The sequence below is a fragment of the Megascapheus bottae genome, chromosome X (genome assembly GCF_031878675.1).
Source record: "Megascapheus bottae isolate mThoBot1 chromosome X, mThoBot2.hap1, whole genome shotgun sequence".
NCBI lineage: Eukaryota > Metazoa > Chordata > Mammalia > Rodentia > Geomyidae > Megascapheus > Megascapheus bottae.
Window position 1 is genome coordinate 95,662,774 of NC_143547.1, and position 64,145 is coordinate 95,726,918.

The 64,145-nt window shown below is 37.5% G+C and overlaps 1 protein-coding gene across 1 annotated transcript; it reads left to right on the forward strand.

The window, feature by feature from the left end:
• The first annotated feature begins 24,254 nt into the window (after nucleotides 1-24,254).
• F9 (coagulation factor IX) lies at nucleotides 24,255-60,093 on the forward strand. The gene is made up of 8 exons (XM_090326187.1): nucleotides 24,255-24,344; nucleotides 30,429-30,592; nucleotides 31,107-31,131; nucleotides 37,719-37,832; nucleotides 46,571-46,699; nucleotides 50,121-50,326; nucleotides 58,886-59,000; nucleotides 59,294-60,093. The coding sequence occupies exons 1-8, from the start codon at nucleotides 24,257-24,259 to the stop codon at nucleotides 59,839-59,841; spliced, it is 1,389 nt and encodes a 462-aa protein (XP_090182313.1). The 5' UTR covers nucleotides 24,255-24,256; the 3' UTR covers nucleotides 59,842-60,093.
• Nucleotides 60,094-64,145: the final 4,052 nt, after the last annotated feature.

Sequence of the window (64,145 nt, forward strand, 5' to 3'; positions counted from 1 at the left end):
AACATTTGTCAAATTTACCATACAACATAGAGTTTCATTTGGTAGGGGTCAATTCCCAAACACAAATTGTATAATACTACATTGTCAGCCATGGCTAGGCTATCTGGACTAGGGAATTAGGATTACAACTGTTTCATAGCTTTAAGTGCATGCTCCCTGCCCAGTGAAGTATGTCAAGCCATGAAAGGAAGGCTGTCTTCAGGAAATGACTCGGAGCAGTGTTTCGACCACTTACAACTTGCTCTCCTCTTTGTTTATCTGATATCCATTGTCTTCCAGGGAGGTAAGCTGTTTGATCCATTTTCTAACTCATGAACCTTTTGTTTGCTGCCCAGCTATAAATTGTATTCTCCCTCCAGATATTTTCAGACTCAGTTCTTATTTGTTTCAAGTTGGACAATGTAGCTTGAAAATGCCTAGGTATATCACCCTTCATTAATTATTCCTGAAATATCAGGTGCAGTCATGGGGAAACATCCAAATTGAAGTTTTGATTTCATGTCTTAGCAAACTCTCTTCTTGCACCACCAGGTTTATTGTGTGTGTTGTTCTCCACACATATATAGCACCTTGGTGGAACATACATTGCACTTTGTTGGCACTAAAACCAAGCTAATATTATCTGTTTTCCCCTTATATCAACTGCTATATATCTGGATACACTTCCATGCTTCTGAGATGGGGCATAAGAAGGTCTCGCGTAAAGGATTCCAGGACACTAATCCAGGCCAATGGCAGACCTGGTACCAGAATGCTTGCTCTGCTTGGCTCTTCACATAGGCCCATAGAGAAAATATCTAGCAAGCACTGTTCTCTGTGCTTAGAGCAGAGAATCTACATCTTGTCTTCCTCAAGTAGCTATTCTCACTTTATAATAGGGAACAGTCACACAGATTATTTCCTTTTTATATTATGAGGATTCAAAACATATTCTTACATTTGAAAGGCCCCTATCCAACTTATTCTCATCAGCTTTTGTGCTTTTTTTGTCACTTAAAAGAGAAAATGACAGTTTTGCTTAGGAATTTCGCCTATGGACTCAGGGGGAAGAAACTATAAGATTTTTATGCAACAGACTTTTTTTATAGCCTTCTATTTGGAGAGGTTATGCAGCCATTGAACATATTCCATTCACAGTAGCGTTTGCTTCATTCGTCTTTTCTTGGAGGGAGCTTGCTTTAACTGAAACTTCATTGTGACTTAACATGAATTTGAAAATTTCCATCTTAAAAATAAAAGAAAATTTCCATCATACCAAAGACTGCTTGTACACATGGTGAATGGAAGAGAATATAACAGGCAGGACTAGAATCTTTCATAAGCTAGAAGTGAGAGTATCAAGAAGACTGCTTATAGGTAATTCTTAAGCTAATTATGAATAATGAAGTAGAAGGAAGGTGATTCATGATAAAAGAGCTTCAGGGAAGGAAAATCAGAGACTGGAAACAATGAGCTGAGGGTGAGTAAAAGCAATGACTATCACCAAGAGATCACAGAACCATCAAGAAGGTGTAACATGAGGCTGGCATGACAGTGTTGGGACCCAAAGAGTGTTGTCAAACAACAACAAAATACATGCAAATTCTGCCTCTGGTGTTTGGGAGAAAACTAAGGAAGGAGTTACATGTTCAACAAGAAATGGACTCAATACCTTACATGTAACTGTAACCCCTCTGTACATCATCTTGACAATAAAATTAAGTTTAAAAGAGAAGTGTATTTGGTGCCCGACTTATGAAATCCCTTTGTACAACAACTTAATAATAAAAATAAAATTAACATGTTAAAAAGTGAAAAAAAATAATTTCACCATAAAACTTGAAATGACAATGCTAGAAAAATCTTAGTATCATTTTTCCCTTTCTGTATCTACACTAAGCAATTTGAATCTAAGCTAGAATAAATAGATGGCAGGAGGTATGGCACGGGTAAACTGAGTACACAATGGAGTATTTTTAAGTCTACCATACATCTGAATAAATTTAGTCCTCAGATGATGGGAAAGAGAGCCTTGCATATGAAGTACAATAAACTCAGCACAGTAGAACACAAAAGCTTCCAGATTATTCATTAAAGAAAATTTGTTTGTCAAGGAAGCCATCTTGCTTTTTGAAATGATGAGAACTACGAAATTTTAATCTACTTACATTTGTGATTTTCATGATTCAACTGCCATGGGATTTTCCCCCATACAGTGAAGACACTTTCTCACTTGGCATTCTGTATTAATTAATGGCAATCTGAAAGTTATTTCTACACATGAGAAATATAAGTAATGTCATGGCCAAGTGGTTAAGGCGATGGACTAGAGAAATATAAACAGATTCAGATAACAAAATCACTAAAGCAACAAAAATATACAACACCAAAAAAACCCCAATATTCCTCCAATGATAGGTAGGTTGGTAACTTCAGAAGGAAAAAAACACATTTTTGGCCCAATGAGTTCATGAATAGCAGCTTCCATAATCTTACAGATGCATGTAGCTTTCTTCTTTCTATGGCTAGCATGCATACTTGGCATTCAGACTGGCTGTAAACACACCTCTTGGTTTGTCTCATTCAGTCACTCCTTCATTCATCAGAGGCTCACTAGCAATGGTCTTGAAGAAAATGAGACTACACAGACTGCTAACTACAATGAGAAAGGTAAGAAAAAGGAGAACAGACAAGTACCTACCTTCCATGAATCACCCCCACGTTAACCTTAAAGGGCCCTTCCATTTCATTTGGTATCTTAGTTGGCCACCTGATGTCTACGTTCTTCACAGATACATATTTATTTATTTATGTTATATGCATCATCTCATGTGCTCCTCACAATCACATTAGTATCTGTTTTGTTCCTTGTGTTTAGAAAAGATAAGTAAAATTGCTTAAGAACTTGAACCTAATTCCAGCTTGCCCAAACTTCAAAATTCTAGTTTATTCCACCTCACCATGTTTACTCACCAAATTTTAAAATAGAAGGTGCTGATTATGTTGAAAAGTATTTGATTAGAGTGAGTAAGAAGTCTTTGCAGTTGCTCATATGGAAAGTATACTGTGCCCACTGCACCAGTTAGCTAGGATGTCCATAACAAAGCAATACAACTGAGTTGGCCTAAACAACAGGAATACATGTCACAGTCTGAGACTATAAGTGAGTGATAGATAATTGGAAAGAAAAGTATTCTGATGCCAAGGAGAGAGGGTATGAATTGAAGGTAGAATGTCACTTCCTTGAAACAAGGCAGAGGCAAGATTTAACCTGATGCAATTTATGTGTAATACTTGAGAGCGCTTCCTCATTTAAGCCCAAATCTCATCCTAGATTCTCCAGAGGCCTAACTCCTATTTATTTAGCAAATCACAGCTAACCTGTGTAACTTCCTAGCAGTTTTAGTACATGGCTTTATTAGTAGCATTATAGTATTTAGGCATTGCTTACCAATTGACATAAAGTACCATGGGACATTTTCTTTTCTCGGTCATGGGGCTTGAACTCTGGGCCCAGGCATGTCCCTGAGCTCTTCAACTCAAGACTACCACCCTATCCCTTGAGCCACAGTGCCACTTCCTGTTTCGTAATGGTTAATTGGAGATGAGAGTCTCATGGACTTAATGTGCCCGGACTAGCTTTTAGCTGTGCTCCTCAGATCTCAGCCTCCTGAATAGCTAGGATTACAGGAGTGAGACACCACACCGGCTACCATGGGACATTTTATAAATATTTCTGGAAAGGTGTTTTGAGTGAGTAACTAATGAACTCACAATCATAAAGAAAAGACATTGTCAGCCAGGTGCGGTGGCTCACACTGTAATCCTAGCTATTCAGGAGGCTGAGATCTGAGGATCAAGGTTCAAAGCCAGCCCAGGCACAAAAGGACCTGAAACTCTTATCTCCAATTAACCTCTATGAAGCAGGAAGTGGGGCTTGGCTCAAGGATAGGGCGGTAGCCTTGAGCTGATATGCTCAGGGACAGCGCCCAGGCCGAGTTCAAGCCCTGTGTCCCACAAAAATAGTTGTATTTTTCCCACACACATATATCTGTACAAGGGACAGAGTATACTCAAAAGACACAAATGCCCAAATTATATCCTGTGAACCATAGTGCACTTAGCACAGAAGAGAAATGTGATAGTATTATCGATATTCCTCTCTTTATCACCATGTCTTTTGCACTTGAGGTTGTATATTTGTAGAAAGGTTATATGTAGCTTACCTTCCTAAAAGCATGATTGTTCCAGCTAAGATATGATCTTATAATTGACCACATATTCTACATAGCTTATTTGTTTTTACTAAAAACTGAAAAAGCACTCATTAACCAGAACCCTGGATATATCTCCACATGAGAATGTATAGATAATAGGCAAGAAACAGTGTGAAATGCAGTAAGGACCTAATTTGATAAGCCTACCCTCAAAGTAAATGATGGTTTCCAAAAAACCTGACACATTCAACCCTTAAATGCATTATTTATAGAAATAGCTTTGTGAAATTTTATATCACATTATGAAAACAATTATGTAATCTAACAGCTATATTACTTGTGGGTATCAATGTTCAAGAAATATTTTGTCTTCATAGCTGAGTTCATGTGAAGAAACAAATCTCAGAAACAATACTTGGATTAATTCAATGAGCCCATTTTTTACTTTCTTTTGCTATTTCCTGGCCTCGGGATCCATTTGGGATCCAGCAGGAAATTAGTGCTGTCTCTATGAACACTAGTTAACCACTGAAGAATTCAATTCACAAAGTCCAACGGTTGCTCACTCAAGCCAGTTAAATGACTCTCTGTTTAAATCTGCTCCAGGCCATCTTTTAGAGATGAGGCTTTGTGATCAAAATTCTAAGAGGGGGGAAAAGATGATGAAAATTAATTAGTACTATTTCTACTTACCAGCAAGGAAGCTGCGTGCCACTGTGCTTTAAGAAAGCTTACCTGGGACTCAAAAGCTATGCTCAAAAATTGTACTGTCTCTACTATTTTCTAAGTTGCTTCTTATAAATGACAGACACTGGCAGGTCAGTTCAGGCAGGCAATGTAAAATTCAGTCAAAACCAAACGTTAGATAAAACCTTCCATTCATAATACAAATAGCCTTAACAGTCTTTCAAATAGATTTCTGGGTCAAGAATTGGTCTTCAGATAAGGGAGGATGTAGCATCTGCTTTTAATTTGTAATTGCTGATATTTTATGATGACAAGGGGAGATAGCACTAAATCCTTTTTATGCAACTTGTTAAGTGTCAGAATAAAGGATATTGTGTGTTTAAATGACTAATAATTCTTCCCTCATGCTAATTTTTGTATCTACCCTGAGCTGTTCCTTTTCCACATTAATTGACAAAGTACTAAGCATACAGTGATCATTGTCACCTTTCCATCACTCTCTCTTCTCTCTCTTAGAACAGTTTCAACATTGATATACAAAGTGTATCAATTACATTTACCCTCATTCATCCTTCTTCCTGTTAATACCTGCTCCTGAACAGAACCTGTTTTACTTACCTGTCTTGTTTGTGTGCGTGCGTGCATGCGTGTGTGTGTGTGTATTAATTACATCAAGGTGTTTCCCTCTGGTATTTCACATATTTATGTATTTTAATCAGAATATTTCTCTACTGCTCTCTGTCCATCTCTCTTGCTTTCCTATTGTTCAACAGCTTTTAGAGATTCCTTATACCATCATCTCACAAAGGCCCAATGTACTATAATATTATTCATCCATCATCATTCTCTTTCCCTCTTCCTGCCCTGTCTCATCACCTTAATTAGTGTCATAGTTTCATTTCCTATGTGTGTGCATTTCTGTGTATGTCTATGTACATATATACATATCCATGAATATGTATGTGTTTTACATTTGGATTCTACAAATGAGGTAACACTGATATTGGCATTCTACATTTACTCTTACTGTCAGACACACACGCTTGGTCACTTCTCAGACCACCTCAGTGTATTTTTCAGCAGCTTTTACTAAATCTTCCTTACATCCATTGCCTTTAATGTGTTAAAGGGCCAAAATCTTCAGACAGCTTCTTTTCTTTATAGTCATGTTAAGTCATACAATGTATCTCTTGGCTTTCAGTCTCATTTACATATAGACAGCTCCCAAATATAGACAGATATTTTCTGAAGCCCAGACGTGCCTATCCACCCACCTCTATGATAGCTCTTTCTGAATATCAACAAGTATCTTCAGTTCAACATCTCCAAAACACACACCCCAACTTCTCCTTCAAAACTTCATAGACTTCAATCTTCCCCCATCCAAACTAATGACAAACACTTTCTAGTTGTTCAGCCACACCCCTTAGAGTCATACCCTAAACCTTATCTATAAGGAAGTGCTCACGATTCATTCAAATACATCATTTTTTACCTCATTTCCCATGACCCTCCTGATCTTCCTCCTAAATTGTTACAAAAGCCTCATTGTTGTTCTACCTCTGCCCTTGGCCCTTCAATCCATTTCCTATGCAACAGTCATAGTCATTTGTGCAGATAACACATGTCAAACCATATTCCTTTCTGTACAAATTTGTATATTGCTTCCTCTTTTCCTAGAATAAAAATTCAAATCTTTGGGTTGACCAACAATACCATCACCTGGACATCCATGTGCTCCCTTACCTTATTTTCTATCAAGCTCTGCCTCCTCCAATCAATTTCATATCTAGAATTTCAGCAATCTGGACAGAAATTGACTCAGACCAATGTTTTGCTCCAGCTTTTCTCTCTGGCCAGGACTGTTATTCACCCCAGATATCTGTTTACTTCATAGTTTCAACTCCTTCAAGATTTGTTTCTAAGCCAGGCTGTGGTGGTTCACTCCTGTCATCTGGCTACACAGGATGCTGAGATCTGAGGATTGGAGTTCTAAGTCAGCCCAGGACTAAAGTCCCTGAGAGTCTTATCTCCAATTAACCACCAGAAAATTGGAAGTGGTGCTGTGGCTCAAGGGGTAGGGCAGTAGCCTTGAGCTAAAGAGCACAGGGACAGCACCCAGGCCTAGAGTCCAAGCCCCACAACTGATGGGGATAAAAAAAGATTTCTTTCTAATAGTAGCCCCTTCAGTGGATCCTTCCCTAGATAACAAATTCCAAATTGTACTCTCTTCCATACAAGTACTTCCTAACTAACTGTACCTTCCTTTACTCTATAGCATACATGTCCAATACATTGGACATCTCCTCTGTTGTTTAGTGCTGATCCCAGACTCCAACATATGATGATGTGTAAAATGAAATCAGGGATTTATTTCAGTTGCACTTCAAGCACCTATCACAAGGATCTAGAACATGGTGAGTACTCAATAAATATCAGTTGAAGAAAATAAATGATCTGAAAGCAAATAATCAATTCAGAGTAGAAATAAGGTATATCTATTAAAGTAGCTCTACATGGAATAATATGTGTACACTAGTCAATCACTCAATTGTTTGAATTGAAATAGGAAAAAGTAACATGACCTTGTTAGCAGTGAAGGAATTGGGTCAGAAAGAGGGTGATATGAATGAAGATAGTTGCCTCCATTCCCTTGGGTCTCCAGGAAAAAATCAAGGCTTTCAGAATATTGTATCATTTGGGACTGCATAAAACTGTAGAGCTTTTGTATGGCAAAGGACATAGCTAACAAGTTAAATAGAAAGTCCACGTAGTGGGGGAGATCTTCACTAACCATACAACAGACAAAGGCCTCATATCAACAGCTAAACAATTGAATCACTCCAAAACTAATCTCCAAAGAAACAACCATCCCATTAAAAGAGGGGCTAAAGACTTAAAGAGAGACTTCTATGAAGAGGAAGTAAGAATGGCCTTATAGACACATGAAGAAATGGTCAACATCTCTGGCCATATAAGAAATGCAAATCAAAACAACTTTGAGATTCTACCTCACTCCAGTTAGAAGGGCCATGATCAGGAAATCTAATAACAATAGATGCTGGCAGGGATGTGTCCAGGAAGGATCACTACTACACTGCTGGTGGGAGTGTAAACTCGCCCAACCACTATGGAAAACAGTATGGGAGATCCTCAAAGGACTAAACATAGAACTCCCCTATGACCCAGCAATTCCACTACTTGGCATTCACCACGTCCGGAAATGATGACATACTAAATCCACTATCACAATGATGTTCACCATAGCACTATTTACCATAGTGAAGATATGGAACCAACCCAGATGCCCCTCAGTAGATGATTGGATCAAGGAGATGTGGTACTTATACAAAATGAAATTCTATCCTGCCATCAGAAACAATGACATTGCCCCATTTGTAAGGAAATGGAAAGACTTGGAAAAAATCATATTAAGTGAAGTAAGCCAGGCTCAAAGGAACATAGGCTCAAGGGTTTCCCTCATTTTAATAATTAGTATACATCTAGGATTCTCCTAGCAGAGGATTACAATAGCTCAAAACCTAGATACATAAGGTCATATAGGATGAGGCTAAATGAAAGGATCTCTACGATATGGAAACAAGAGCTTTATCTTGTGTGATTGTTGTTCTTAATGTACTATGTTATTTCTCTTCTCTTTTGTTGCCCTTTGGTTAATCTCATTTTGTTACTGTATCTGACTTTGTTACCTGGCATATTGTATGGATGTTTATTTGTTTATTTGAAATAGGAAAGGGAAGGGGGAGAAATAAGATGATTAGGAGGGATGTGGGGGGAGGGAAATGGGGACAAAAACATGAGAAGGTGTATCATTGTGTGAGAAGTAATGTATCTATCTGGCAAATGTACTGTAACCCCCGTACACATTACCCCAATAATAAAAAATAAAATAAAATTTAAAAAAGAATATTGCACCATTTGAAAGGAAATGAAAAGGCTTAGAAAAAACTATATTAAGTGAAATAAGCCACACCCAAAGAAACATGCTGCATGGTTTCTGTCAGTGGTGGTAGCTGAAATTGCCTTTCAATCAATAAAGAAAGATAATGGATGGTTGGTAAAAGAAAAAAAATACACTGGCATATGACGAATTATGTATGCCTTCACACACATTGAGACCAAAGTAAGATATTCTTAGTAGAAGATCACATAGGTGCAATAGCTATGTGCATCAGATCATACAAAATAGTATTTATCAAAATGAACTCTAGGAAGTGAAAACAAGGAGTTTTTAGTTGCTGTTTTTGTTTTCTTTATATTTTGTCTTGCTTGTTTATCTGTCTTTGGGAGGGTAACTGAAGGCAACTCAGAAATGTTAGGCAAAAGTGTAAACAAACGCAGCAGTGATACTCACGCGAACCTATAGGGTCCTTTAAGAACAGAATCTCAAATAGAGAAAGTTTCACTTCCTCTTTCCCTATTTGGATCCCCTTTATGCTTGCTTCTTGCCTTATTGCTCTGGTTAGGAATTCTAATACTATGTTAAAGAGGAATGGAGAGAGTGGGCATCCTTGTCTTGTTCCTGAATTTAAAGGAAATGACTTTAGCTTTTTGCCATTAAGTATAATACTAGCTCGGGGTTTGTCATACACAGCCTTTATTATATTGAGGAATGTTCCTTAGATTCCTAGTTTCTCCAGAGCTTTTAACATAAAGGGGTGTTGGATTTTGTCAAATGCCTTTTCTGCATCTATTGAGACAATCATGTGATTTTTGTCCTTGTTCCTCTTGATGTGTTGAATTGTATTGACTTTATATCAACAGCTAAAAAAAATGAATCATTCCAAAACTAATCTCCAAAGAAACAATAATCCCATTAAAAATGGGCCAAAGACTTAAAGAGAGTCTTCTCTAAAGAAGAAATAAGAATGGACTATAGACACATGAAGAAATGCTCAACATCTCCGGCCATAAAAGAAATGCAAATCAAAACAACTCTAAGATTCCACCTCACTCCAGTTAGAATGGCCAGGATCAAGAAATCTAATAACAACAAATGCTGGCAGGGATGTGGCCAGGAGGGATCACTGCTGGTGGGTGTGCAAATTCATTCAACCGCTCTGAGAAGCAGTATGGCAGTTCCTCAAAAGACTAAACCTAGAGCTCCCCTATGACCCAGCAATTCCACTACTTGACATTTACTCAATCGTCCAGAAACAAGGACACACTAAATCCATTAGCACAGCAATGTTCATTGCAGCACTATTTACCATGGCAAAGATATGGAACCAACCCAGATGCCCCTAGTTGATGAGTGGATCAACAAGATGTGGTATTTATACACAATGGAATTCTATGCTGCTGTCAGAAAGAACGACATTGCCCCATTTGTAGGGAAATGGAAAGACTTAGAAAAAATCATTTTAAGTGAAGTAAGCCAGACTCAAAGGAACATAGGCACAATGGTTTCCCTCAATTGTCATAATCAGTAAAACCTTGGGCTCTCCTAGCAGAGATTTACAATAGAACAAAACCTAGACACATAAGTCCATATAGAATGACACTAAAGAAAAGCACCTCCAGGATATAGAAACAAAAGCCATATAATGAGTGATTGTTGTCCTTAATGAATTATGTTATCTCTCATCTCTCTTGCTGTCCCTTGGTTATCTCATATGTTTACTGTATTTTACCTTATTATCTGATATATTTTATTAACACTTATTTGGTAATTTGAAACAGGATAGGGAAGGGGGGAAGACAAGATGAGGGGCGGGGGTGGGGAGAGGGAAATGGGGACCAAGATATAAGAAAGGTTATCAATGTTTGTGAATTAATGCACTTTCTATCTGGTGAATATAATGTAACCTTTCTATTAATTACAATAGAAATATTTGAAAAAAGAAATATGGAATAATTAAAATGTAAAGACAAATACAAAACAACTTGCAAAGCTCATGATAAAGTACTATTGACGATTCGATTTGCCTTTTCAAAAAGGCAGATTCATCTAAGATCCTGCTGAAAATTTTTTATTTTATTGCATAATGTGGCTATAATTAGTTATAGATATAAACAACATTACCAAGTCTGATTATTTCTTTTATCTGATGGTGTGCCATCAAGAGCAAAAGGGACTAGACTCAACAGGAGAAAAATGTGGTTTCACAATAAATTAATAATCATGTTTGTCTTTTCTACTATAAAGCCCCACTTTCCTCAGCTCTCATTTCTGTCACTTGTGTAGAAAAGTTATCTTGCAAGACGTTTTTTAAGTCAAGAACTTCAACTCTACTTGCATTTTCTTTACCTTTGATATTTTCCTTCCATGACATATTTTACCCTGACAGGATTTCTCAGATGAAAGCAGAGTTCAAGATAGGTTACAACATACATCTAATTAAATACTTGAGAAAATAGGTCTTTTGATCCAGTAAGAAATCAAAAAATGTATTTATTCATCTCCTTCCTAGTATCCTAAAAATGTAAAGTTAGACAAATAATAAACCAGAGCATTAACTCATTTTGGAGAGGATGGCAAATTTGGAGAATGGTTAGATCAGCATCTAGGATTGTTCACCATACTGGAAGGATTGCTACAAGACTCAAATATAAAAACTAATCAGAGTTGGCTCTGTGCTTGTAAAATATTATCCATATATATAACAATCTACTGAAAGAAGTAAGGAGAACTTTCTTCTGCTTTGTCCTCAAGCTGAGTGGACAAATGGAATTGTTAAACTATAAAAACTTTTGGCCCTTGGAGAAAAACAAAATGCTTTAAATAGGCAAGAGAATCTTCATAGTGAAGATTCTTTTCATTAACATGGTAATGTTGGTAGGGTGGGTGAATTAAGAAAGTAACAGGTTAAAACACAGAATATTTCATGTCATAAAGGCAATATGAAATGGTTCTGAGGTGAAGAAATAGGATAGCGGACAATGATGGAGGGGGTAACATTGTTCAAGAGTCAATGGATAATTACAGGGAGACATTAAATTGGAGAACCCTCCCCCTTTACAGTTTAGAAGATAAAATAAGAATAAATAAAACATACCATATTTACCATCAGGAAAGGACAATGTACATTATTTTATTAAATCTCTCAAACATTCGTTTTCTATTTCATCTGATATAATAGCTTTAAGACAATACAATGTTTCTCTTATAAAAATGTCCCAGTTTTGAGGGTGATGATTTAAATTTTTCAAATAATTGAATTTCTCTTAAGTGTACTCTTATTTTAAAATGATCCAGTACAAATGCCTTACCCTGAATGTATGTTATAGAAATTGATCATCACACTGGCTGACGGAATTGTAATTGGCTGTATCTTACCAATATGGCTCTTCAATCCAAAATGGTGATGCAAATTGGAAATAAACTATACAACTTTGGGGATAGGGAAATCTGGAAGGAAAAAAAAGTGGGCAAAAATGAGGGAGATGACACTGTTCGTGTACTATGTCATCTCTCATCTCTTTTGCTGTCCCTTGGTTATCTCATATTGTTACAGTATCTCACTTTGTTATCTGATATACTGGATATATTTGTATTTGGTTATTTGAAATTGGATAGGGAAGGGGGAAAAACAAGATGAGGGGTGTAGGTGGGGAGGGATGGAAATGGGGACCAATTCATGAGAAAGTGTATCAATGTATGTGAATTAATGCACCTTCTATCTGGCGAATATAATGTAACCCTTGTATTAATTACAATAAAAATATATGAAAAAAGTCAAAAGAAAATGTACTCATTACTCATATAATTGTAACCCCTCTGTACATCACCTTTGAAGTAATTTTTTAAGCCTGACAATTTATATATTACTGTTTTGGTGTCTGAAACTTTATGATCCAACAAGTACAGAGGTGTCTTGTCTGTTGCCTTTTCATACCTATAGTTGCAATATACCAGGTAATTGCATCATGTTTTCCCTGGACTTCTTTGTTCATTTGAAGATTATTAGACATAGCCCATATAGTGACTACCATTAAATTATCCAGTTTAATGCATAAATTAAGAACAAATTAACATTTTTCTGCCATTGACACGTAAGTGTTGTTAACTTTACAAATCATCCACTAGTGCCAACTGAATCACAAAAGTGTAATAATGGACCAAGTCTAGACCTTATGCTGTAAAATCTGAGCTCCAGTGAAATTACGTAAACAGGACAAGCACTAGTATTGTAATTACTCTTCTCTATGGTTTTACCTGGTACATTCTCCTGATTCCTCCATTGAGAGGCATGCAAAAATGATTGAGAACAAGGTATACATACTAGCTCCCACCCTTGAGTTATATATTCTTAGCAGAGAATGAATTTTAAAAGATTATCATAGGAAAGTAACATTTCATTAAGTACTTAAAAGGGACAAGATATGTGTGTGTGTGCATGTGTGTGTGTGTGTGTGTGTGTGTGTGTGTTTGGAGAAAGGGAGTGAGAGAGAGACAGATGGGGGAATTAATTATAGATGGGAGACACTGGTACCAGTTATAGTTTAAGATTTTGAGCAACTTCCAAGCTGATTTCCATACTTGTTGCACTAATTTACATTCCTACCAACACCAAGCAATAGTGGCTCAAGTGCATAATCTGAGTTATTTAGGAGGATAAGATATGAGCACTTCAGTTTAAAGCCAGCATGTACAAACAAATCTGGGACTCTAATTGATGGTTAACTAGCAAAAAGCCAGAACTGGAGGTTTACCTTAAGTGATTGAGAAGTAGACTTGAACAGAAAAAGCTAAGCCAGAGCTCAAGGCCCTGAGTTCAAGCCCCAGTACTAGCACAAGTTTCTTTTTTCCCTACCCAATATTATTTCTTCTCACCAATATTTATTGCTGTGTTTTTGATGCACTATATTCCTGAATAATGAAAATAGCATAAACTGAATAGGAAGAAATAGTGGAGATCAGGGAAATAAATTTAAATAAGGAGATTAATCTTATTAAAATGCTATACAAGCATGTGCAATGTGCCCTAGTGAAACCCCTTTGAAAAATTAGCATATATTTAAAAATTAATGACAGGAATGTAAAATAGGTCCTGTTAGAATTATGGCTACTTGTGGAAGGGTAGAAGGCTAACAGCGAGGGTGATAGAGAAAGAATACCGTTATAATACTTTGTGTACATATGTGAAAAATGGAACAATGGAGCTTATTAAGATTGATTGAGGAAGGAAAATAGTGGATGAAAGAGAATGACAGAGAGATGAGGCTGATCAATATATATATATATATACATATATATGTATGTAGATAGACATATATAGAGGTATAGTATACGTGTAAGACACACACATATATATATTTATATATATTTGGGCATATATATGCAAATGAAAAAATGAAATCCTTAAGTAAATGTAATTGAGAGGCTGAGATCTGAGAATCAAGGTTCAAAGCCAACCCTGGCACAAAAAGACCTGAGACTCTTATCTCCAATTAACCTCTAGAAAATGGGAAGTGGGGCTTGGCACAAGGGTAGGGTGGTAGCCTTGAGCTAAAGAGCTCAGAGACAGCGCTCAGGCCAAGTTCAAGTCCCATAACCTACCAAAAAAGGAAAAAGATCCTATGTCCATTTACAACACAAAAACATTATTCATCATAGCCCAAAAGTAGAAAGAATGTAAATGAACATGCAAAATGTGTTATACCCATATATGTAACAGTTTTCAGTATAAAGTATACCAATGAAACAGTGATACCCACAAAATAATATGCTGGAAATGAACTTTACAACTTCGTGGGAGTAAGGACGAGGGAAAGTGGGAGATAAAAGTGGGAGGAGGTAGCAATGGTCGACAAGAAATATAGTCACCACCATATGTATGTAATATAATCCCTCTGCACATCACCTAGACAGTACATTTTTAAATAAATAAATGATTCATATGCTTCAAGATAGATGAACCCTACAAAAATGAAAGATTCTAAACACAAAGACCACATTTTATTATTCCATTTACACTAAATTTTCATGACCAAGAAGTCTATACGTACAGGAAGTAGAACACAGGATTGGTATTCTATTAAGGGTAACAAAAATGTTCTAAAATTAGATAGTAGTAAAGGTCTAAAACTTCAACTTGCTGAAAATGAATAAATTGTACACATGAAAAACATGAATGTTAAAATATAGAAATTGTATCTTAATAAAGTTGTAGCAAGGGCTGGGAATTTGGCCTAGTGGTAGAGTGCTTGCCTAGCATGCATGAAGACCCAGGTTCGATTCCTCAGTACCATATACATAGAAAAAAGCCAGAAATGGTGCTGAGGTTCAAGTGGTAAAGCTCTAGCCTTGAGAAAAGTCCAAGGACAGTGCTCAGGCCCTGAGCTCAAGCCCAGGACTGGCAAAAAAAAATAAAAAAAATAAAGTTGTAGCAATTTGAAGGCTACCTGTATATTGCTTACAATAACATATAAAAATGTAAGGGACAGAAAAATCAAATGACTTTTAGTGTGAAATTATAGGAAAGATGAACCATTCAAACACTAACAAAAAGAAAGCTGATTGCTATAATTGCACTACTATCGGATAAAGTAAATTCAAGGTTCTAAGCATAATTAGAGATAAATGGCAACATTTTACATGAAAATAGGTCAAAATCTTTTAATACCTTTGCAACAGCTGACAGAATAAACCAAAAAAATCAGTATATACACAAAGGTTTTGAAGTACTCAATTAACAAATTTGATGAAATGTACGTTTATAGAGCACTACAACCAAAAGGCTAGAATTCACATTTATTTCCAATGTACTATTTACCAAAAGCCACTGTTGTTGAGCCACAGAGCAAAGCTCAATAAATTTTATAATATGGAAACCATCTGAATATTTTTGTAAAATAAAACAGAATTAAAATATAAATAGACAATGGCAAGATAACTAGAAAGAAAGCCAAGTGAATAGATATAAAAAATGATAGTGTGCAAACAAAATCATTGCACCCCTGCTACAACATGGTTTCCAGGTCAACTAGTGACTCATGTTGTTCAGTCACAGGATTAGATCTTCTCCACTCTCTCCCTCCTAGGACCTATCCTTTGCTTTCCAGTCTTCTTTTCCTTTGTCACATAGTGAGTAAAGCAAATCTAGCTTGAATTTTTCTGCCTCTCCAGCCCTACCCCACTGAACAACTGAGGCCCTTAGGTGAAAGCCATGCAAACAAATCTAGCCCCAAAGTCACATATCTGTACTTCAAGTTTTCATTCTCTTCCACAGTTTGTCTCTCTGCATTTTCCCTCCAAACCTTCAGGCAGTTATCGTTTTATTTCATCCAGAATGAATAATTAGCATTGAGTAAAGCTGATTCATTGAGGGGTTATAATAACATAATAAAAGCTAGAAAGCCTGCATTGTGATTTCAATTGGCTTTTTTTATCTGAAGATAATAACCACTACTTTCCCATCAGAAAATGTGAGGGAGGATATAAGATGGTACAATAGTAAATTTAAAGCTATAAAAGAAAAAAAAGTGCTCTGAATTCTACCATTAGAATCCAGTGAAAATATTCATGAGTAAAAGTGGAATTGCTGGACACTAGTGGCTCACGCCTGTAATCCTAGCTGCTCAGGAGGCTGAGATCTGAGGATCGTGGTTCAAAGCCAACCTGGGTACAGAAGTCCATGAGACTCTTATCTCCAATTAACCACCAAAAAATCAGAAGTGGTGACATGGCTCAAATGGGAGAGTACTAGCCTTGAGTGGAAGAGCTCAACAACAGCACCCAGACCCAGAATTCAAGCCCCACAACCAATGACCAAAAAAGCAACATATTTTCAGAAACAAAACTAAGGAAATAACGCGTTTTCCTCTGACTAAAGGGGAAAATAATGGAAGAAAGTATACATCACTGACAACAAATGCAAAGCATTAAAAATTTACTTCCTGAATTTTAAAGTACATAGCATCATTAGAAGAAAATGAATAACATTTTTATGTAGTTTGCAGTATAGGTAGGTGTAACTGGTATAATCATTATAACACTAAGGATGGTTTCAGAGATTAAAGAGATACCTATGATTAAAAGTTTCTTCATTTTATATGAAAATATATCACTAATTTTCCATTAAACTTGATATTTAAAATATGTAATTTTTACTTACTTTTACAATCACCAAAAGTAATTGGGGAGGCAGTACTGTGATGAAACAATGATACTAAAATAGTGATTCATTTGTCCGACTTCACTTAGCCAGTAAGAATGTGAGTAAAGTTTTGAGCTTATTGGGTCTAAAATACATGGTCCTTTCACCACTACATGCTGTCTCCTTAAACTGCCTGTTATTAAATCCATGATCTTCTGTGTACTAAGGCAGAGAATTCCTGCCTAAGGCAAGACAAGAAACACTACTATTTGTCTTTATAAGCATCAGTCTGCTGGCAGTCACACCTTTTGATCACTAGATGTTCTGATGTTGTTCTACATGTGAGAAATCATTTTTAATATTTCTATGTATCATAAGATGTTATCATCCCTGGGACAAAGACCAGTTCACAAGTGTTCTCACATTCGTTCTGCCAGGCACTCTTCCTTTTGCTGCCATGGGGTAGAAAATTGTAATTTCCTTCCATTTTTACAGATAAGGATGTTATGATTCAGAAAATAATGGACTTAGTCAAGGTTGCACACAGTGAATGACAGAGCTGAAAACGGAACCTATACCTTTGGTTAAAAAGGCTACCTCTAATTTACTATCATACCCTAAATAACGAGACTTGTCACTACATGGGGCATAAAAGAAAAACTTGCAATTCCTACAAATGATCCCAGAAGAAAAAGACACAAACTGAATTTAGAAAAAGCAATATTTTCCTGCTCCATAATATGACAATGCCTGATACATAAAAAATATAGCCAACTGCCTAGTTATACACAATGACCAATAATTAGTGTAAGTTCCCAGCAAAGAGTGCATGGATAGAGAAGACTGCTCCAAACATAACAGTCCTAATCCTTGAACAGAATAGTTGGCAATCCAGTCCACATAGCCCATAGGTTCATGGCATCAATTGCCATAGGCTAAGACAGCTGGCAGCATACATTAGCATGCCCAGATCTAAAATCATGAGTGGTTGTGATTGTAAAAACAAACTCCCAGCTCCAGGGAAAATGTAAAAGAGACTACGGATTGGTAGAAAGGCATTTAAAGGAAAGCTGCTGATCCAGGTACAGGAAAATGAGGCAAAAGCCCAGTGAAATGATGCCCTTAATGGGTTTGCCTCACTTGCCCAGTAGACAAAAGTCTCAGTAAGAAAAGAAAGTCTATGACTCACCTTATGGCAAATGAAATTTTATTTCTGTATCAGGAATGGCTGGGGCTAAATGTATTGGCCACTGGCTAAAGAGAACAAACACTGACAGACATACTTACCTGGGACAGACAGTCTAGTTGTTTACTGAAGAAAAAAATAATGTGTTTTTCCTATGGAGTCTGATGCATGAAATGGAGCAATTCAAATATATACCATTTTGCTCCTATTATATAAACTCAGGACACATTTCCTAGAGATTCCTCCACCTCTTCTCACGGGAAGTTCTCTTGGAGAAATTCAAGAGGGAATCTCAACTAAATGAGATTCAGGGCACAGTGTTTGAGATTGTCTCCCCCTAAGCCACATAAGTCCTAGACAGAAATGAAAACAATGGGATGAAATCGTGAAAGCAAATCCCCAAGAGATGACTAGCCTGCACAGACTGCATCTTTTTCCTCTCCTTTTCTGAGAAAATGAGGTGGCTTCAGATGGCTTCTCTTATTAACCAAGAGACTGACAGCCGTAATTATTTCCCTGATTTCCTTCTGTGGGAAAGTCTTTATTTTTGTGGTTGGCTGAGTCAATCTAGACTGCATTGTCACAATGCAGTTGTTCTAATGCAATTTTCAGTAATTGTTTTCTCTATCACAAAATAAAACATTATTTTGGCCTTTGTACATTTAGGCAGCGATTTTATTCCAAAGGATTTGGTGCAGAGTAACTAGTTACCAGTTTCCTCATGAGTTATGTTGCTGGAAAAGTTCAATGTGGAAAAGTTTCTGGACCATATTTTGAGTAGCCCCTTGGACACCCGGCAAGGTCTGAAAGCTGTGTCCACATTTTCACACCATTCATAGATCCTATTTTGCAGCCACAAGGATCAGACTGTTGGTTGACAAGATGTGGAGTATTTGATATGCTCAAATTTCTACCCATAGATCATATCATTTTATAGAATGACTGAAGCAATCAGGTTGAATAAAAGTTACTATAGTCATTGGAAAACTTGTAGTGTAGTGGGAACTCAGTGAACCATAGAAAGAGTGGCCTGGTACATAGGAGATATTTCTACAGTGTCACATTTGGGTAGAATATAAAGAAAATAATGTTAATACTTTACTGTTCAAATTATAGGGAAGAGAACAGAGTTCAGAAATCATAACTTTAGGAGTCACACAAAATTCTATCTAAATTCTATTATTTCCTAGATGTGACTTAGAAAATTACCTTCCAGTATCTGAGTCTCAATTGCTTCATCCATAAAGTACGAAGGGGAAAAATGTCAAGTCTGAAATGTTCTAAGTGTGAAAAAATAATAAATAAGTATGATAGGAATTTGAAAAATGCTCTCCTTTTAATGGTTCACATTTGATGAATGAACATTACTGACATAGCCAGAAATATTTCATCATTCACAGACTCTGCAGTGGGTTAATCACATTTTCTGTTCCAGTCATCCTCAAACTACTTGGATTGCTTTGCTAAGTGCCTTGTAGTCACTGCTTATTTCTTTCTATTTAATCCTGACAATTGCTCTAAACTGCTCTATTGTAGAGCTGTTGTACAGTAGCTTACAAGGGTTTTACATTTTACAATCAGAAAGACCTGGGTTTGAATTGTGACTCTCCACTTAAGAGCCATTGACAAGCTATAAAACGTGACTTAGCTACAGAGGATCAATTTCTCCATCTGTAACAAAAATATAATTCCTATTTCATGGCTCTGTTGTGAGGATTTAAGGGCATGTTAAAAGTTTCTGACATATAATGGGTATTTAATGTTATAAGATGCCATTTGCTTTTTACAATTTAATAAAAAAAGGACAGATTATTGCATTTTTCCTTTAGTTTATCAAGGCTCAAATCTAAAAATTCAACAAAGATTTTTAAGAAATGTAGTACTAGAGGAAGTGTAGAAAATTGAATGAGATTTTTATCTTGCCTTTTTCCAATATTAATCTTGAAAATTGTAGTATTTTAATTTACATATAATGTTATTTCTCAGCTGTATTCACTTGCCAAATATTTCAAGTAGTTCTTCATTGAGGTTATGTCTACTGGAAGAAAGCATAGTTTAGTTTATACTCATTTGAGCAGTCTCATATATATACATGTCAAGATATCATACTGTATCCCATAAACATATATTATCATTTTTCAAATGAATAGGTGAAAAATTCAAAAATAATCATGACTTCAGATGGATCAATGATCTTGCCATGCAAACTTGGGTTTTTGACTTTGTATTGGCTGGTATATTATTATCTTCACAATTGCACATTCTGATAGATTGAAAGAGCAATCCTTTTGGATTACCTGGTTCTGTAGAATAATTTGCCCCAAACTTCCCCTACCTATTCTGCCATCTTCTAGACTGACAGAGGTGCTGAAGGATAGAACCAACAGCACAACAAACAACCGTGCAAAAAGCATGGGATGTGATGACAAATGGAATTCTTATTTGGTTTCTTTCATTTTTCTTTTATGGTTGGTTTGTTTCCTTTTCTTTTGTAGTCCAGTAACCAGGGCTTGAACTTTTGGCCTCTTACTCTCACTTGGGTCTTCTGTTTAAGTCTACCACTGGAACCACACCTCCATTTCTAATTTCTTGTCTGTTAATTGGAGAGTTTTTGGATTTTTCTGCTCAGGATAGCTTTGAACCAGAATCCTCAGATCTTAGATTCCTAACTAGCAAAGCTTACCGGCCTGAGCCATCAGCACCTAGCAAACAAATGGGATTCATAAAAAATGAAACTTCCTCTGCAGGACCTTGCATCACACATTTTTCCATTCATACTCCTTAAATTATCTCAGTCTCGATTTCTTTTTGTTTTTCTTTTTCTTTTTGTTCAACCCATGAGTCTTGAAATCAGGGCACTTGAAATCAGGGACACTGTCCCTGACCTCTTTTTGCTCAAAGCTAGCAATCTACCCCTTTGAACCATAATATTACTTCCTGTTTTCTGGTGGTTATTTGGAAATAAGCATCTCTTGGACTTTCCTGTCCCAGCTGGCTTTGAACTGTAATCCCCAGATGTCAGCCTCTTGAATATTTAGGATTATAGGTATTCATTTTTTTAAGATCAATTTCTTTTTAAGATCAGTTTCCATATCCATCCAAATGTATTGTCATATACCTGATTTTTCTTTTCAGCATCAATTTGGATTGGCATTTCTCATACAAGTAGCTGCCATAAAAGAATAATCTTTGTCATGCGCGGTGACTCACACCTATATTCCTACCTACTCAGAAAACTGAGATCTGAGGATCACGGTTCAAAGCCTCTCTGGCCACTAACATCTGTGAGACTCTTATCTCCAGTTAACCACTAGAAAACCAAAAGTGGCACGGTGGCTCAAGTGGTAGAGTGCAAGCCTTGGGCTGAACAGCTCAGGGACAGCACCCAAGCCCATAGTTTAAGACCCATGACCAACAAAAAAAAATATAAAAAGGAATCATCTTCCTAAGTTGTTTATAATCACAGCATTATCTTTTAGTATGTTTATCTATGTGGTACAGTACAATAATGTGCACATTGCCACGAATGAACTTTGTATCTCAATGGGTTTCTCTTCTATTTTGGCCACATCATATAAATTGAAATATATATATATCTATATATCTATATATACAAATGTATGCACATATATTGACCCTTTTGAATGCCTTCTATGAATTAACATAATTGTTCAGGGTCCATTTATGTTGTAGCATTTATAAATACTTCATTCTATTTCAGGAGTAGTCCACCTTTTTGCCTTTACTCATCTGGTGATAAACATCAAGTTGGTTGTACTTTTATGCTATTGTAATATCTACAATAGATATAAGTGAATTTGGGTTCTTTTATAATTCACAGAACTAATTGGAATTCTTTGTAAAAAATTAAAAATCAAATTAGAAAATGTGCAGATCATGAAAAGACATTTCACCGAACAGGATATACATATGACAAGAAAATGATACAGTGTTATTACATACCTATGGAGGCAAGAATAAAAACCGTTAAAATAAGCCAGGTACCTATGGCTCTTGCCTATAATCCTAGCTACTCAATTAGCTGACATCTGAGAGACCCAGTTTGAAGCCAGCCATGGCAGACAATTTCAAATGGATTCCTATTTCCAGACAACTAGTAACAAGACCAAAGTAGAGGTGTGGCTCAAGAAGCAGAGCTGAAATGCCAAAGGACAGCACACATACCTTGAGTTAAAGGTCCAATGTTGTAACAAAAAAACAATAATATTAAATGGTTTCATGAATGTAGAAAAACTGTGTCATTTAAATATTGCTGGTAGAAACATAAAGTGTACTGCCATGTGAACAACAAGTTTATTAAAACTTAAATGATCACGATATTATGCTCCTTAACATTTCCCTAGACAAATTGAAAGCTATATCCATGAAGTAGCTTGTACAATAATGTTTATAGCACGTGACTACAACAGCAAAAAAAAAACTGGAAACAAACAAGTTCTATCTTAGTAGATGAACAATTAAACTGTGCTAAAGTTATGGAATACTAAGCAATAAAAAGGAATTTAAAATCAAAACCTACAGCAACCTAAATGGATTTCAAAAACATTGTGCTCAATGACAAAAAAGCCAATCTCACAAAGGTTATCTCCTGCATGATTCCATTCATACAACATTCTCATTGTAGACACAAAGCAGATTAATGATGCCAGGATTTAGTAATGATTGGGGAAGCAAGGTAAGTGATTATAAATAGGTGCACAAATGAAATATTAATGAGAATAGAATTTCTCTGTATATTATACATATGATAAAATGCCTAGAATATATGTATTATTATGTATATATTATATCAATGTCCAGTACCTGGTTTAAAAACTGTTATATTTATTTAAGAAAGGAACAATGGGAGTAAATGGAAGTTACAGAAAATCTCCCTGTGCTGATATTGTAATTTCCTTTGAGTCATAATTATTTTTAAAATTTTAAAACAAAATCCAAAAACTTTCTACATTTTTTAAAACTATGTGTTACAAATGTAAGCATCATAATGAATCCTAAGAATATATTGGTTTAGTGGAAATAAGTTTATAAATCTCAGTGATAAAACTATTTATAGCCTTTTCATCAGAAGACAGTGGAATATCATATTTAATGTGATAACTTTTTAAATACTCAACTTAGAATTGTATAACAGCCAAAACACATTTTTTTACAAATGAACATAACATGGAGACATGTTCAAATGTATGCAAGCTAAACAAACATATCATGAGATTCACACCTTCAGAATTGTGAATGCAAATTCTTTAGTCATGAAAACATAACATACTGGAACTTGGATTTTACACAAAGAAATGTAGAATACCAGAATGGTGTATACATGGCTAAATATAATGTTTCCTTATTTTAAAATTTCTAAGAAATAGTGTTGATTGCTTAAAGCAAAAGTAATATTGCAATATTGGAATTATGGTATATGCCAAATAAAACTGCTTATAAATATCAAATGGAATGTTAGGCAAATTATAGTATACTCAGGAGTTTTTACACTGTTATACACTGTGGTTTGACACCATATATTAATATATATTAGTATGTAAAATCACTCACAAAATTATATTCCCTGCAACATGTATATGTTTGTATGACTAGGTACATGTGTGGACATATACCTGAGGAACCTGTATGCACATGCATCTATCTAAATATACATGTGCAAGCTTCCATACAGACATGTTCAGAGGCAGGGACCAGACATATCCCCTATTTGGAGGATACATGATGCAACACAGGTTACAAATTCTTGATCACGAAGAGAAACATAAAAGGTTCATCTATCATGTGAGTCAGTATATATGCATATGGTAACACATTTTAAGATAACTGACCATATGACTCATTCTAATCATTTTACCATGAGAAAAAAGTTTCCCTCCAACACATTTTGTTACCACAGGAAATGTATCCCATTCAGAATTTACTCTTGCAATCATAGTGCAGAAGCCCATGAAATCAGAGGTGATTTTAGTAATGACTACTGCCCATTCTGTTCTCTTGACCCATTGAGGGAAATGGACATTATTTCCCAGAAGTAAATAGAGCTCAGCTTGTACTTTGGAACAACTGATCAGCCCTGCCAGTTGCACAACTTACTAACAAAGGTCATGCAGCGCTTGAACACAATCATGGCAGAATCACCGAGCCTTGTCACCATTTGCCTTCTTGGATATCTACTCAGTGCTGAATGTACAGGTTTGTTTTTATTCTAAAAGTACATTGAGTATGATTGCTCAGATAAAGAACTATCTGGAATTGTCTTTTTCCCCAAATAGTGATTACAGGATATGACAGTAATATGGAAGGATTTTAGCAGTCAGCATGTGGCTTGGTAAGATTTGGCCATTTAGTGGCTGAGCTATTTTCTTCTTCACTTTTAAGGTTAGCTAGATTTACAATTGTTATGATGTATTTTTCTTTAATGGACGCTGTTGGGCTTATGACTTAACATTGTAATTCCTCCTAGAAAACATTTCCTCAGTTGAAAAAAATGTTGCAGGTGAGGAAAAGTATCTTTTAACAGAGAAAGTGTAGAAATGTAGAACAAATTGTTTGTCTGGAGCTTTTAGACTCACACTTTGAACTCAAAAAGAAATCACCAAAGCTATAAGCATTTGTCTTATTTACATAAAAAGGTTTATTTAAAGAGATATGACATGTTTCTGAAATTGAAAGCAATATAAAGCTTGTCTCTAAATTTTAAAAATATGTGCATTCAATTTAAAATTTCAGTTAAAACAGGAATACTATTTTTATATTCGTAACTTACTACCTGTTGTGAGAGTTTTTTTATGGATTGGGTAAGTCACTTTGTTTGTGATCCCACATGTCCTGTGTCACAGCTGATATTTGGGGATACTTAATACCCAGCTTAGCTCCCTAGGGGACAAAAGCAGGTGCACAGTTGATACAGAGAGAGTAAACTCAATTAAAACTTCCTCACTTTGTTTTTGTACAACCACAGTGACATAGGGGAAGAATGGGGGCATTTACACGAGCAAGTTATTCTCACAGGAAGTATTTTTATCACACTAACTCATCAACCTACTGGAATCAACTCTAGTAACAGAGTGTCAAGATCAAGGGTGACAACCCTAACCATCAGCAGAAAGCAGACTGGTCCTGTGCCTCTCACTCCAGACATGATGTCAGCTATGGAATCATACTGAAATGCTGAAATAATGATGTAAGAATGCAAAGGTTAAACTGAACTAGCAAAGTGGGCAGAGTTAAGAGATTAAGAAAATACATTGGAAGACTCCCCAAACAGACCATAAAACAAGGTTATTGGACATATGTCATCAGTGTGACATATGGGAAGACAAGAGATCCAAACCCTTTCTATCAAATAAATGGTCAGAGGATGGAGGTTATAGAAGGGTGGCGCCCAATTGATGACCTCATGTGACAGGAAAAAGGATAAAAAGAAAGAGGAACCAGGATTTCAATGCTGGAGCCATAATTACTATAGATAATTCTGATGGGTGGTTTAAAAATCTATGACTCACAGACAATAGTGAAGATAAAAGCAGTAGGATTCTGGAGCATTATCATGAGAGATAATAGGGCCAGGAAAGGGGCTTGAAATTTCCCTAATGATGGGTAGTATTTATTTAAACAACATTCTTTTTGCTTATGGAACTATCATTGGCTTCTAAACCAAAAGTAGGAGATATTGTGTGCTCATGGCTGTTACTCTCGGGCATTATTGCATCGATTTGAATTTTTAATTACTTGGTCAAACCAATTCAGTTTGTAAAGTGTATGGATGAAAAGTATGTTTCACTCATTCAGACATTAATGAATTACTACAATGTTGGCAGTTACTATGGCAACTTATGACAGATATGGGAATCAACTTTTATCTAAAGCACCATGAGGTCAGGTGAAATATTTCAATATATTGATTTTAAAAATTATGATCAATAAATGTAATAAAATGTATGCCACATATTAAGGGAACAAAAAACAATGCAATAAATGCAGACATACATCAGAGAATGATATTATTTGAAGATGAGTCTGAAGAGATGAGTAGAAGCTTACTGTCCTTACATGTGTTGTCTAGAACATTGTTTGTTGACAGGAATCCTTATGTCAAGGATTTACATCTACAAAAATGCAAAGCATTTCCGGAGCTCCTTCTGGTTTGATCATTGATTGTTACAAGTGAGGCAAGACTGGTCCTAAGTTTAGGAGATTGGATAATAGACTGGAGTGTGGAGGTATTAGAAATGTGGACAGTAAGAAATATACTTGATGCTAGGATCTTCAGTATGGGAACTTTCAAACTGATGTCGGGGCCAAGTAAGACTAGGGGCAAGACTGGTCTTTGAGGCTATTGGAATTGCATAGAGAAAGTAAAGGGGTCAAAACCTTAACACTAGCTGAACATAGGGGGATTCAAATGCTATCAAATAGAATTGATACAACTAATTATGCCATGTGGGTATAGGTTTAAGGGAAATGTGAAGAATATGACTGTGGGTCTTGATTATAAAGATACAATACAGTGCTCTGTAGTCCAATTGGTTCTGGAGCTCTGGTATGTGACCTTGAGCATATAACCTCTCTGAATCTCAGTTTGCTCACTTGAAAAATGAGTAAACAATTTCAACCTCATAGATTATTGTGAGGAATAAAAAACATTGTATGCTAAGATGTGAGCCCAGTGTCTGGCACAGTTGGAAAGGTAATTTCAAATACAGAAGATACATCTGCCTGAAAATGAGTATTTGGGACTCAGTGTGAGATAAGCAATTGTCATAGCCATATAAGAGTATCCATGGAAAGTTGGGCGTTGGTGGCTCACACCTGTAATCCTAGCTACTCAGGAGGCTGAAATCTGAGGATCACGGTTCAAAGCCAGCCTAGGCAGGAAAATCTGTGAGATATGTATCTCCAAATAACCAGAAGAAAATCAGAAATATCACTAGAGCTCAAAGTGGTAGAGCACTGGCCTTGAGCAAATGCCCTCAGGGACAGAGCCCAGGCCTTGAGTTCAAGCACCACAACCAACAAAAAAAAAGTATCCATGGGGTAGCCATAAATCCTGTGATACAAGTGCCTACAAGTACTAAATGTTCTCGAAAGGGTCAGGACCACACTAGGGTTTGGAAAGTGGTTCCTATGGGGCTTAAACATACTTGTACACTCTGAGAAGGAAAAATAGTTCAATGTGACCAGGACACATTGTAGACCTCATCTTAGCACTGGCCTAAGCAACAAGACATGGAACAGAATGGGAAAATGCTGAGGATGAAATCTAAGACAAGTTTGAATGCTTAACAGTCACGCAGGGGAAATAGAATTAATTGATGTAGAGTTAGATGAACAAGAATAAGAGCAATCCTCATATCTAAAATATATCAACAACTCAAAAAATTGAATCACTCCAAAACTGACCTCCAAAGTAACAACCATCCCATTAAAAAATGGGCCAAAGACTTAAAGAGAGTCTTCTCTGAAGAAGAAACAAAAATGGCCTATAGACACATGAAGAAATGCTCAACATCTCTGGTCATAAAAGAAATGCAAATCAAAACAACTCTAAGATTCCACCTCACTCCAGTTAGAATGGCCAGGATCAGGAAAACTAATAACAATAGATGCTGGAGGGGATGTGGCCAGGAGGGATCACTACTACACTGTTGATGGGAGTGCAAACTCATTCAGCCACTATGGAAAGCAGTGTGGCAGTGCCTCAAAAGGCTAAACATAGAACTCCCCTATGACCCAGCAATTCCACTACTTGGCATTTACCCAACCATCCAGAAACAAGGACATACTAAACCCACTAGCACAACAATGTTCATTGCAGCACTATTCACCATAGCAAACATATGGAACCAACCTAGATGTCCCTCAGTTGATGAGTGGATCAATAAGATGTGGTATTTGTACACAATGGAATTCTATGCTGCTGTCAGAAAGAATGACATCGCCCCATTTGTTAGGAAATGGAAAGACTTAGAAAAAATCATATTAAGTGAAGTAAGCCAGACTCAAAGGAACTTAGGCTCAATGGTTTCCCTCATTTGTCATAATCAGTAGAAACCTTGGGCTCTACTAGCAGAGATTTGCAATAGAGCAAAATCTTGATACATAAGGACATATAATGTGAAGCTAATTGAAAGGACCTCCAGGATATTGAAACAAAAGCCATATAATGAATGATTGTTGTCCTTAATGTACTATGCTGTCTCTCATCTCCTTTGCTGTCCCTTGGTTATCTCATATTGGTATAGTATCTCACTTTGTTATCTGATATATTGAATTTATGTGTATTTGGTTATTTGAAATTTGATAGGGAAGGGGGGAAAACCAAGACGGGTGGGGGGTGTGGGGGGGGAGGGAAATGGGTACCAAGACATGTGAAAGGGTATCAATGTATGCGAATTAATGCACCTTCTATCTGGCAAATATCATGTAACCCTTTTACTAATTACAATAAAAAAATTAAAAAAAAGAAAACAAGATACAGAAAATAAAGTCAATCTACTGTGAACCCTGGTCACTGACAGTAAAAAAAAAAAAAGAATAAGAGCAATGATGACGAATCATATTATAGGGATTTCATGGAAAGAGTCCTGAAAAGGGAGAGAAACACAATTAGTTAATGTCCTAGAGCCATCAGGGATTACATGAAGCCAGACTTACCCTTTAGAAGTTTACTTCTGATTGGGACAATAGTCAATTATTTTATCAGATAGAAGGAAAAACGATGAACTACAAAAATGTCTTAAAGAGCTAAAGAAGGAAAGAAGGATGAACAGCATGATGGGAGGGAAGAGAAAGAAATGACCAATGTGCATTGTCTTATATTGTGTCTTACTGATTCCGTCAAAGCTGCATGTCTAGAGAAGCTAAGAGGTATCAATATTCAGCAGTGCTCACAGGAGACTTGGAGATCATAAGAGAAGCAAGAGGCAGATGGTTACATTGTGCTAGAGTGGTATTCCAGGTTGCGAGCAGCATTGACACAGGGCAAGAGAATGAGAGAGTTTACAAGTAAAGAATGGAAGGAAAAACCTAGGCTGAATTCAGGACAGTAAGTGGGCCCAACACAAAGATGGCAAGGCACTAGAAGGCTGCATAAAGCAAAGAGCTGAAATGCAAAGGAGGCAATAATGTCTAGTTATTTTTTCCTTTCTGAAGCAATAACAAAGTCACTTTATGAGGCATTGATGCCTCATGTTTAGAATCCTAGATACTCAGCAAGCTGTAATATGATGATCACAGTTCAAAGCCAGCCCAGTCAGGAAAGTCCATAAGACTCTCATCTCCAACTACTGAAACACCAGAAGTAGAAATGTGACTGAAGAGGTGGAACACTAGCCTTTACCACAAAGCTCCGGGATAGCACCTCTCACTGAGTTCAAGCCCAAGACAAACACCAAACATGAAGTATTTTCAAATGTCCTAGAAAATTCAACTTGTAATTACTTGGTCCTGATGAGATGACATCAGGAATATTGCTGAGTTGTAAAAGAATGGAACAATTGTAGGCCTCTTCAAGAGTTCCTGTTACTCATGAATAAACACAAATATACATACATATGGGTATACATGTATACATATATATGTGTGTATTATCTACATGTACACATGTATGTCTAGATATGCATGAAGAAATAAATATATACAGAACCAGATACAGGCACAAACACAGACAAGGAAGGGAAATAACAATGGACAGAATTCAAATGAAGGCCTTGATCTTTCAGTGTTTAGGCGAGTCCCTATAGACTAAGCAGTCATAGGTAAACAACTGAAGATATTGGGGTTCTGAAGATTTTTTTAGTGAAATGATTTTTCTTTAACATGTAGTGAGAGGTGCTAAAGTCGAATACAATTAGGCTATCAGTTAAGAGATGCTTGTTGCAATTCATTGGACAACTGTGTTCTGACACAGTCTGGCCAAGGTAATGGATCACCTTGCAAGGATCTTCAGTGAGCTATTTTCAAATGATGACGAAGCATGACATTAACTGCTTATTTGAGAACTTTCATTTCATCGAAAGTAAATTCAAATACAATTTTTAAAATGTGACCTTTTACTATTGGAGATCTTGTGACTGAAAGTAAAATTTAATTTTAATTCTTAAAACCCCATGGGTTTGCAGTACTATGGTAACATTACAAATTTTGCCTCCACATACCATAAAAAATGGCTTTAGGATTACTTGGATTCAAAACAAAGCTTTTCTTGAGAGATGTGTTTAATTTTCATGATGGTTTCTTTTTCCAACTCTAAAGAATTATTCTTGTAATTTTCAGTTTTTCTTGATCAAAAAAACGCCACCAAAATTCTGAGCCGATTGAAGAGGTATAATTCAGGGAAACTGGAAGAATTTGTTCGAGGAAACCTTGAGAGAGAATGTTTAGAAGAAAGATGTAGTTTTGAAGAAGCACGAGAAGTTTTTGAAAACACTGAAAAAACTGTGAGTATGGCCACATAGCAATGGACAAAACACTTTAAGAGAAAGGGAAAGAAGGAAGGAAGGAAGAAAAGAAGGAAGGAAGGAAGAAAAGAAGGAAGGAAGGAAGGAAGGAAGGAAGGAAGGAAGGAAGGAAGGAAGGGTGTTCTATCAAATGCCAGTGAGTCACACCTCTAATCCTATCTATTCAAGAGGCTAAGATCTGAGGATCACAGTTCAAAGTCAGCGCTGGCAGACAAATATGAAAGACCTTTATCTTTAACCACCAAAAAGCTGAAAGTGGAACTGTGACTCAAGTGGTAGAGCATTAGCCTTGAGTGCCTTGAGTGAAAAAGCTAAGGGATAATGTACACGCCCTAAATTCAAGCCCCAGCCACCACAAAAGAAAAGAAAATATTTGCCTTTGGAAATTTAAAATACTTTTACAAACATTTATATCATAAATGCTATGCAAGAGGAAGAATCAACACCAAGACACTTACATGCTATCATTAACTTCTCTTCTTTCTCCCTGTAGACTGAATTTTGGAAGCAGTATGTTGGTAAGCAATGCAGTTTATCCTTGCTATGGTGAATGACACAGTGGATGGAGAGTTGTGTATTATTTCCTCCATATAAATAGATATCACATTAAATGCTAATAAGAGGGCTCAAAAATCCATTCAACTCTTTACCCCAAGATCAAATGATAATGCAGTACAGGTTTATGCCAGTGTGGGAGGTACCAGCTAGAGGAGAAAAAAACGCTTCCCCAGCGATCCACAGAGAACATCATTCCACCCCAGAAAGCTGGAAGGAGGAGGCCAAATTGATAGCATTTTAGAAGTGAATGAGTTTACCAACCCCAGTCAAATGGAAGAATGCCAGATGACAAATGTTTATTGCTTTCAGTCTTCCTTGCTTTGATGGTCTATGGGATCTCCCTTGATTTCCCTTCCCTTCCCTTCCCCTCGCTTTTCTGACTTTCTCTTCCACTCTCTGTTTACACAGCAGATTCCTTGTACCCCCCCCCCAGGCAATGCTAGCTGTCTATTCCTTTTAGCGGGCTTTTTGCAGTTTCCCCTAGGTTCAGTCCCTCACCTATCCCTCATTTCATGTCTTCTTCGGTCTTTGCCCAAGTGTTACCATGTCAATGAGGCCCACCAACTTAGTCACTTCTGCCCTACTCTAGTTTTTGTACTGCAGATTAAGTAACCCTATGGAATGATAGAATGTTTGAATGTTTGGGATCAGAAGAGTTTATATGTTTCTATTTTTCATAGTTGTTAGGCTATTTATATATACATAACTAGATATTAGGAGGATAAGAGGATAAGACCAGCGTAAGGACAAAATTCCTTTCACTTCAGATAGATAGATAGATAGATAGATAGATAGATAGATAGATAGATAGATAGATAGACAGACAGACAGACAGATGTAATACTTCATACTCTAATCTTAATTATTTCATGAGACAGACTGTGACATGGAATTTTCCACTTGTGGTACCACATTGATATTCAAAAAATTTTATATTTTAGAGCAATTTGGACTGCAGATTTTCATGTTGAGAATATGAAAACATCTTTTCCCATCTACTATAGGACAGTATTTTCCTTTTATTCAATTATCTTGTGCTTTAATTTTGATCAGCATAAATTAATGGCACAAAGAGGTTTCTCTGTGATATTTATATGCGTGCGTGTAATGTACTTTGATCAAATTCACTCATAATCTTTCCTACCACTCCTATTCCCTGTTTTAATACCTTTTAGTGAGTTTTATTATATTATTTTTGTATTCAATATACAATATACTTCAGTTGCATTTACCTCCTACCATTTTCTTAACTATACGATTTATTATTGATTTTTCTCTACCTCCTAGGTAGCAAGCTTCAATTTGATGCAAAATCAATTGTTTTGTTTATTGTTGGAGTTCTAGCACTTAGAAAAATACCTGTAACAGAGGCACATAGCAAATATTTGTCCAGTGGATACACCAGAAGTCATTCTTTAATGAAAACTTATTTTAGTTTTCAAATTTTCAACACTTCCATCTTTTGTCTTGTCTACCCCTAACTTGAAAATTAGATTAAAATTTACCAGTAGGATTTTGAGAAACTGGAAGTTTCATGGATTAGCGTCCCTCATAACATCTGCACAGAAATACTACTTACACTGAGTTCAATCAACTTAAGATGCTATTGTTTTTCACCGTTTCTGTTCTGGAGACAGAACTGAGCATTCTTACACCTTCACAACCTTTTAGTTCCCCAGTTTTGTATTAAGTCATGAGAGAAGAGGTTCACTCTGCTTCTATTGCTTCATCTACGTTCCCTTGTTCTTTTGGATGAGTGTCACATAAACTATTTTCACTGAGTTCACTTCAGCAAGCCTTTTGATTCTCTCTTTCTTTTTTTTTTTGCCAGTCCTGGGCTTGAGCTCAGGGCCTGAGCCCTGTCCTTGGACTTTCTCAAGGCTAGAGCTCTACCACTTGAGCCTCAGCACCACTTTTGGCTTTTTTCTATGTATGTGGTACCAAGGAATCGAACCTGGGTCTTCATGCATGCTAGGCAAGCACTTTAATTGCTAGGCCAAACTCCCGGCCCAAGTTTGATCATTTTCTTGTGGCTAAGTAAGGAAAGTGATTATGCTTTTGTAGACACAGACTATGGTATATAGTAATGAATCGTGATTAACGTCTATGATTCACTCTCACCAAGGGCAATAATAACACAGTATATATATACATGCACACACACATATATATACACACATAGAGGTATATGTGTATACATATCCATATAAACAGTACATATTAGTGCAGTATATAACATATCTATATACACATGTATAAAACCATGTATAAATGTATTATGTATGCATATATCATTGCAGTACATGTATACATATTATAGTATATATGAATAAGTATAGCAAATATGAGAAAATGTTACAAAATTATTTAAAAACGCCTGCTTAGCACTTTAAGACTATAAATTTGACAACCCAAGGGCACATTTTCAGAAAAAGAATACATTTTCTTTTTCTTTCTTTCCTTCTTTCTTTTTCTTTCCTTCCTTCCTTCTCTTCTTTCCTTCCTTTCTTTCTTCTTTCCTTTCTTTCTTTCTTTCTTTCTTTCCTTCCTTCCTTCCTTCCTTCCTTCTCTCTCTCTCTCTCTCTCTCTCTCTCTCTCTCTCTCTCTCTCTCTCTCTCTCTCTCTCTCTCTCTTTCTTTCTTTCTTTCTTTCTTTCCTTCTTTCTGGTGGGTCATGGGGCTTGTACTTGGCCTGGATGCTGTCCCTGAGCTCTTCAGCTCAATGCTACTGCCCTACCCTTGAGCCAAGCCCCATTCCCCATTTTTCTAGAGGTTAATTGGAGATAAGAGACTCAGGTCCTTTTGGGCCTGGGCTGGCTTTGAACCTGATCCTCAGGTCTCAGCCTCCTGAGTAGCTAGGATTACAGGCGTGAGCCACCTTGCCCACCTTCATTTTTTTTCCTTTTCTGTTTTTTTTTGTCTGTGGGGGGGGTCATTAGGCTTGAGCTGTCTGAAATGAAGTTGAAGTTATCAAACACGTAAGAGTCCATGAGAGAAGAATCCCCCCTCAAGCTCATGAAGGTTGTTGGCAGTATTCAGATGTAATTTCTGGTTTTGAGATGATCCAAAACTGGAATAGAGTTCATTCTTTTTTTTTTCTTGGTGGGTCATGGGTCTTGGACTCGGCCTGGGCACTGTCCCTGAGCTCTTCAGCTCAAGGATACTGCCCTACCCTTGAGCCAAGTCCCACTTCCCGTTTTCCAGAGGTTTACTAGAGATGAGTCTCAGGTCCCTTTGTGCCCAGGCCGGCTTTGAGCCTTGATCCTTGGATGTTAGCCTCCTGAGTAGCTAGGATTACAGGCGTGAGCCACTGCATCTGGCTAAGAATACATTTTCAATGTGACTCCAAGAAGTTTTTTTTTTTTTGCCAGTCCTGAGCTTGAGCTCAGGGCCTGAGCACTGTCCTTGGACTTTCTCAAGGCTAGAGCTCTACCACTTGAGCCTCAGCACCACTTCTGGCTTTTTTCTATGTAGGTGATACCAAGGAATTGAACCCGGGTCTTCATGCATGCTAGGCAAGCACTTTAACCACTCTCTTTCTACTGAATTAGTCTGTGCTGTTCATGTAATCCCATCACTCAAGAAGCAAGGAAGGAATATTGTGAGTTCAAGACCAGTAGTGAACTGCAGAGTTCTAGTGAACTACTGAGTTGCTCTGTTTCCCAGGATGTCCTGGGCAAACTCTGCCTCAACAATCTAACAAACATAACTTTTAATCTTATAGCTTACCTTTGTGTGTGTGCCTATCCTTGGGCTTGTATTTGGGGTCTGAGGTCTATCCTTGAGCTTCTTTTTGCTTAAAGTTAGCGCTCTACCACTTAAGCCAGAATGCTACTTCCATATTTTTCTGAGTAGTTTATTGGAGATAAGAGTTTTATGGACTTTCCTGTCGGGGCTGGCTTTGAGCCATGATCCCAGAGCTTAGCCTCTTGGGTAGCCAGGGTTACAGGCTTGAGTCACTAGCACCTGGCTTATAGCTTTTTTTAAAGCAATTATATCAACTTTTCCAAAAACATTGCTCCTTGGTATATTTAACCTTCTACAATCTTTTCTTGACTTCTCCAGAATTCCAGGCCTATCCCTATCCCCAAAGCATATCTTGAAGCTGGGCTCCCACCTTCTAGGTGATATAGGCATTATGTTTTCTATACCTTGGGTATAAACACCTAAGAAATATCAAAACACGGCTTCTGCCACAATATACAAGAAAGTAAATCCAAAAAAAGAAACAAAGTCTATGCCTCTTTTTTATTTTTGACAATCTTGGGCCTTGAGCTCAGGACCTGAGCATTGTCCTTGAGCCTTCTCAAAGCTAGAGCTCTACCACTTTAGCCACAGCACCATTTCTGGCTTTTTTTGAACCCAGGTCTTCGTGCATGCTAGGCAAGCACTCTACCACTAGGCCAAACCCCCGGCCCCACATGTCTCTTTTTACTGGCAGTTGAAATTCCTAATGGGCACAGAAGTTCTCCATGCTAGCTCTATCTCCCGTAGCAGAGGGATGCAGGCTCCTTCTTGCTGTCCTATTCCCCACAGTGAGATCACCTGCTTGAAGAAGCACCATCATCAAGTCACATTAACTAGTCTCTGCCAGGTACCTTATACAATGTGGTCCATACAGGCAATATATGCAATTCCCATCACATTTATCTCATTTAATACTTGTGAATCAAGTATTATGAATGTCATTTGTAGCTTTGCAGAGAAGAAATTGAGGCTTTAGAATGTGAAGGGACTTGCCAAAAGGTCACTTACCCAGGGAATCAGGATGACCAGAAGAGAACTTAACCTGTTGCTTTCCTTTCCCTATGACATGTCACAGCCTTCAAATCTAAACATGGCTATTCATTAAACAGAAACTAGTGGCTTTAAGCAGAAATCTGTCACTTGTCAAGGTCTTGTCTCCTGTTGTCTATGACCCCTACTGGTTAGGGTTTTGTCTCAGCATACAGTACACACAGACACAACCCAAGGATTATAGGATAAAATGACACTCATTTTGAAGATATGTCTCAGCAAATGAGTTCCTGTGCTGCTGGCTGCAAGCCCAGACCCTTTCAGTGAAACATCCTAAATAATTCAGATTTGTTAGTCCATAATATAAAGTGCAAATGTAGCTCATTTTTAGACCAGTTCTGAACATCAATAATAATAAACCAGAGATAACGCATTTTGTTTCCATAGTATTGGAACAAATTGAAGTATCTGGACAAAAGCACATTGGATCAAGGGGCAGAGGGAACAAAGGTCTAATTTTACAGCAAGCTGGTTTTCCATGAGCTATTTCTGAGAAGGGGATATTAGCTCTTTAAGTCAATGAAACCTGGACACTGACATTTGTCTGAGATGACGGAGAATGAGTAGACATCTGTGTGTTAGGTGTTAGAAAGCTTTGCCATAAAGTATAACTAATAATTGGAATTTTTAATTTGATTTTCCCCTTTCTTTCATCCTTATGATCACCATTATTACTTGCTCTTTTCTTTCATATATATATGGCCTTACTAATGTAGTTCTACTTTTTTGTTCAGGGACATTTTTCTTTGAAGTACATAACACACTTCCTTTCTGATTGTATGCCTCCTTTGCTTCTAAGTGTTCTTGGATGAATTGAGGTAGAGCACTAAGAAATCAAATTTAAGGGTTCCCTTTTCATCCTGAGGCTTCCCTTTTCCCTTTTCCTTCCTCCTGTTTTCTTATTATCACTGTCCCCAAAGGCTGCCAATAGTATTAAATGCAGAAACTTCAGAAAACAGAGAATGGTAAAAGCCAATCTACAGAGCACATTGGAGTATCTTTTTAAATACATTATATAGTTGTTTTCCTAGAAGTGGAGCAAAATGAAGTATCTGCATAAAATCAGGTATTTGGATCAAGGGCTAGAGAGGACAAGACCTAATCTTTACAATAAGCTAACTGCTCATTTTTGTCTAGACCATTTGGAACCTAATTTATAAAACAGTGAATTATCTTTAAGCCATAAAAGAGTCATCTGGCATCTTGCCTATTTGGGTTGAGTCTTTACTTCCAATGTTACTTAAAACATTAGAACACAATACAAGAAGTACATGCATTTGTTCCATGCTTACTCACGCTTTAGTTGAATGGAAGCACCATTTGTCATGTAGCTCAGCTTGCTTCTCAACACCTACAGTAAAGCAGGCCTTGCAGGACACATAGGTAGTATTTGTTGAAGTGATTTGATTTCATTGGATTAAATGAATTTTGCTATCATTCTAACCCTAGGCTGATACAGTATATTTCCATGCATCAATTGTCTCTCTCTTTACTTGATAACATAAATTGTATGCATATCTTCCACATGACATTTTCTGGGACAGTGTTAGTCTAAAAACTTTAGCTGGGGTGGCTGTTAGAAAACAGGGAGACAGAAACATTACTTGTCTATAAGTCTTAGATAGCTGGCTTTCAGTAGTTCCACTCTGACTTTAAAAATCAAACCCTTGGCATCACAAGTCTATTCAGGGGAACCATGAACATTGTAAGCAGTATATGTAATAATTAACTTTTCTTAACCCATGTCAAAGATGGAGATCAATGTGAGTCTAATCCATGTTTAAATGGCGGCAGTTGCAAAGATGACATCAATTCCTATGAATGTTGGTGTCGACTTGGATATGAGGGAAAGAATTGTGAGTTAGGTAAGTAAATATTTTGTTATTCAGAGTTTCCTTTTGAAATCAGATGAAACTGGAAAATGCCATATTGGTGTATTATGTTTCTCTTAGAAACCTATTTTTAAAGTTTATAAACAATCACTTCATTTGCATTTACAGTCTCAGGATATAAATTCAAGAAACTATATATAGAGCACTAGCATTTGGTAGCTAATATTAAAGTGGCAATGTGTTTCCATTCACTTTACTTACTAAACCTTAATATAGCCATATTGGTAAGTACTATTCCATGTAGATGAGAAAATTATAGTTCGAAAAGGTCAAAATAGTCATTTGAATGGCTGAGCCAGTACTTGAACTTCAGTTTGAACAAAACCCAAGTTTCTAATGACTGTACTCAAAACTCTAAGAAAACTGAACTCATAAAACTAAACTTGTGACTAAATTGCTAACAACCTAGGAAGCAGATGTGGATAACATACAGAACTGGGGGGAGACGACAATTATTGCAATAGAATAGGAACTGGTCCACACAGGCAAACCATTTTACAAGTAAATTTGTTAAGAAAATGCAGAGGTTATTCCTGAGTTTGACTGTATTAATTACACTTTTAAAAGGCAACATAACAAGCCTAAGGTTACTGTCCATCTTCTCTTATCAAAGACTAGGAATATTTTTTAGTAGGTCATGGCGCTTGAACTCACCCTGGGCTTTGTCCTTGAGCTCTTCAGCTCAAGGCTACCACCCTAAACCTGGGCCTGGGCGTTGTCAGTGAGCTCTTCAACTCAAGGCTACCACCACTGAGCCAAGCCCCACTTGCTGTTTTCTAGAGATTAATTGGAGATAAGACTCTCAGGTCCTTTTGTGTCAGGGCTGAGTTTAAACTTGATCCTCAGGTCTCAGCCTCCTGAGTAGCTAGGATTACAGGCGTGAGCCACTACTTCTGGCAAGAAATATTTTTTTCTTTCCATTTATTTTTATTGAAATTAATAGAACGGTTACATTATATTCACCAGATAGAAGGTGCATTACTTCATGTACATTGATACCCTTTCTCATGTTTGTGTCCCCATTTCCCTCTCCCCACTCTCACCTCTCATCTTGTTTTCCCCCCTTCCCTATCCAATTTCAAATAAGCAAATAAGCATATATACAATATATCAGACAACAAGGTAAAATACTGTAACCATATGAGATAACCAAGGGACAACAAAAGAGATGAGAGATAACATAGTACATTAAGGACAACAATCACTCATTATATGGCTTTTGTTTCTATGTCCTGGAGGTCCTTTAGTTTACCATCATACTATATGGCCTTATGTATCTAGGTTTTGTTCTATTGTAAATCTCTGCTAGGAGAGCCCAAGGTTTCTACTGATTATGACAAATGAGGGAAACCATTGAGCCTATGTTCCTTTGAGTCTGGCTTACTTCACTTAATATGATTTTTTCTAAATATTTACATTTCCTTACAAATGGGACAATGTCATTCTTTGTAACAGCAGCATAGAATTCCATTGTGTATAAATATCACATCTTCTTGATCCACTCATCAACTGAGGGGCATCTGGGTTGGTTCCCTATCTTTCCTATGGTAAATAGTGCTGCAATGAACATCAATGTGCTAGTGGATTTAGTTTGTACTTGTTTTTGGACGATTGGGTAATTCCAAGTAGTGGAATTGCTGGGTCATAGGCAAGTTCTATGTTTAGTCTTTTGAGGAATTGCCATACTACTTTCCATAGTGGTTGAACAAGTTTCCACTTCCACCAACAGTGTAGTACTGATCCCTCCTGGCCACATCCCCTCCAGCATCTGTTGTTGCTAGATTTCTTGATCATGGCCATTATAACTGGAGTGAGGTGGAATCTTAGAGTTATTTTTATTTGCATTTCATATATATATATGTATATATATATATATATATATGGGCTTGAGCACTGTCCTTGGACCTTCTCAAGACTAGAGCTCTACCATCTGAGCCTCAGCACCACTTCTGGCTTTTTTCTATATATGTGGTACCAAGGAATTGAACCCGGGTCTTTGTGCATGCTAGGGAAGCACTCTACCACTAGGCCAAACTCCCGGCCCCAGGCAAGGAATATTTTTAAGGAAGTTTTGTAATAGTACACCTCAGAATTCATTGCCTACAAATTACATTCATATCCAATAGTATTATAGTGTAACTGTGCAAAGCCCATAGTAATAAGATGGAACTGTATACTCTGAAACTATAGGAGGATAGACATGAAATTCTAGAGAAAGAATGTAATACCATAGGCTAGATGAATAAGGATAAAGTGTAGAAAATTAGCAGGACCATTCGTAAGGCATTATAACCTTCCATTTGACAGATGAAAAGAACATGAAATGAAATGTAGCAGCTGCACTTGTCCTGTTGAAAATGGAAGAGGAAAAGTCAAGTGTAATGTTCAAAAATCTTTTCATACTTAGAAGGAATTCATTGATCATCTTCCTTTGAAATATAAAAGATGTTAGAAGAAAAGAAAAAGTTGACAGTGAAAAAACATTTGAAAAGAAGAAAAAGGGAATGCAAATGGATGAACTAGTATATCTGGGTTGGACTTACATTTCTTTAGGTTTCTCAGTGTGGGAAGAAACCAATATGTTGGGTTACCTTTCCTGGGGGTATGTTAATTCTGTATGCTTCTGGGTTCCCACATTTCTGTTTGGTCAGGTGTGTGTAGTTTACTGAATCAACCATCACAACTGGCCTCTAGAACACATTGATCTTTCCTAACCAATGTGATCAAAGGGTAAGAAAATCTTTTTGGTTCTGTTAGGTCAGAAACAAAATTGAAATTGTCTCAGAATGATCTTTACCTCAGACACTAGAGGAAAGCAACAAAAAGCATATATGAATTCTCATTTAAGATTATTGCCTCAAGCTGAAATAATGACTAATCTCAAAATTCACTCAAGTATCTAGGCCCCACATCTATTGCCTTTCTGTGTCATGAAAGTATCATTTGTTTTCTTCCTCCTGTGTTCATGGCACTTTTTCTAGGGACAAGACATATGAACATCCAAGGCATGATTTCTAGTTAGAAGAATTATTAATTGACTAGTAGGTAGCATTGGCTAGAATAAATATCTTTGTATGTTTTCTGCTACACATCAAATCCAAATCTCCTTATAATAGAGCAAAGTTTGGAAGAATTTGGTCATCCTTAATCTGCTGTAAAGGATTATACGAAGCATGTGCTCATAATGAAGCAAGATAGAAAGAAAGCAATAATAAGCACAGAAATGTTCTCTTTCTGTCTTTTTCCCTCTCTCCTCATTTTTTGCAGCACATCTCTGGCACTGTCTTGTTTACTGTGTAATTTGGTGTCAGGAAAAATCTTGAATTTAGCTGAATAACAACACATATTATAGCGAAATTGTTAACTAGAACAACTTTTGTTTAACCTGTGGTTAGCAAAGCAGGGAAGGTGTATGAAATAAAAGATAGCAAAATATGATAGCTTTCATAAGTCAGCATGAAGACAAGTAGAAATTGTGCTTGTGCTAAAAAGATGCCTTCAGAGATTCTTCATCACATAGTCTAAGCATTGAGATGAACCTCAGGACCAGAGAAGTCCATGCTTAGCATATTGGATGACATCTAAGTGCTCAGGAATTGATGAATGAGTTCCATTCTGACTGTGTCTTATGTCCCATTCTACAGACTTCTCCCCTGCAGTTCCTTGTTATATTAGCCATTTTCCGAATCTTGAGTCTTTTACCTAGGAGTTAAAAAATCTCCCGAAGAGGCAGCAGTATTTCCTACTATATGCATAAACCAAGATGACACCAAGAACTATGCTGAGCCATTCAGAAGAGTGACAAATGAGGAAAATGATTGACAGGCCTGGTTGCTTAGCCAAGGACACAAAGTCAGTATTGGCACAATTAGCACAATCACACCAAGTTTACTCATTCCCATAATGCATGCCCTGGGCAAAAGCAGGTTATCCTCACCACTCACATCTGTTAACATATCATAATCTCATATTGACTGAACATTTTCTACAGGTGGTATTCGATTTGGCTGAATGCTTTCGTCTTCTTTCGCAGCAACAATACGATAGGTAGTGATATGTAAAGAGCCAGGGATGTTATCACCATTCATTAGGAGAAATGCCCTCACAATAAGTAAATTAAAAAGACCAATGCCATCTTACTGGACTGAGCAGTTAACTGATTATTAGTAGATATATTAGTAACAAGGAATAAAGTTCAAACTAGTTCTTTTGTTCCGCCCAAAAGAGGTGATTTGCCTCCTTCATATTGTGAAGTATCATTAGAAATGATGAATTATTATATTACTCTGTGGAAGTATGTATATCACCAAGTTTTACAATTTGCATTCATCACTTAAAAATTAATATCACAGTGATTGTCTATAGAGATTCCCTTCTTGAATACTTGTTTGTTAAACAAAAAGTCATTTGAAATATGACGTAAAAATCAATATTAATAAATTCTTTAATAAAAAAGTCAAACTAGGGGGGTAAAAGGTCCTAGAGCCAGAAAAAATTAATACGAGACCAAGCAGGGAGCCAGTAGCTCATGTTTGCAATCTTAGCTAATCAGGAGGCTGAGATTTGAGGCTTGATATTGAAAACCAGCCCAAGCAGGAAAGTCTCTGAGACTCTTATCTTCAATGAACCACCAAAAAGCCAGAAGTAGAGATGTAGAGATGTGGTTCAAGTGGTAGAGCATTAGCCTTGAGCACAAAAGCACAGGGACAGTACCCAGACCCTGTGTTCAAGCTCTAGGACTGGCAAATAAAAGTTTATACCACATATGGTGATATATCCTTGTAACTTCAGCATTTGGCAGTTGGATATAGATAGATAAGTATATCACATAGATATATTGATATAACATCTATATGTTTGTATATATATGTAATATAATACAGTATATGTGGTATATATGTATATATGTACTAGTATATGTATATGTAAATATATATGTATAAAGTGCTCTCCAAGAATATGGTCATTCTACTAGCATGCATTGTTCCATAACCAAGAGCCTACATGGTTATAGGACTAGAGCCTACTTGTTCTGTGACTAAGAACAAACTTATTTTTTGGCCACACAATCCTAGAGCAGTGAAGGCACTGAGGCAGAAAGACTTAGGCAGTGAAAGAAAAGCAGTAAGATAACAAGTTGTCCAAATACTTGCCTATAACTGCCACTGATTGCTTGAACTCCTGGGATGGTTTCCAAAATGGATCTCAGCATACTCCATCTGTGGGGGAAGGAGCAGTGAAAGAATTTGTCTATTAGCATCTGTCTCCAGTTAGTCAAAAGTTTAGCTTCTGGGGCATCAACTCCACTAGATGTCCCAGTTTGGGTATGCTTGGACACCCAGATATACACATGGCATTCCAAGTCCTGGCATGAACAGGGAAACCTGAAGGCAAGGGGTAAATTGTACATAGAACATTATATGAGCCAAGGCAATTCAAGGCAACACCTGTGTGAAGTTCATTGACATTTATGTAGAGCTGATCATTACAGTATTAGAAAAAGCCACAGGAGAGGCTGAGAAAAACAAAGTTGGTGCATAGGAGGTGTCAATCCAATCATTTCTTTTCAAACTTTTTATAACTGCATAGACATTTGAGCATTTCTATTAAAAGCTGGAGTGTGGTTGAACATATAGGGAAGGAGAAGGTGCCATAAATTAATTCCCTTTATGTACTGCTCTTGACATAGAAATATGTCCAAGCTACAACCTATTATTCTTGACTCAGCAAGACTCAGCTAGCAAGGCCTAAAACATACTACTTCCTATTATTCAGATTGTATAAGAGTAACAAAGAAAAATCACTGGAAATACAAAATACAAAATAGATAGCAGGAATAATCCAATTCTGTTAAGTATCACAAGTAATGTGAACTGGGATTAAAATAATCTATTAATGATAATTTTTACTTTGGAATTAAAATCCAATTGCTTACTATGGGCAAAAGAAATATTCAAAATGTAATTATGCTGGGAAGTTAAAATTAAGAGTTGTAAATGCTAGCAGAAACAAACTAGCTAAGCAATCTTAATGTCAGACAAAATAGAACCCAAAGCAAACAGTTTTACCTGAAACAAAAAAGTATTTTGTATTAATGTCTCAGACTGATTTCATGGGAGAATAAAGAAAGCACACGCCACTAGAATCTTTAGAGCTTTTAACATATAGTGTCTCTAGCATTTGACTTTCCTAAAGGACAGTATTTTGTGTTCATGTTTGATACATATCCACCAGAGCCAGCAAGCTGCTTTTAGTTTTATATGGCCTCAACCAGGACTACAATTTCTAGGTATCTCTGGATTCTACCTGTCTAGCTTTGGAAGTCAAGAATCTGCTAGAATAATAAACCAACAGAGGATATACTTCAATAAAGAGAGCTAGCGACAACATGAAAACATGTAATTGCTTTTATCTTTAGCAACTGAAAGAAATAAGTATAAAAACATAACTTTCAGACAAATGGTTATACATTTAGACAATGCAAAGTACCTAAATAATTAGAATAAATGGATGTAGAAAGAAAGGCTGCTATACACTAAAGATACAAATAATAGTTGTGTGCCTATACTAGCAACAATTATACAATGAAAAAATAAATTCTTGGGAATACAAGAAAGAAGAATATATAAGAGCTGGGTAATAGTAGCTCAAGTGGCTAAGATCTGGAGGGTCATGGTTTGCGGCCAGCTTTGAGACTCCATCTCTAAAATAACAAATAGTAGAGTGCCAGGTTAGCCAATATGAGGTCCTGAGTTTAAGCCTCAGTACTAGAAAAAAAAAGGAGGAGGAGGAGGAGGAACAGAAAGAGAAATACAAAGAGAAGGAGGAGGGGCGTACTAAGAGAAAGACAATATATACAAGAGCTCCACACAAAACTATGTATCACTATTAAGAAAAAGTGTCCATGGAATAATGAATAAAATATACCAAACATAAGAAATATCTCAGGGCTGGAAGTTTGGCCTAGTGGTAGAGTGCTTGCCTAGCATGCACGAAGACCCGGGTTCAATTCCTCAGCACCACATACATAGAAAAAAAAACTGGAAGTGGTGCTGAGGCTCAAGTGGTAGAGCTCTAGCCTTTAGAAAGTCCAAGGACAGTGCTCAGGCCCTGAGCCCAAGCCCAGGACTGGCAAAAAAAAAAAGAAATACCTCCTAATTCAGTCAAGGCAGTACTAATCAAAACCATGGAAGGATAGGATTGAGAAGGTAATTCTAAAACATAAATATATGAAAATGGAAAGGTCCAAAGATAGCCAAGACAATTTAGAAGATGAATAAAATTGGAGTATGCATACTACAAAATATTAATATTTGTAGAGATTTTTTTATCCCAAAAGTAGAGAAATAGACCCATGTAACAGAATTAGAAATCCCCAAAATATATGTGCTCATGTGTAGAGACTTAATTTATGGCAGAAGTACCTCTGCAATGGAGTAGAGGATGGCTGTTGTTTTCAATAAGCCATGATGTGTCAATTATAAATTCACATAGGGGGAGTCCATCTGTATCCTTCACTCCCAACATGCTTCATAATCAAGCCCCAAAGGGAGCTAAGGATCTAAATATAAAATATACGACATGGTGATCTTAGGATAAACAAAATTTTTTAATGGGTACAAAAACACCCACCACAAAGATCAAGACATTAGAGAGAGAGCTAATGTGGAGGAATGTACCTTTAATCTTTCATTTTTTCCTCCATTGTGGGGCTTAAAATCTAGGCCTGGGTACTGTGTTTGAGCTTGTCTGCTCAAGGCCAGCAATGTACCTCTATGAACCACAGCGCCACTGCCAGTTTTCTGCTAATTACTTGGAACTTTCGTGCCTGGATTGGCTTTGAACTGTGATCCTCAGATCTCAGCCTTCTAATTAGCTAGGATTACAGGTGTGAGCCATCAGCATCAGGCTGGAGGAAGGTATCTTCAATGTAGATAACTAGAATGTTCAGACACTGCTGATGGTGACATAAATGTGTATTATCACTTCATAAAGTAGCTACTAAAACTGAATATATGAATAAATAATTCGTATAAATCTAGTAAAATGCACGCTTGTGTTACCCAAATATAGGCATTGCCATATACATTAATATATTGTGCAATTGGAAACAATACAGCACAATTGATGAGTAAAAGTTGTAAGATAAATACAACAAAATGGACTACTGCTCTGCCAAATCACATACGTGAAACTCATAAAATGACAAATGAAAGAAACAAGAGTATATATTATTAATTTCTATTTGAATCAAGTTCATAAACTAGTACAATTTTTCATTGTGTTAAATGTCTATGTAATGCTAACCTTTGAAAGGAAGTAGGATAGAGCAATTGCAAGGGGGCATTATGAGAGCATTGGGGATTTGATATTGTCTCAGCAGTATTTAAACATGTGCATAAAAGTGACAGATACTTTTCCATCTCTGAGTCCCACTTAAGCAAGCAGGTGTTTAATTGCAGCCTATAATTTGGTGAAAGTAGAATATTTTATCAAGTAGTTTTATATCAAATCAAATATATCTAACACAAGATTGTTATACTGTAATGATTTTTTTTTTACTTTCTTTCCATATTACCTCAAGGCTCCAAAGTTTCTTACCATGAATGTTCTCAGCTTATATTTGAGCCATATATGAGTCAATATTCTCATGTACTCTTTAGAAAGATATGTTAAATAATGCTATTTCTATTGATTTTTCTTTATTTCAGATGCAACTTGTAACATTAAGAATGGCAGATGCAAGCAGTTTTGTAAAAATGGCGCTGGAAACCAGGTGATTTGTTCCTGTACTGAGGGATACAAGCTTGCTGAAGACCAGAAGTCCTGTGAACCAGCAGGTCAAAATCTAAATAAATTTTTAGAAGAAAATTTATATTAAAAACTTTTAACATTTTACTGACCTATTTTTCCAAATTTTTTATTGTGATTAATAGAAGGGTTACATTATATTCACCAGATAGAAGGTGCATAACTTCACAAACATTGATACCCTTTCTCATGACATGGTCGCTATTTCCCTCCCCCCCTCCCCCTGCTTATCTTGATTTCCCTCCTTACCTATCCAATTTCAAATAACCAATTAAGCACATATAAAATACATTAGATAACAAGGTGAAAAATTGTAATAATATGAGATAACCAAGGGATGGCAAAAGAGATGAGCGATAACATAGTACATTAAGGACAACAGTCACTCATTATATGGCTTTTGTTTCCTTATCCTGGAGGACCTTACATTTAGTGTCGTACTATTTGGTCTAAAGTCTCTAGAATTTGTTCTATTGTGAATCTCTGCTAGGAGAGCCCAAGGTTTCTACTGATTACTGACCTGACCTATTTGAATTCTTAACTTGTATCTACTTCCTTGTCAAGTCAAACAAAAGATCAACTGAACAAATTAATTTTCCAAATTATATCATGTTTACATATAAATTCTATAATTATCTATAGCCTAAATTCTTTTCTATATTCAATATTTTCTGACTTTTACATCATGAAGCAATAGATTTGTGTAACCTCAGTGAATTATTTATAACTCCACTGCGTGCTGGTGGTGCACGCCTATAATCCTACCCTCTTGGGAGGCTGAGATCTGAAGATTATTGTTCAAAATCAGCATAGGCAGGAAAGTTCCTGACTCATGTCCAAACCATGACCAAAGAGGACCTGTGACTCTGGTGGTAGATACTAGCCTTGAGTAATAAAGGCAAGAGACAGTGTCCAGATCCTGAGTCAAAGCTCCACTAGCAGGATCAAAAATTATAAATGATGAAATCATATAGTAAAGTAGTATTGTATTATAAGATATACAAAATATTGACTAAATAATAGGTTTTATATAAAAGGAAGGTGAATTGTAAGCATGAGTCAAGTCAGGCCTGTTTAGTTTAATGAAACTCTTTCTGCACTTTGAGGGATGAGGAATGGTTTCCTTTCTTGGTGTTAAAATGGTTTAGCAGCTAACTGGTTAAATTTTGCTAAACTTCATATCACAATCTATACAATAGGGAGAAAAGCCATGTTTCCCAGCCATATGAATTTTACCACCATGTTGATAGCTGACTGGTATTTTACAATGTCTCCACATATGTCACCCTTCTCTAAAGAAAAAGCAGTAAAAACTTATTCTAAAAAAATTAAGCTCAACAGGCACTGCTTTCTCATGCCTGTAGCTACTCAGGAGGCTGAGATGTGAGGATCAATGCCAGACTGTAAATAAAGTCTGGGAGATTCTTAATTCCAATTACCCAGCAAAAAGCTGAAAGTAGAACTGTGGTTCAAATGGTGGAATGCTAGCCTTGAGTAAAAAAGACTTCTAAGACATTGACCATACACTGAGTTCAAGCCCCAGCCCCAGGGTGCGCATGTGCACACACACACGCACACACACACACACACACACACATACACACACACACACACTTAAGCTCAGCAGGATCAATTGTTTTTGATAAGAAGGCAGCATTTTGAAGTAAACTCGACATAATTTATTCTGTATTTCCCAAACCTGATATTATTAAATGGGTGTATCAAATTATGTACCATTCCTCTATAACCTCAGCAATGCACCATAAGAAGGCTATTAAAGAAAAGAGCCAAATATAGGAAAATACATGATACAAGTGAAATGAAGTCTCCATAATACTGTGAAGGCCACCTTCCTGGTTCTTTCATGTACTCTGCTTTAATGCTAAACCACCTTGGGAAAGATGCATGTAAGATTATGTGTATACCCAGAGTGTATTTAACTTTAATGAAGTTTACTTCCAATGTGGACAGGTGGCAGGGTAGCTAAACCCATACATAACTTTGTATGTCAGAAGAGGAGACAGACTTGTGATCCATCTCCACCTAATTAGAGTTATATTTACTATAGCCTTAGCCAAACCTAAAAGAAGCTTTCCTGCCTTTTCGAAGATAATGGTCCCTTTCATGTAGCCATTGTTGATTGTGTATATTTATACAAGAATATTTTGGACTAATTTCCTGCTTTCTCAATGGCATGCTGCCTTCATGATACCCAAGTATTACAAAGCAGCTGGTTGCTATAGAAATGTAGAAATGTCTTTTCTAAAGGACATGGCTAGTATTATTGTGAGAATTGAAAATGATGGGTGAAATGACTGTTTGACTATACATTTCTGTGCTAGTATAGTATCAGTAGATGTATCAGTTGAAGTATCAGTAGATGATTTGGGAAAAATTAATCAGCCAAGGAAAAGAGGTAGTTAGGTCCTAGGTTAATATGGTCATGATAGTCATAATATTAACCTATTGGTTTAATACTGTTCAACCAGATAATTGAATCACAGTAATATTTCCTCAACACATAACTAAATTCCAATTTAAGGGTACTGTTGTCTACAAAGAAATCTTGTTAAAGACAAGCAGCAAAAGTGCCATTTACCTAATTCTAAAGTTAAAGTGGTGGCTCATGCCTGCAATCCTAACAATTCTGGAAGCTAAGATCTAAGGACGTCGCTTCCATACTAGCCCCAAACAAGGGAAGTCCATAAGACTGTTATCTCCAATAAACCACAAAAAGAAGCCGGAAGTGGAGTTGTGGCTGAAATATATAGAGCATCAATCTTAAGCAAGTAAGAACAAGAGGCCCTTATTTTAACACCCAGTACCAGCGCTAAATAAGTAAATAAATAAATCAGTGAAAGTTACAAATCACCAGATTTTCATTCAGGAGTAGCATTTGAAAGAAATATTTTTGTAACAAAACCACACTGAAGATCATCCAAAATGTCAACAAATCAATCATAGAACTCCCAATTATTTTGATAAAGTTAATAAGTTAACAGCCTGGCTCAGTGGCTCATGTCTGTAATCCTAGCTACTCAGTTGACTGAGATTTGAGGATCACGGTTCAAAGCTAGCCTGGGAATAAAACTCCATGAAATTCTCATCTCCAACTAACCATCAAAACCTGGAAGTGGCGCTGAGGCTCAAGGGGTAGGGTGATAGCCTTGAGCTGAAGAGCTTAGGGACAGCCCCCAGGCCCAGAGTTCAAGCTCCATGATCCACAACAACGACAAAAAGATAATGAGTTACAGAGTCAACGGTCCTTCGGTCCTTCCCGTGAAAATGTTGAAGACAGAATGCAATCATCCATTTCATTGGCTAATATATTCCTTGATTACATTATTTTTCCCAATTGATAGGGATTAGGCTTCATTTTCATTTTTTGAAAAGCATGTTCCTCTTGCCAGTGAGAAATATGAAAATACTATTTTTCTTCTATTTTTGTAGTGTCTTTTCCATGTGGAAGAGTTTCTGCTTCATTCGCTTCTCAGAAGCACACTCGTGCTGAAACGATTATTTTTAATATGGAGTATGAAAATTCTACTGAAGCTGGAAGCTTTTTGGATAACGTCACTGAAAGTGCCGAACCATTTAATGACTTCACTCGGGTTGTCGGTGGAGCAAACGCCCAACCAGGTCAATTCCCTTGGCAGGTACTCTATACTAACCGTGTCAAAACTGGGGCTCCACTGGCAAAAACACAAGGCAGGTCAAAAAGACAGGCTGAGACACTAAAAAGACCTATGGGGGGGATGTAAGAGAAATATTTTCAGCACTAACCAACATGAGAAAGCCCATAGATGAGTGTCTGTGAGGAAAACCTCCAGGTGAAGAAGAATATGGCACCAAGAAAAGGGCACAATGGGTTTCCAAAACATCCGGTGGACCCAGGGGGAGGGATGCAAGTGAGGTGTCAGGCACTGAGATTCAGCATCAGCCCCAAGGAATGTGGTCCTCACATTCAGTCTATTCAAAGGATATTCTCTACCTAATATGCTTTCCTGGTACTTATTTTATTTAAAAAGAAGAAGAAAGGAAAGTCTCTAGGTCAAAAAAACATGTGGATTATCTTGAAAGGCATGAAGAAAAGGATTCATTGTTGTTGTGTGTATGTTCAATACTCTGATGATCTGCAAAGCCAACCAGGGCAAAAAAAAAATTAAAAAAAAAACCATGAGATTGTTATCTCCAATTAACCAAAAAAGCCCAAGTGGAATTATGCAAGTCAAAGTGTACCAGCTTTGAGAAAAACTCCTAAAGGATAGCACTCAGTTGCTGAGTTCAAGGCCCAGTACTATCACAAATAGAAAAGGAAAGAGTGAAAGAGAAAGGAAGGAGGGAGAGAGAGAGGGAGGGGGGAAGGAAGAGAAGGGAAGGGAAGGAGAGGGGAGGGGAGGGGAGGGAAAGGAAGAGGAAGGGAGGGGAGGGGAGGGAAAAGAAGGGGAGGGGAGGGGAAGGGAGGGAAGGGAAGGAGAGCGGAGGGAAGGGGAGGGAAGTGAAGGGGAGAGAAGGGAGGCAGGCACAGAAAAGGAGAAAAGGGACACATATGAAAAGAATGAAGTCAAGAATGAGGTTGGTGTAATGAGTATATGACATCATATCCTGGTTCACTAGCAGTAGAAATGATGAATTAAACTCCACCCTGGACCTACTGCATGAAATTGACTAGGGAATTAATCTATGTGTTTGTTTGAAAACAATATCTATTTAATCTGATCTCATGCACCCTATTTTTCCCTTTGTACAGCTCTCACTTAAGTAAACCCTACCAAGGTTGCTTTTCTTATCTACCATAATCTCTTCTTTCCCCCATCTATCTACATTTTTTCTATTCTTTACCAAATTGGCTTTCTGCATTGTCATTTTTTGCCATTGCTGGGCCTTGAACTCTGGCTGAACACTGTCCTTGGGGGTTTCTCAAGGCTAGAGTTCTACCACTTGAGCCACAACCCCACTCCTGTCTTTTTTTTTCTATGTATGTGGTACCAAGTAATTGAACCCGGGTCTTCATTCATGCTAGGCAAGTGCTCTACCACTAGGACAAACTCCCTGGCCTGCATTGTCCTGTCTGAACAATCTCTCTATTCTCCCATTCTTTTTAACCTCCACATATCTCATTCCATCCAATTTTCTTGTATTATCATGCATTTTTATATATCCAACTTCCATGAGTAGGATGGTCACAATAAAAGACCTCACTTGATGACAATTATACTTCTCCAGCTAGTGGGATGTAAATGGAGCTTACAGTAAAGGAGCCATATTAGCAACTAAGAATATTGTTTCCTTTTTTTTAATCTTAGTACTTCTTTCATTATAAAATGCTTTCACGGTGGTCTTAGTACTGACCAACAAAAACAGTTTCATAAGAATAAAATAAGGAAGTAGTACCAATTTGATACAGTCTCTTTCCCACCCATTCCCTTTGGGTTTTTTTTTGCATTAGCATATACTATCATATAAAGAAGTTTCACTGTAATATTTCCATATATGTGATATATTTTATTTTCTCTCTATCACTATTTCTCATTACTCTGTCCATCTCCCCACTCTTTTAAGGTTTTTGTTTTTTTTTTCCTATTCCTGGAACTTGAACTCAGCCTGGGTGCTGTCCTTGAGCCTCTTCATGCTCAAGGCTAGCAGTCTTCCACTTGAGCCACCACTCTATTTCTGGCTTTATCTGAGTAGTTTATTGGAGATTAGAGTCTCACAGAGTTTGATGCCTGGGCTGAGTAGCTAGGATCACAGATGTGAACCACTGGTTCCCAGCCGTTTTAATTTTTTTTAAACTGAATTTCATTATGGCATAAGATCATACTCACTTCCAGCCAATCCCTTTAAAGGAGGTGTTTGGCAGTATTTTAACAATTCAGATACTTCCTAAGAAAAATTCTAATAACTCTACTAGACATTGGATTTTCTGTTCAAGCAAAAGTCAGCATTGAATGGTGGTTGCAAATCTGTAGGGAACATGCTATAAAAGATATGCATCATTTAAGTTCTTTTATGTCTTCACTGCACCCTTCATACATATATTCACAACCTATTTCATGCATATGAACTGAGATTACTGACCACAGAAATACAAAGCATTAGAGCCTCCTCATTTCCAAAGGTAAGGTGCTAAGTAACTTTTTAACAAACTTGGGAAAGTCTCCACCATACTTTCCCATGGTTTCTTTTGTCAACTCATAAGTCTCCCCACATTTTTCTCCATCTGGTTAGTTATGAAAGGCTACTAGTTTCAAAAAATGGAGATAAGGGTCGGGAGTTTAATGGTAGAGTGCTTGCCTACCATGCATGAAGACCCAGGTTCAATTCCTCGGTACCATATACATAGAAAAAAGCTGGAAGTGGTGCTGTGGCTCAAGTGGTAGAGCTCTAAGCCTTGAGAAAGCCCAAGGACAGTGCTCAGGCCCTGAGTTCAAGACCAGGACTGACAAAAATGGAGATAAGTACATTATTTAAAAGTCAATGTTAGACAAAGATAATACAGAAAATCACAATAAACACAACCTTTTCTCATTGATGGAAAAGTGAATTTTAGTAGTCTGTAGTTAATCTGTAGGTTAGGAGTACACTAGACATTTTTTTTTTAAAAAAAATGGAAGTAGCAGGGTTTGAACTCATGGTCCTGCATTTGCTAGGACCCTGCTCTATCAGTCAAGCCACAGTTACATCCCAGAATACTAGCTTTGTTTGTAGGCAATAACCAACTGCCATGCTCAAGGCCTCAGGAACAAGCAAGCAAAAGCTACATTTTCAGTTGCCATCCTATTCTGTCTCTGGCCCCGAAACATGAAATCGTCTAGAAATGTCACCTAGAAAAGAGAATTGAAAATGTTCATGTTTTCTAAAAGCCATTCTTTCTGGGAGTTGCTAGTTTGTGGGAGTGAGGAATAAAAGGATCACTCAGGTGAAGAAATCCCACAAAGAAAAACAAGAGTTCACTTCCATCTGGACCGAAGAAGAGTTTGAATGAATTGGATATGTTTATTTTAGTCTGTTACAGAACAGCTTTAGATGAGCTGTCTTACAAGAGCCACACAGCTCCTGTAAGGGGAAGGGGACGAAAAAGGAAATGCCTCTTGATGTGATTAGCAGGTGAAACTTAGGCTTTCATTAACGACTGGGTCTGGAACCTGGATGGATAGCTTTGGGAAAAATCATTGATGGAAAAAATAGTTATGGAAATGTTCACTGAAACTGTTGTTCTATCACAGGAGATAGCAGCACCAGACTGGCTCCATCCAGGGAGTGGAGAGGAGTCTGTCTGTTGACCTTGACCCTTGTGTGCAGGGCTAGAAATAGCAGGAAGCTGATCCTGCTTTGAAATCTTGCATTGTCATGCTCATTCCTTACCTTAGGTGAAGGTTTTTTGACTCCATTTGCTGGTCTGGAAGCAAGGGCCAACTGAGGCTCTCGTAGTACTGGCAACTGCAACTGCCCTGATGCTCCCAAAGTTTCTGGAACAGCCTTCCTCAAGCCAAAGGCACAAGCCAATCAGGAGAGTTATTCCCTTCAATTTCCTTTCACAAGTCTAGAGGTGAGCTCAGAGCTCTTTGTGCACCCAGAAAAAAGAAACAAGGACTCTCATTGGACTCTTCAGTGGAAGAGAGAGCTAAGTGCACTGTATAGGAAAAGACAGAAGATTCTTAGCTATTGAGAAGAGCAAAGAACTGCGGCCTTGCGTTTCCTTTCAACACTGGGGAATTTTATCGCTTCTATTGAGATTGCTTTCATTAACAGCTCAAAAAAGGGAGAAGCTTGATAGATCAACAGAGAGTTTCACCTGTGTAAAGCTTTCATTCGTTCTTTAACAATTCTGAGCATCCTCAATCTGGCCCTAAGAATTGCTCTCACCTTTTTTGCATTGGGTTAAGGTCTGTCAAGCCCTAACTGTGATGTCCTTGATCTTTTTATTTTCTATTTGCCATGGTTCTTTAAGAGCTGTATTTATTCCACATTTACTAATCTGAAGATTATTCTAGTAGATTGATGGAAAGACTACAATAGAAGAAATATAATGACTCCAGTCTCTTTATTATTGAATCATGGGCATTATGAATGCTTAACCATTTTAAAGCAAATCTGTACATACCTTATTCTATCCTTGGCCTAAATATTCATGATAGCTTAACATTCCCCTGCCCCCAATCTTGGCTTCTCTTAGCTTTGGCCTGAAGCTATCCTTGAAGTTACCTCGAGTCCTTTCCCTGTGCAGCTAGCTATGCAAATCCAATCCTTTCCATCTGATGAGGACTCAGTGGTGGCAGACAGCATGCATACTTACCATATGTATGAATCAGAGCTTTCCTTTTGTTAGTGGGAGGAGGTGTTACATGAAGGTCTTAATAGTACCCAAGTTTCACCACTTGGGGAAAAAAAGGCAACCCTTTATTATCCATACCTCCATGATAAAATCAATTAGGAGAAACATATGTAACCTCACCGAGCTCCACAAAGCTAGCTTGCACAGACAGAACATTATTTTCTAAAATTATTGAATTAAATATATTTATTACAGTGAGCACTCTATTTTAATGGTTATCATTAGCTATTAAAAGCCAATTGAATCAGGTGCTGGTAGCTCACATCTATAATCCTAGCTAATCAGGATGCTGAGTTCTCAGGTGAACTGCTCTAAGCCAGCCAGAAAAGAAAAATCCATGAGACTTTTATCTTTAATTTACCACCAGGAAACTCAAAGTGGTTGAGTGCTAGCCTTGAGTAGAAGACATCAGGGAAAACATTCAGGACCTGAGTTTCTAAGCCTCACAACTGGAAAAAAAACCTCTCGAGCCAAGTAAGCTAGGGCCACGAGTTAGTCAAAGCACATCTTTGGGCATTACAAACAAGCTGAACTCATGAATACATGGCTTGACTTTGTGTATGAGAGAGAAAACACAGTAAAGGGGTGTTGTTGGGAAGCTAGGGTAGGAGGGGAAGGGGAAATCAAAGGGAAAACTAGGCTAGGTTGAAGGTTGGAAAGAGAACAGGACAGTAGCTGCTCCTCTGGGCGGTACTGTGATGAAAAGCATGAATATAACATTGTGAATGTATATTTTGTTGATGCATCTAGGTATAGGTGTGATATGTGTAAATGTGTGTATTTGAAATCAGCTTCCCATTAGGCTATGGCAACCATGACAATATTTGATAGATGAGAACTCAGATGCTCTGAACACATGCATTCCTTCTTCCCCACCATGCTTTGAAGTGATGTCTTCCAAGACTTGTCCTTGGCCAAGCACAGAACTCTTCCTCCAAAAAGCTAATATTTACATAGCTATGATGCTGAAATGGCCAAGCAAACATTGCAAAATCGTGCCATTTATAATATCTTTAAATGCAAATATAGTTTAGGCATTTTTTTGGCAAAAGATGTTTGCAAAAATTTGGAACACAAATCAGAGACTGACAAAAAATGTTCTTCAGGATTAAAAGAACAGCCATATTGCTCAGTCATCTAATGGAAAGCACTAGGAGCTGTGGGCAGCAAGTCTTTGGCAGAAGTTAGAGAAATTACCTCAAACTCTCCAGGCTTGGGGGCTGTGTCTGGCCTAAGTAACCCACTAAGCTGAGAGATGTCCAATATCCTTGCTTCCCCCCCAACAAATGGTGGTTGAGCACAAATAAAATGGCATCATTGCTCAAAAAATTCCATTTGATTAAACAGATACATTTATTTGGAAACATCATGACCAGTGTAAAACCATGTCACCCAAATGTACTTGGTGACAAAAATAATTTAAAATCATCAGAATCAGCCATGAAGTCCTACAACCAACTGCACATGCACAAGGCTCTGTACTTAAGAATTCACATCAGGCATTCAAAGTTTGCATTTGTGTTCTATAGCCAAAGCCTGAGGAAACAACCGATTATGTGAAAGGGACCCTGAACCACAGGTTATTGCAGTCCCATCTTTCACAATCTCCAAGGACAGTTTGTTCACCTTCCCCTCACCATCCCTGGGGCCTTAGCTAGCACCAATACCTGCTTAGTGACCATCCCTACCCCACATTTGTAGTGCCCAAACTCTTCCCTCCTGGTGTCTACCAGAAGCACTCACCAATGCTACATTTTACAAGGACCTCACCTGATTTTATTGCACTTGGGCCATATACTAAGTGCTCAACAGCACAAACACTGCTGTCAGGCAAACTCAATATTGTACTGTAGCTTGACAACTAAGTCACTTTAGGGGTGGATGTGGCATGCCCTAACCCTGACTTGCTTATATGTGAATGCGTAGAGTAATACTGTTCTATAAGAATATTATGGTTATTAACTGTACCTAAAACACCATAATGCTTGGCCCCAAATAGAAACCTTGAGAAAACTGTTAAATCTGAATGGTAGACACACTGGTGTTTATTATAGTTTTGCTTCTGTAAGGTATTTGTGTGGCTTTATTTTTTTTAAAGAAAAAACCCTTCTAGAACAAGAAAGAAATGAGATCCAAGGTCTGTGGTTAGTAGCTCTACTGACCACATTCCAGGCTGAAAGTTTTTACTTGAGTGTCTAGGATATGGTAGTTGCACAGTAATTTGAATTCAGGACCAGAAGACCTTTTAAAAAGAACATGTCCCAAGAACTATCTTTGCCCTACCCTTGAAAGTATTATTAATCCCCTCTTTACCTTGTTTATAAATACATAGGACTATTTGTGTCTCAAGATAAGAACATCAATTCACAAAAGAACCACTGGGTTCCTGCAAAGGGTTTTATTGAATGCTGAGTGCCCCCTCTAGTGTTCACACTTCTCACCTTATTTTTCCTGAAAATGCAGCTCAAGCCCTTGCTTACCCAGCAAATCAAATTTTCTCAATCAATCCTGACAAAGTGGTAAGAGTACTCATTGTCCTCTGTGATTGTGCAATGAACAGACAAATAAAAGAATGAGTTGGTCCTTTAATAATAGTGTCTAGGCTCTATAAATATTAACTATGATGTGTGTTTTACTCTATGTTCAAATATACAAGTATATGTGTAGAATTATATATATAGGTATATGTTTGTATATGCATGCATATGCATATATAGAGACAATATTATACATAACATAATGATTGAAATAAAGGTTCTATAAAGATTTACTTTTTTTGCCAGTCCTGGGCTTGAGCTCAGGGCCTGAGCACTGTCCTTGGATTTTTCTCAAGGCTAGAGCTCTACCACTTGAGCCTCAGCACCACTTCTGGCTTTTTCTAAGTATGTGGTACCAAGGAATCTAACCCGGGTCTTTGTGCATGCTAGGCAAGCACTCTACCACTAGGCCAAACTCCCGGCCCCAGAGCTTTACTTTTATATTTGTTTTGTATCTGCATTTGCAAAATACCCTTGAGAATTAAAATAAACTATCAAACAATCAAAAAAAATAGTGTCTAGGCTCAATGCAGCATTCAAATACCTTTGTTCACATTGCCCCCAAATCAAGCACAGCTAAGTCGACCTTTTATGACAAAGACAACTTATATTGCCAACCAGAGGGAACTGAATATGGTTAGAGGAGAGTGGACAGAGCGTGTGAGTCCTTGTGCTCCTCACTGCCTGCATGGCTATAAGCATTGCAGTGTGGAAGCTTTAGACCTTGTTCCATGATAAAAAAGAAAACTTTAGAAAGGTTTTACGAGACTCTGGGGGGGGGAAGTAAGTTATGTTTCCCATTCAAGTGAACTATGCCAGAGAGATTTCCTCATGCAGAGCAGATGACCCAATAATAACTCTTCATCTTGAAGAGTAGAGTCAGCACATTTCTGAAAATAATTACTATGTCCCCAAGAGGCAATTTGTGCCACCAGAGTCTGTCTCACCCCCCAAAAGGAATTCAAGGACTGCAAATCTCTGAAAGAAATCACTCCTCAGATTCGTCTCAGCTCATTTTACCACCCCTGCCAGTCTCATGGTGTTCATTCTCTTCTAGATAATTTCAGAATGGCTGTTTGAGTTTGTGCTATAGAAACACTCATTGATGGGTAAAGCTGACTAAAATTGTGAGGCTGTCTGCCCCTTGACCACCAAGTGCTTTGCTTCTCCATGGGAGTAACTCCCCTAATTCTCTCTTTCCCAGCAATCCATGCTACAAATCTTTTCAGGAATCCTCTATTCCTGGCCGCACTTAGAAAACAACTTTTGACCTACTCCTATAAATAACATATGGATTTGTTTTGTTTGGGATTAAATACACAATAGGATTCTTATTTCTGCAGGTCCTTTTAAATGGTAAAATTGCAGCATTCTGTGGAGGTTCCATCATTAATGAGAAATGGGTCGTCACTGCAGCCCACTGTATTGAACCTGGGGATAAAATTGAGGTTGTCGCAGGTAAATGAACACTTCATCTTTGACTAAGGTCCAGTAGGCTTGTGCTTGAGTAACTGGGGTTAGTAGTAGAGAGATCGTAATTTCAAAATCTACATCATTCCATTCGTGGTGCCCTATAATCCTTTTTGTAAACTATCTTTAAGGATATTTATTGATGCATTAATTTTCCCACAAAGCATCTAAGATTCAGATCATTAAGATGTGCATGTCAGTTTTCAGTAATGCTGAGTAGATGGGTAGAAAATAGGTTCCTATGAAAGACTGTGACTGAAAATGAAATTTATTTTCAACAGGTGAATATAACATTGATCAGAATGAAGATAGAGAGCAAAGGCGGAATGTGATTCGAGTCATTACTCACCAGAGCTACAATGCAACAATTAATAAATACAGCCATGATATTGCACTGCTAGAACTAGACAAACCCTTAATATTAAACAGTTATGTGACACCTATTTGTGTTGCCAACAGAGAATACACAAACACATTCCTCAAATTTGGATCAAGCTACGTGAGTGGCTGGGGAAGAATCTTCAACAAGGGGAGACCAGCTTCAATTCTGCAGTACCTTCGAGTTCCACTTGTTGATCGAGCCACGTGCCTTCGCTCTACAACATTTACTATCGACCGAAACATGTTCTGTGCAGGCTATCATGATGGAGGGAAAGATTCATGTCAAGGAGATAGTGGGGGACCCCACATTAGTGAAGTGGAAGGAACCAGTTTCTTAACAGGAATTATTAGCTGGGGTGAAGAGTGTGCCATGAAAGGCAAATATGGAATCTATACCAAGGTATCCCGGTATGTGAACTGGATTAAGGAAAAAACAAAGCTCACTTAATGAAAAAAAAATGCATTTCCAACCTGGACTCATTCAGACTGAAAGTGGACCCACTTAATTCATATTAGATTGATATGCAGGCATTGTCTAAATAGTACTTTTTGTGACCATATGGAAGAATTCATACAATTTATATTGTAGTAGAGTAAAGTAGATTCAAATATATAATTACAACAGAAATATAATCCCAGTGAATACCTCTTTAGTCTTGCAAACAGAAGTATCAATAAAGGTATTTTCAAATTTCTCCAATTATTTCTTGTTCAATAATTTACAGAGTAGCATCCCAAACACTACACATAACAAAACACTCAAAAGATTTAGGCCAGATATGGTGGCTCACTTCTGTAATCCTAGCAATTCAGGAGTGTGAGACCTGAAGATTACAGTTCAAAGCCAGGCCAGGCAGGAAAAATCTGTGAGACTTTTATCTCCAATTAACCATGAAAAGAGCTGGAGGTGTGGGTCAAATTACCTAGAGTGCTGATCTTGAGCACAAAATCTCATGGACAGTGATAAGGCCCTGAGTTCAAGTCCCAGTACCAACAACAGGAAAAAAAATGTAATGCAATGCAACAGGGAGACTTGGTATAAGATGACCTGTGCTGCAAGCCAAGATAATCTGGATCCTACTGGAACACAATTCGGCCTAACTAGCTGTGATGATCATTAGTCAGGAAACTGAGTCATGAGAGTATTAGCATTTTTTAAAAAAAGAGCAAAAAAAAAAACAACCACAACAAATCAAACCAACTTTAATGGCAAGTTAAAAAAGATGCTATTGTGACCTAAAGACAGTCAGGAGAACTTGAGGCATAATGGGGGCAGAAGTGGAGTCAGGCAGGTAGCCAGAAGACTCAAAGGGTGAAAGGCAGGATCTCCTGGAAGCTCAAGGGCTCAAAGAAGTTTATGGTACTGGTGGGGCTCCAGCAATCTATAGTTTGAGCAAGTCTCCTGCCCCCACCTGAGAGGGTTGGGGAGTGGGCTTTCATATTTAGATTAAGATTCTGGGCTGGAGACTGGGCTGATGGAATTCAGGGAAATCCCTGGGGAAAACATTCTCCCTGTGAAGACATGGGAGCAATATTTACTTATGAGAACAGAGCCGGTTCCAATCAAGCATAGCTTTAGATAAGTCACTCCCTCTTTGGGGACTTGACTTCTCAATCTGTATGTTGAGGGAATTTTTTGTGATCTTGAGATTCTGCGGTTTTATTTTTTTATTCAACAACTCATCAGAATGCTGACTCTGTACCAAATACCAAAAATGTGACCCAACATGTACATATTTAGGAGTTAAATAGTTAAATAAAATAGTGTATTTAAATTGTTTGATCATTTCCTACTACTTTATTGCACATCAGTTACTCAATCCATGTTAGCTGAATCAGAAGAATCAAGGTTTTGGTCAAAGTAGCAATTAGTCTCACAATGAGCATTAGGAAAGTTGGTACTTACAAAATACTGCCTGAGATTTAGGCTTCATGAGCAAATGAAATAATTCAGTTTGATTATTGTTAGCTAAAGAGACAAAGAAAGAGGAGCTGCTCTAATTGTCAACTATGTTTAAGGAGAATGCTAGTTCATGCATGAAATGTGTTATTTCAAATGTGAATGATTATGGGTCTATAGCCTCAGTGATCTGTGATTGTGAACACAAACACACACACACACACACACACACACACACACACACACACAGCCTTGTTGCCATGGAAACCACCCTTTACAAAGGCAGCAGTGGCCTCATACCTCCTGTGACTGGCCTTTTCTGTAACACAGGGAGCTGTTCCTGAGCCCATTAATCTTTGAGCCAATTTTTCCCTTGAGCTCAAAAGTGGCTGGATTCATCAGGAGCCACCTGCAGTATGTTAGTTCCATAGAAAATGTGGAACCTTCAAGCTCACCTAAGGTCCAGCCAGCTCAGAGCCAGATTCTTGCCTGGATTCTGCCTAGGGCATTTGCAGTCACTATATAAGAATCATTATTACTTTCAAAATCACTGTAGCTACTTAGCCTAAATGGGCTGAAACATGCTGCTATAATATTGGAAGTGACAGATTAAAATAGAACTCTTGCTGAGTGAAGAAAAGTGTGTTAATATAGTGCAGTCATTTTACCTTACTGTTTAAGCATGGTTGTTTTGAGCTCTTTTGAATATTAGTTACATTATGGTGGCAGGAGCCAAAGCAGGATCTGATTGTTTTCTCTGCCAAGAAGAATAGAAAAAGTATTCTTTCCTATTCTTCTGAAGTGGAGCACACCAGTTTACAAAACTGCCGAATTATAAATTCTATGAATACAGAGCACCAGTGGCTCATGCCTATAATACTAGCTTACTCAGGAGGCTAATGTGGATCACAGTTCAAAACCAGTCTGAATAGGCAAGTCTGTAAGACAGATTGCCAATTAACCACCATAAAGCCAGAAGTGAAGCTGTGACTCAAGTGGTAGAACACCAACCTTGAAGCTCAGGGACAGAGTCCAGGCCCTTAGTTCAAGGTCCAATACAGGTACCAAAAAAAAAAAAACCCAATTCTATACAACTTCTGAATGCTTAGAGTTCAAGTTAAGAATGGCAAAAGCACACAGTCCATTACATATTTGCCAATCCCATTTACTCTTACAGATGAAAAGATGGAGGCCAAGACAAAGTCAGGATCCAGGTAACAAAATGAACGATCTAGGAATACAACTCATATTTCCTGTAAGGTTTGCTGTAAGGTTCATGCAGAAAAGTTTATTAGAAGAGAAAAAACTGCCAGCAGTGAGGGTCCACAGAAAAAAAAAAAAGCTGACCCTCGGCAGGGTTGGAGTAAAGAAAGAAGAGGGTGGGCCAGGTTCAGTGGCTCACACCTATAATCTTTGGTTCTCAGGAGGCTGAGATCTGAGGATCAAGGTTCAAAAGCAGCACGTCCACAAAAAGACCTGAGACTCTTATCTCCAATTAACTTCAAGCAAACAGGAAGTGGGGCTTGGCTCAAGGGTAGGGAGGCAGCCTTGAGCTGAAGAGCTCAGGGGCAGCACCCAGACTCAGTTCAAGCCCCAAGACCCATAAAAAAAAAGAAAGGAAGAGGAGAGAGAGAGAAAGAGACAGAGAGAGAGATAAGAGAGAGAGAGACAGAGAGAGAGAGACAGAGAGAGAGATAAGAGAGAGAAAAGAAAGAAAAGAAAAGAAAGAAAGAAAGAAAGAAAGAAAGAAAGAAAGAAAGAAAGAAAGAAAGAAAGAAAGAAAGAAAGAGAAGAGGGTGGGAAGAGGTGTGACCATGGATGTCCAGAAGGTGACGTCAGAGAAAGGAGTGGTAACTGCTGCTGGAACCTGTCACCTTGGTAATGTACGTGCTGGGCAGAGCTTTCTGCATGGCCAATGGGGATGTGGGGGGAAGGGGGCGATGGGAATCCACTTGCAGATTCGCACACAGACTCAGGAAGACCTAACATTTCTGACTTTATTTTGATAATTTTGAAAGGGACACAGTGTCTCTTTAGCTACTTCCTGCTGGCAAGGTGCATTGACATTAAGGGTAGGAGGCACAGATGTCTGGTTGGGTCTGAGAGAAAGCAGGAATAACTAACTGTTCCTTGCTGTGTGTTAAACGTGTGTGTGTGTGTGTGTGTGTGTGTGTGTGTGTGTGTGTGTGTCTTTGGAAGAAATCATAGAAGGCATGAGCTGACGAAAAACTATTAGAGGATGCACAAATGGCAGAAAGCAGCATTCATGGCAGAAAATTAAAGATTGGATGACTTGGCTAATTCAGCTAATTCCTATCTCCTGCATTCTAGGCAGTCCAGGCAGGCATTGGTGAAAAATGTCCCTAGCTATTTCTGGTGACTAGTCGGGGAAAACATGGGGAAACATGATAGACTGGTAAGAATAAGCAACCACAGGCTAAGGGAGGCGTGACCAGGGTGACTCAGGAAAGGACCTCAGCGAATGAGGAAGTGACCTGAGAGTCTGGGGTCCTTTGCTGACTCACGGTCAGGTGATTGACAGTCAGGTTTCAGGCAGGTGAAAAGGAAGGAGATAGGGTCTTTTCTCCTGTACTAGGAAAGCACTGTGCTTCCAAGGCAAGTGCATTCATTCTACTGTCTGAATTTTTAGGGCAAACTTTTTAGAAACCTAGGGCTTTCTCCAGACTCAAAAGAACATAGGCTCAATGGTCTCCCTCATTTGTCATAATCAGTACAAACTTTGGACTCGCCTAGCGGAGATTTGCAATAGAGCAAAACCTAGATACATAAGGCCATATAGTATGACGCTAAATTAAAGGACCTCCAGGATATAGAAACAAAAGCCATATAAT

Bases quoted from the DNA above. Each gene is read 5' to 3' on its own strand.
- F9 (XM_090326187.1), top strand. From the start codon at position 24,257: ATGCAGCGCTTGAACACAATCATGGCAGAATCACCGAGCCTTGTCACC. The intron at 24,345-30,428 runs GTTTGTTTTTAT...TGTAATTTTCAG, and splicing joins ACTCAGTGCTGAATGTACAG to TTTTTCTTGATCAAAAAAAC. The intron at 37,833-46,570 runs GTAAGTAAATAT...TCTTTATTTCAG, and splicing joins GGGAAAGAATTGTGAGTTAG to ATGCAACTTGTAACATTAAG.